We start from the raw sequence: 62,565 nt of genomic DNA on the forward strand, positions 1-62,565 counted from the left end.
GAATGTAAACAATTAAAACTTTCATTTCTAGGCAAGTATCAGTAAATAGAACAGAAATGCTGGGGAGACAATCAATGGAGACAATACAAATTCAGAGTCTGTGGAAGTTAATTTGGCTTTCTTCTTGTTAGTCTAAATGTGGTAAAATCTTGAGTTTAGATGTTTGTACAGCTACAGGTTAGTACCACACATGAGCCTCAGGACTGACACTTGAGCTATCTTGTGCTTGCTTGTAGACTTCCAGTATCAGTGCATCCTGCTGTGTCACGACACGGTCCCCAGATGAGCTGAACTACTTATTGCAGAGGCACACTCTAGGCTGAAAGATATTTCAAAGCCTCCTCTCCATTAATAGCCCCAAACAGCTTTTGTAAGGAGTCTGAATGTTGGCATGATTCCAGGATCTAATAGACATATCAGCTGAAACCTGTTCTCTGAAGAATTTTTGATTGACTGTGCAGATCAAATGTTATCTGTATTATTAAAAATATTTCGAAAAGGCTTTTCTTTTCTCTTCCAAATAATGAACATTAAAACTTTTTGATGAGTTTGAATCAGCTATACCCTGTTAATTGTCACATCTGGAAGCAGCTAATGTTGATAAAATGGCTGCCCAAAGGATATACAATGCTATTTCATTGATTGGTACTGTACTACCACAAATATGAAAGAAAAATCCTGAATCATAAATTTAAACCTGTGGAGCTTGATTGTCCTAACTGTTGCTGCCTGCACAATCATTTACAGGTAGATGGAAAATATTGCTGGTCTGACCTGGCAGTGTTTTACACATATTTTGCCAGGGCATGAACAATAATGAAACACAATCTTGGATAAATTGGGTCCACTGTGTTCTAAGGGGATTTGATCTAAAGGCAACTAAAGTCAGAGGAAAGAATCCATGGATTTAGAAGGACTATGGAGCAAATAAACACATGCATTCCATGACAAATCCTTCACTGGTGATACTTCTGCTTCCAGTCCTCTCTTAACAGCACAGTTTACCAACAACTGCAGTCAAACTTGTTCTGAGGGCAGGATAAGGCTGATAATCTACGCTCTTAGAGCTTGAATAAACTTTCCTGCTTTTCTTTTGTATTTATTACAAAAAACAAGGCCTACCTCATAATGCCTTATTCTCTAAGTGGAGAAAATGAAAGCAAAAAGGAAAAGCCTGAAGGAGTATTATCCTGACCCTGACAATCTCTCTAGCCTCTTCTGGATTTGAGATGCACCTTTAATGGGACTCCCCTTCCTCCCCAGTAAACCTGTATGCAACTTCCCTCAGACTTTTTGTAGAATTGTTTGTGAAGACTGTGCATTTACCTAGGAGATAATAATGGGCCTGCACAGCTCTTCTGCTTTCTGTAACTGTTATTTAGAGTATGTATGTGCTTTTTCTAAAGTAGTAATTCTTCTAACTCCCTAGTAATATAACAAACTTTTTTTCTCTCCAGATGTGTGCATCTGCATCTGTCTATAGATTACATACAGCTTTATATATACACAAATACTTTCTTACTGCCTAGAGCACAGCTGCAATCACTGTCACATCTCTCTGGCACAAAATTAAGTTTTTAGGATACGCATGATGCACTCTGTATATATGACTTAAATCCTCTTGAAGGTACTTAGCTATTTGTCATACTAACAGCTTTTTACCTGCTTTTTTTAAAATACAAAATTAATTGGAGCAAAACAGGCTATCAAGAATACAAATTTAAAAAGTGTAGCTGGAAAAAACAGAGCCCATCAGACTTGACCTATTTTCCCTTTGGATAAATATATTTGAGTAGAAATGTGTTTTGCCAGAAACAAGTGTCCTTGAGCTGGAAATATGAAGAATAAGTTTCTCCATGAAATATTTTTAACAGAAAATTAACCCCCCCCTAAAAATAGGGAGTGGCTGTATATATTACACTGGTGTTGCAGTGATATATAAAAACAGTGGATTATCTTACTTGTTTTGTATTCCAAATAGGTAAACTCTGTGTTGCCTGAGCTAAAAGTAGTAAACATTGTTTACTTGTGTTTATCACTGACTACACAAGTGGTTCTAACAACAGGCCAGATTGTTCTATTCCCATTAGAAAAGTTGGGCTTTTTGAGGGGGTGAGTAAAAAATGCTCCAAAAGGTTTCCCTCTTGACACTTTCCACAACCTGGACTGTCCAAGTAAGAGATACAGTAGGCACCCTCTTCCCTGTGGAAGGAATGAAGCTTTTTTTCCCCCCTCAGCACTGTAAACTCTGAGGTTAGCTGCAAGCATGTGTCTTCAATGACGGTTTTCAAGAAAAAACCTTTCAGAAAGGTGCCTTCTTGTCCGTCTTCATGGAAGCCATGCCACTGGGACCTGCTCTGCTTAGAGCTGCCTTTGGAACTTGTAAAGGGGAAAGAAGACCCCTTTCTTCTGTCTTCTCTTCTGAGTTGAGGGAATTTCTCAGAAAAGTTAAAGTGGTTTGATATCACAAATCACTCTTCAGTTTCTGCAATGGAAAACTGGATTATTATGTGCCTTTCCTTGTGTTTTCTTTACTATCAGTCCAAGGGTCGGTTATAGAAACCATCTATCTTGCACTGCCATGGACAAGCCTCTGTGCAGATCTTCTGCTCCAGTACAAAGGTACTGGTCCCACCTCAGACTGCCTTACTGTACATTTTCAGGGTCAGTCATCTCAGAGGGATCCGAGTGCTTTCTTCAAATATTTAGCATGCTCTGCTGTATCACCTTCTCCTCAGAGAGGAACCTTCTGCAATCTCCAGGTGGTTCCACTGCTGTCATTCACAAACAGAACAAATTTAACCTGGAAGTTGTAAGGTAGAGAAACCTCAGATGTAAAATTCTTCTTCATTAGTTGGTGAAGCTGGGGAAACATGATCTTCCAGATGGGTTGCTCTCAAGGACTGTTTGGGCTCCTTGGAGAGAGATGCTGAAGGTGAAACTGAAGATGATATGAATAAGCTGGAAGACCGTTCAGACAGAGAAGGTAATGAACCACCCACTGACTCAGAGGTATTGCACATGACTGAGACAGGTCTTCCACTAGTAGCAGCCTGTTTAGTCCTACTGATACTTTGCCTTTGTGATGGAAGAGAAGTTCCTAAATCACTGCAAAATCCATTAAGAGCAGAGTATGCAGAGACCACTGACAGATCTGAGAAGGACAGCTTCCTCCCTGTGTCTACATCAGTCTCCAGTGCACCCTCTAAATCATCGATGTTAAGCCTGGGGCTGCATCTCCATGTTTTTAACCTGGTTGCAGGTGACTCGGTACTTAAAAACTGAAATGGTTCACTGAAATGAAAAGTCTCTGAGGATGAAGAAGAGCTCATTGAGGGCAAGCAGAACAGAGACTTGCTTCGTTGAAATGACCAGGAAATACTAGAGGCACTGCTGGATCTGCGTGTGAAGTCTCCCTGATCACTATGTCTCAAGTCCTGCTGGGAGAAACCAAGGTAATGACCAAGGCCATTTGTGTGATGCACCTTGTTTTGACCCATTTCTTTTGGTTGTTCTGAGACAGGTTGGTAGCTCTGAGGAAGACAGGCTGGCAGAGGGGTGAAGCGGGAATCTGTTGACGCAGATGGATACAGTAGCTTGTTCTGCTTTGTAGACTTCCTATACCAACTATGCGCTTGCTGCAGCAGGGAGGGGGAGAAAAGAAGAAAGAGCACATCAGTGCTAAATTGGCAGTCTTACAAGCATAAGTCTCCATTGCTGAGCTGTTACTGCAAATAACTACAAAGCAGACTTCATTCAGTATGCTCACAGCAAACGTTTCACTTCAACAACAAAGAGAAAGCACCCTGCCAAAATCCCACATATTTACATAAGGAGCCTTGAAGACAACGAGAATAAATGGTAGAGAAGCCCTGCCTTGTGGGCTGAATTACACTAGCTTGGAATTCTCACTTACTATTGACTTTGATTCATTCATATTCTGTCTTCCAGACACCCTACCTTAGTGGAAGCTAAAGAATAAAAATGAAGAGACTAGAAATATATATATTATTCTTTCTCATTTCTTTGCTACTGTGGTGCAAATGACTTTATTTTTCCCCCCTCAAAAAGTCTTTAGCATAGCAACCTCATTTTCCCTCATCTCAACAGGAACTCATCTCTCCTTTCAACTCTCTTTCACATTTTGTCTTTCACATCTGGTTAACTGAATGTTGTTCTAGAACAGGATGTTGCTGTGTTAACTAGCTCCAAAAGATTAAAAGGACAGCTTTAGACACCCAATTTGCATGTAGATACCTTCAATAAAGACACCTGACAGTCATGCATTTGGACCTGAATCTCACTCCTAGGACAGGATTCATTTGTCTACAAGTCAGAGATTTAAGAATTTGTGCAAAGTTAGAAGCTGTGACAAATGGGGAGCCAATACCCTCAGCAGCAGGAGGCCAGACTGCCTTGAGTATTTCACATGGCATGAGATATGGCTATGTAGGCAAGTCAATTGCCCTAGTGTCCAAGCAAGTGTGAACTTTTTCTTCATATCAATCATCTCTGCAAGGTTTTCACAAATTTGCCTTTAAAAAAAATCATTTAGAATTCCTCTTATTGGAATTTCTCACATGACGCAAAATTTAGATTTTTGTTCCAAACAGGAAGGGAAGTAATGGGACAAAGTACAGGAACATGCTCTTGAGAAGGAACAGTAATCTCAGGTATGGGACTTACCAGGAAGAAACAACAGACAAAATAGAATAACGTATCTTAGTCTCTGAGTGCTGTTAAAGTGACAACGTGTTGAGAAACATGATTCCAGGCAGTCTCAAGTGATTTAAATAAGTACTAATGCACTACATAGGATACCAGTAAGACATCATCTGGAATGCTGCACATGACTCAAGTCATTCATATATAAAAAGGAGTAAATTCAAACTGAAAAAGTTGCAGCCACAGAAAAAAGAATGAACAAACTTCATTAAAAAAACCCTAAAACTGAAAAAAAAGGGAAAGAAAAAGAAAAGGTTTATAATCACAATAGAAGTGCAAAAACCTTTCTCCTGGGAGAAGTAGATAAAGATAGAGCTCTACACAGGAGATTACATGATGGGATAGAAAAGGATGAAACCTGGCAACCTAAAAGGTCTTTTTTAATCCCCTGTCTCTGAAAGAGCTTCCTACATTGCTGATGATGACATCTTGTTAGTGCACATTGTATTGCCTTAGTGACCCAGATCTGTCGTATTTATCTTTGTCTTTCTTATTGCACTGATTTTATAGAAAAAAAAAGAATTTTCACATCTGTAAAAATCTTTTGCTCATTTGTGACTGCCTGGCTATAGGTAATTTATAGGACAGCCAAAACCTAGGAGTTCACCTAGGCAATGTAAATAAATATATTCCAATGTGTCCTTAATAAAGTATGTTAATACATAATCTTTTTTGCATAATATAAGTTGTTTTCCTTTATGTCATAAAGAATTAAATGAATTAATGAGTAAAATTAACAACAGTACTGTAGCAGTTTCATTAACTGATAAAGAATCAAGAGTTTACAAGAGTCAATAAAATGAGTCAAATTGTCAACGAAATATTACCAGAAATGAATTTAGACCTCTATGTGAAACATTACTTATACAATAGATGAGTTAATTTGTTTTAGAAATGACTCAGCAAGATAAGAGACTTGTGTCCCTGAAGAAAATATGAGCTGTTTCATAACCAAAGACATTTTTGGATAACCCAGAAGAGTATTATATGTTGAAAGTACAAAAGTAAATTGCCCCATTCTTTTCGTGGACTTGTGCAAGAAATCATTCCTCATTATACTGCTGTTTGCACTAAGCAAGAGCTCTTATCTTCTCTGTGCAGTAGCTCTGATAGCAGACAAACTACATGGAATCAATCACTGCACTTGATCGACTGACAGAAGTACTATATGTCACTTCTACCTATCAGAGGGAGGATTGCCTGGCCACGGCTTGTTTTTATGCTTGTGTTTAAGCAAACATAATTGATAATTTAGCCCATTAAGCACCTAAAGAACCTAATACTCCAAGCAAGTGCACTCTTCTTGTTTCTGAACTCCTTGGCAAATGCAAGGCATGTGGGCCACAAGCACTGGTAGCAACTCAGACAAAGCTGTACCAGAAAACATAGAACTTCGGGGGATAGATCAGATACTTGCAGGAGGGATAGTTCTGTGGCAGTGTGAAAGTTTCTCCTTTATCTTGAGCAGACCACATTGACTGTGTGCATACGTAAAACAGAGCCCACAGACATCACAGGTAGGATTTAGCTGTGTAGTTAACACAGCTAATGAAGTCTGGTGACACCATAAAGATTCTCCCTAAAGCAGATTCTTGTATCTTGTTAGCTGAACTGCTCTCTAGACCCTTGGATAATATTGACTAGAAATCCATTGACTACAATGTGTGCCAGAATGCAGGTCATGTAAATATATCTGCAGTTAGACACCACTTTTAGACTACAATCTCTGGAGCTGAACGAAGTCCTATAGAAATAACTCCAACAGTTTTATTTTGATTTGGTTTATGTAAAGATATTTTGGACGCTGGTATAAGCCTCTTGCATTTAAGTGATGGTATTACTTTATTATTATTTATTGACATAACTTTTTATTGATGTGTTCCAAAGAACAAGTAATTAATTTGGTCCCTCAACAGCCACTGAGAAATACTGAGCCTGATACAGTTAGCTAATTGTAGGTGTTTGAAATAGTCCATCTGGCCTGCAAGCACACCCATAAACTGTTCCATGTCAGGTACTTCCCAGTTTTAAGCTCTTTCTAATATTGAAAGATTCTCCAAGTTAAATGAGCTCATGTTAATTTTGGTTGTAGATATCCAACACAATGACTACAGGCAGGACTAAATTACTGACTACAGGCAGGACTAAATTACTAAGACTCAAGAGGATGCTTACTTGAGGCACTGCCTGCAGCAGAGTGGAGCAGAGGGCAGGTCAGTGCCAGGAGAGATGGATAAAGTGAGACAGATCACCCCTGCCAGAAACCCTGAGGGCTCTTAAACAGGAACTTTCTAGCCAAGATGCAGATAAAAAGTAGAGACTCAAAGGAGAGGGGAATGCAGTTCTAAGTGGCAGCATTTGGAAGGGGTACCCTGCCCCATGTAGCCAAACAGCTTTAAGTACGTGGCCTAACTGAGAAGAAAAGTCTACTTTAGATAAGGTGGGTTTTTTAGGTTTTGGTTATTTTTTAACACTTTCTTAGCTATTTTCACATTTCGGTGGACAGATCAAAGCATTTTATTTTGTAAAAGGCCAATTGGACTGGCAGGAGAGACTGTGAGATGCCACTAATGCAGTTTATATCTGAACAGCTCTGTTTATGGAAGGAATTACTTACCTTCATCATTTTTTGTTTAGAAATGTTATGATTTAGAAGGTCTGTTTTCCAATGTTGCTCTTCAGGATATGAGTGGAAAGGATGAATGCAAGCTTGAAATAATACGAGGATATTTTTAATACCTTCACCTTAAAGCAACATAACTGAAAGCTTTCCTGACTGAGGATGCTGGACTGCCTAACTGTGCTACAGGTGTCAGAAGCTCCATCTCACAAGGGAAACTGGAGGAAAGACTAATGAATAGAGATTACAGGCTAATCCTATATTCTGCAGAACTGGATTATGTGGACTAATAAGACTTCTCTGTATCTATATTCTGTGGCTTGTCACAGATCACAGAGAGGATTCAGTGTTTTAGCCAGGATTAAAACTCAGGCAAAACCAACTCCTAGTCCTGTGTCAAGGCCATAAATTGTGCTCCCTCATATTACCCTCAAACTGTACATGGAGTGCAGCACATAGCGTGCATGTTCATGCTATTGTTCCTCTTTATTTTGATCATACTGTGGATAATTCTATGAAGTTTAAGAACCAAACAGTATTTCTCTGTGTGACTGTTCACAAGGAGAAACAATGACAAACAATGGGAAAACACTGATCTTCCACTACTGCTTGGGTCTTGGGCTGCTGAAAATAGCAAAACATGGATGTGTGTATTAAAGAGCGTTATGCACAGTTACTCTTTTTAGCAGAATGCCTTTTTTCCCCTCTGTGAGTCTTCCTTTGACTTTGGAAGCAGTTCTATCAGCTTTATTTGTTCTTAATTCTTGTTCTTCTACATCTTCAGCCTCCTCATAGTTTTTCTGCATTGGCTATTACCTCAGTGCAGCCTGAGAAAGCACTGCCTGGTATAGCTGTGCCACCTGTCAGAAATGAGAACGGTAGAGATGCTAGAGAAGAGACAAGCTGTCTGACAGAACAAAGACTTGGCACAAACAGTTGTGCCACTGACACAAGTTTCTATCTATCTAAAAACTTGTTTTGTATTGAAATACAAAACACAGGGAGAGATTTGTCAGACTTTTACATAAATATGGATGGCAAAGGTGGCTATTGATTGAATAGATTAGCTCTCTGTTAGAACAATTTTTTTCATCTAGTGCAAATCCGATACTCATTTATGATCTCTGCACAAATCTTTGTGAAGCTTGGAGGGATTTAGAACCTTTGTACAGTACAGTATACTGTAGAAGAATTTCATGACAAATATGCAGAAATTCAATAAACAATCTGGGGAGAACGTCACAGAAATGTACTTTCCATTTCCCTTGGGCTGCTCATACCTGATGAGAAAAATTCACAAGTGCTTGTGTAGTCTATTTTAAGTTTTCTGCTTTTTAAAAAAGTAGATACCAATCTTATTGTACATTATCTGTATTAAGCATTTCCAAAAGGCCTCAGCTCAGATCAGAACACAGTCAGACAGTCAGTACAGCAATGACATCACCATTAGATTTTGCCAGCTTTGTTCAACAGGAGTTCAATGACGTTTGTTTAACTGCTTTAAACCACTAGGACTGATCCAGAAATAAAAAAAAAAAAAAATGCAATTTGAGAAAAAGTGGCAGAGTTTAGTCCTCAATATAGTTTTTTCCTAGTGAAAAACTGACAAGACATTAATTATTTTTTATTTATCTTCCAGAGGAAACTTGACAGAATATCAAAAGACAAAATGTACAAATTCAACTTAAAATTGAACTGAACAGATTTTAAAAAGTGACATGTACTACGTTACAAAACTAAAATGGGTGAGTGTCTTGTAGCACTACATAGATTCACTATCAATACTTTCTGTTGGATGTATTATAGGCATAGAGTCATCAGAAATCTTTCTATGCCATGAAGGATAATTGCACTAAAAGAAAAGACATAGAGAAAGTATCTTGTGATGAAGAAAAAACAGTTGAAAAATCCCTTCCTGTTTGAGATAACTACCATGACTTCAGCTCAGGATTTTGTGTCCCCACCAAAAACAATCATTAGTACTAAGAAGAATCAACACCTAAGGCACTAAAAGGAAAGGAAAATGTTGAGCGCAAGATTTTTTAAAAGAGGAGATTAATATTAGACTTTTGGATTAATTAATTCCTATTTAGGCACTTGCCTTGACTGAGTCAATTTTTATCCCCGAAGTCTCTCCTTTTCACCAGGTTCAACAGAAATTAAAAGTAATGCTTGTAAAAGCCCCTCTTAACACAGTCTTATTCTTCCTTTTTGCTCTTCCTGCCTTTCTTTTCTCTTTGGGTTCAAATCTGCTCTATCTGTACTATTAATTTACACCTTTTGCAGCTCTTCTCTCATCTCCATTTTTCTCTCGCAGACCAAACTGTTCCCTGCAATACTGCATTTTCTTCTCCCATCTTAGTCTTTCCTTTTTGCCTTTTCTGCTTCCTACTTTACTTGCTCCTCTTTTTCTCTTATTTTTGCTCTTAACTGTAGTGACTCAAGACTACAACAGTGGAACTGTGCTTTCTTTCATTTATTTCCCAGATTCTGTAGCTGGTGATGCTTTTGAATAACAGGGACTATGTAATTTAACTAAATTTAAGACCAGACAGATCCATCCAGTCTGACCTTCTGTTTATCACTTCACAGATCATTAAGTCATTCCTTTGCTTAGCTCACTGACCCTTTAGCTAGACAAAAGCATTTCAGTTTTCTTGAGACTAAATCGCTGTATGTTTCAGGCAGGGCACACAGGACAGTTAGGTGCCTCAAATCCCAAGGCTTCTACAACAGTTGAGAATTGACCAATGCTCCTAGACTATCTACACGTTTTATCAAAATCGTATGCATGCTGGATGACCAACTGGGGGCTGAGAGGAGAAGAGTGAATACTGCTTTGTGTGAGAGAGAGGAAACGCAGACTCAGGAGAGGTGACAGCATTTATTAGGTCAGCTGAAGTAAATGCAACCATGTCCATGGTGATCTGTCCTCTAAACATCTGGAAGGAAACAGAAACATCTCCTCAGCCTGCAGGATTTGGCTCTCCTTGGCCAAGATAAGCCTGGGATGCGTATCTTTCCCCATGCTGCAGAGGACAGTAAAATGTTTCCCTCAGTCTAAGTTGGATTGGCAGATGAAGAGTTTTATCCTAACCTCAGATCCAGTAATTAGTTTGACCCTCAGCAGCTAATACCTGCTCCTGCTGCTCATACCTAGGACAGGGTGTTCTCTGCATTTTATGAGTTCTCTTGTCCCAGCTCCTTGCTTCAGTTAGGTCAGTCTCCAGTACTTTGTAAGAAGGCACAATTCTCATTCCCTTCTCTCAGCCTAAAAAACACTTGGTCAGTTGTGCACCATAGAAAAATAATTTGCTCCTGATTTTTGCTTTCAGCCATCTTGGGTGTGAGGTTTGAAAACAATTACACTTTTCTTGTACATATGTACATGTTTTAAATAAGCTGAGGGAAATAAGAACAATTGCGTTCTCTTCATGGCCCCAGAGAAAAGGGGACGAATAGAAGAGCATGAATCTCATAGTCACCTGTATATATTACACTGAATAAACAAAGAGGTATTCAGTTATAAACTTTTGATTCTTTTTGCTGTGTAACACATTTTCTGATGTCCACTCAGGCTTATAACCTTCATGCTACTTCCTGTCTTCAAGTCTTCTGCACTGTAAATTCTTATCACAGAATGCCCTTATGCATGAAGACAGCATACATCTGCAACCACAAATTTTTGCATTTTTTATTTTTTGTATGTCAGTATGCCAGGCATATTCAACAATTACATACTGAGCTTACATACATTTCATATATAAATGACTCTAATTCACCTCATGAAACCATGAATGGATGCATTTTGTACACCAAACAATGGAGAAATCTCCAAGGTAGCAGATACCTGAGCTTTCAGGTAGCACAGCAGCAGATTAATGAGACTTAATGGCTGAGTCCACAGACAATGTTTTCTCAAAACCAATGCTTCAGTTAATAAACCATGTTTTCTGAATATGATCATACTGCATCTGAATTTGAGAATACAGTGCCCAGTACAGGTAATCAGAAGGCTGCCTGATTACCTCAGCAACTCAGCTAAAAAATCTCTCTAATTAAAACATGCAGGTAGTTAACTTTTGTGTTATTATTTCAATGGTGTTCTCTAAAGCAACACTAGACAGAAAATACCCACCCCACAAACAGTATAGGGTCACCAGTATAACCTTTAATGGCAAAGAGACCAGGATTTTCATTTCTCTCAGCTTTCTAGCAATGTTGTCCACTCCTTGCAGCTAGAAATGATGGAGGAAGAAGGATTTCAGCATGAAATTGGTTGTTACAGGAGTGAATTAGATGCCCAAATGGAGGTGGTGGGTACTGTTTAATAACCACTAGGGTTGCCTGCCTGGCACTCCATGAAGGCCCAGCTCTCCTGTGGGGCCTGAGTCTAGTCTGCCAGACCTCTTCTGGGTGTCTCAGGTATCCTCGAGCATCACAGTACAGCCTGTGTCAGTGGCACTAAGCCACTACTTAGGTGAGATTTTGCCTTTCCTCTCTCCTCCCAGGTATGTCTGCATGTGCATGTGCACACACACACAGAGCATTTAGAAAATACTGCCTAAATGCTATTTTTTGTACCTTTCCTACCCTGTCCAAAGATATCCTCTTAGTTTAAGGAGGTCTTCTGTGCACTTTCTTCTCTCCGGTCCACCTGCTTCCCAAACATGCACGGCCAAGCTAAGCCATCAGTTATTAACCTTTTCTGCTTCCCACATGGCACTGCCTGGCATGCAAATTCATTAGCACTTCAGCTGTCTCTGCAGGGATTATGTGCATAGGCAGCCAGGAATTTGGACAAGACCAATAAAACCAGCAGTATATGGTATATTCTCAGCTACTCTGTTCACATATTTTTTCCACTGCTCTTACAACAGCTCCCCAGAGCCCCTGCTTCTGGGCTTAGCAATGGTGAAATGACATGGGTATCTTCCTCCGGGATGCAGACATGCTCTTAAGCTGTGCTCCTGCTAAAATCAATTTAGGCACATCCCTTTGCTTCAATTGGTTTATAGGTAGATATAGATCCTCAATATGGAAAAGATACTGCAACAAAATAATTTTGAAAGGCTTTCTTGCAAATGAAGGAATAAGGCCTCTAATATTAAACAGACTTCTCCTGCCCATGAATAACTTTATTTTCTCTTGCACTGATTTTATCTAAGCCCCTTGATAATTGCATTTGCAAAATGGGTTAAGAACATGGATCAATCTTGCTGGCAAGTATCCCAGTCCCTGTAAGCACATCAAGAAAAACACAGAAGTCACATCTTGTTAGTCTAATCATGAAAGTATATTCAAATTTCAAAGATTAAACATTGCCTGTTATAAAGAGGAGCTATAAATCTATCATTTTAGGCATAATTGCTAATTTTCATCTGTAGAGAGGCATAGAATCAATAAGCAGGAATTAAAAATATTCTGTTGACTACTGAATACCAACTGATGTGCAAGTTAAAAATATTATGATGTCATTGGTTGGATTCACATATTTGGGAATAGATGAAAGTTATTAATAACTACACTCTGTAAGAACTGCTGTACCACACTTTTAAAAAGTAGATAGTCTAATCTGTTTTTAACTCAGAATGAGTTAAAACAATTCAAGGACTCTATATATCACCAAATTCAGTGCTTCCTATAGCCCATGCTCCATCATACAATCCCTTTTCCTGAACAGGATGATCATTCTGTCTTAAATTAAGGTATCAACCTGTTTGCACCTGCTGGGAAACTGTTATGAATTTGGCCATGAGTATGAGTATCAGCTGGCTTAAATTTGTTTATTGCCTGTTTCTTTCTCCTGTGCCAAAAAAGTCACTTACATGAAATAGCCTTTTTCCATCCCTGCTGTTTACCTTCTGATATATTTTTAGAGAAGAGTCAGAGCTCCCTTCAAACTTGCTTTGGCTAGGCTACGGTTGCCCAAGTTCTTTCAGTTTTTATTTGTAAGACACTCTTTCCATCCCTGTGCACAAGCTGTGATCCCTCCCCTGTACTGCTTCTGTCTGAAGTCACCTTTCTGGAGCCCAGAACTGCACATGGGTGAGGCCAGCAGTATCTTTGGCAATGGTACAAGCACTTCCCACACTCCATAGCGGATATACATCTCATATATGCTCAGATCTGCATTTCTCTTTTCATGGTCAGGCTGCACTGGTCATTTGAAGTCACCTGAGCAAAAACGTCATATATTCCCTCTTGCACAGTTATATAGCTCCACTTCTGATTCTACAGACTTGTTTAAAACCTGTATACCAGGATCCAGGCTTCATGACTTCACAATTTCATAAATCAGAGATAAAAGTCTCTGTTTTCCTTTATTTTGTATGTATTAAACTTCATTTGCTTCACCACACTTCTAATGTGATAATTTCCATTTCCATAACTTCATGCCTATTTGCAATTTTGCCCTCTTGTTCAGCATAATCACCCTCATTGAAAGCAGAAAAAAATAATTTAATCTGAGGACTGCTCTTAACAGTCTTTTCTTCTTTTTTAAGTATATGGCTAAAATCTTGTTTTGATTTTCTTTGCAAGGTTTACATCAGCCTGGTGGTTGGCAAATCTCATTTTTCATCTGTGCTTTCTGCCTCCTGTCATTTGTCAAAATTTGCTGTTTTGAAATTGAAAGCCTTATTTACAAGCCCTCTCAGTTTTTTCCTTCCCTTTAATTTACTCAAAACCAGTGCAAGATCACATAAACCAAAGTTATATCACATAGAAGAGGTCTACAGAAAAAACAAGGAAAAACGGATGTAGCTATGAGTGGTTACTGTGTAAAAGCACTGTGATGGCTCTTGTAAACTTAAGTTTGCAAGTTATCTCAGCCTAACACAGATACGCCTACAATGCCAGCAATCATCTTGACAAATTGATGAATAACTTGGCAGAGGGGTAGGGAAGCTGATTTGCCTCCAGAGACCTGTATGTGTACTGTTCACTTCTGACATGAGGTACCTCTGCGGGCATCTTCTGCCAGAAGGCATCAAAGGATTTTGCCACCACCAGGATGTGGTAGATGCAGTACCCAGCTCTGCAAGAGGTCCATGAAGTGGACCCACATCCAAAACACTTCTTCTCAGAAATAAAGTTGGACAATTTGGCAAGCTTTATGAATGAAATTCACTCTAAAATTTATCCCACTCTAAAGCCTACACAGCAGTCTTCTAAAAGTGAGGGTCTGTGCTCTTGGATTCACATGCTTAGCAGCAATAAATACTTTTGCAGTGAAGGAACGTGCATTAACCTCTCTCTGGACTGCCACATATACCCCTCTGCAGAGTAGGAGAGCTATTAAAAGCTTGCTGCTGGTTATCCCATTTAACTAACTCAGATGCAGTGTGGTAAAGTGTGCCAATACAATGTGCAGATATGATGACTGCAGACATCCTCACAGGATCTGGCTATGAGCACCTGATACTAGCTCTAAAGGAGAGTCTATGGGAGTGTGTCTGCTAGGTTGCTCTTTAAGGTGTATTTCTTTTCCTTCACCATCTTTTTCCCCATAATGATAATCACTGTGCAGGAGAGGTGCAGTTTGTCATTGCATTTTTTCAAATTAATTCAAGAAAATATCATGTACCATCAGGCATTCCACTTGTCTTTCATAAAAATCTGCTAATTGAGAGCTATTTTATAAAACTCTGTCAGTGCCCGTATTTCTCATAAAACTACATCCATCAGCCATCATTTCTCCACATGGGCTCATAAGTCATTCTCTCCTAATTCCTTTAAACAACTACCTCATTTCAAATCATTCTTTGTGTAAACTGAAGCTAACTGATATGTGCACAGTATCATCAACTGCCTTCATGATTAGTTACACATACATAGTAACGGTTTTTGAGTTTTTTCTTTAGCAGTAGCATCTCGGCTCTTCCAGCTAGGACAGAGCACTAGAAAAGCCTACCTTCCCTAGGGTTAGGTTAAGGTTTAAGTTAAGGTCTTAGGTTAAGCTTTCCTGTACAAAATCAATAAACATGCTTCTGTTTTCCTGTATACTGAACTTACCTGCAAAAGGATCCTATTTCCATCGTGGTCTTCAGTTTGCCACCTGCCTTCACTGATTGGGCTGCAAGAGTTGGGCAAGAGAGGAACAAGCTGTCCAACATCTTTTACTCTGAACTCCAGCACTGCTGACTCAGTTGGGGCTGGAATCTGGCCCTTTGGGAGTTTTTTTAAAGAGAACTGAATGTCTATGTCCATGTTAGAATAGATTGGGAAAACACAGAAGTCTGCTTTTTTCTGACATACTGGTCTTTTCAGGATTAACTCATACAATTTCAAAATGTCAACAAAATTTTCACTCCTGCAGTATATAGTGAAGCGGATAATTTCTTTTCCATAATGCACTGGGCGAATGGCCCACAGAGGAGTCCCTGGAGCCAAAGTGTAGAAGTCCTGGCTGCATGGCATGTAAGGCAGGAATTTCCCATGCACTTGCTCTGTGTGGTGGTAATGCCAAGGTGGCCGCTGAAAGGTTTCATGGAGTTGCAAGATCGGTTCTTCTCCATAATCCTCCTGCAGAAACAGAATGATGGCAAGGGCTGGCTGAGAAACACCAACCTTACCTTGCTTCCTGCGCTTCTGTGACACTCGTCTCTCTGAGACTCGAAACAGCTGAAGGTCTGGATGGATCCAGGCTAGAAGCTTATCAATGGCTTGCTGGAGAGTCTTAGATTCTCCTGGGTCTGTGATAATATGTACACTAACAAGGAATGGGTCCTGCACGTCTTCCACAGAAAGTTCACCTGATAGTATAAAAAGAAAAATATCCATTAGGATTTTAAACCTACTAATTTCCTCCACTGCTGTGAAGATTTAGGTGATCCTTTAAGAAGAAACAGACTACTCAGTCACACTGGGCTTTGTTTTCCTTTCTCTCGAGCTCATTTACAATAATCTAAAAATAAGGTACAGAGATATAGCAATAAGCAAAATAACCAGGAAGACAGAGAAGTTTTATTGTGCATACCACAACAGTTACTGCTTCTACTGAGGTAGCATCCAAAAGACGTTACCCAATGTGAATTTCTGTGCTAGAAAAGAACTGCCCAAAGAGTTGACAGCTAGGAAAAACAAATACATTGATAAAGAGTGAGGACGGAAAGGATACTAATAATGTGCAGAATGATTGGGGTGGACAGTGTTCATACCATCTTATTTTAATTTGTGCCATCTGGCTTGGGGCATGGAAATTATATCACTGAACTCCACTCTACCATTCTGCCATTGGAGTTTTCCACCAAGAGTGCTCTGTGTCCTGAAGGCAAGTGTTTTTAATAAGCAAGGCAAAGTTTGTAAGGAGAAGTAATATCTTTTATTAGACCAACTGATACAGCTAGGAAAAAAAAAATAGACAAGCCTTCAGGCACACAAGCCCTTCTTCAGGAAAAGATATTACCTCTCCATAGAAATCCTGCACTGCTTATATCTTTAGACCATCAAGACTACAACAATACTATTGCTTCAAGGATTTTTTAAGATTAGGGAAGACTGGCAAAAGCAGGAAGCATGAAAAATTACACTCACTCAAGGGAAAAAAGAAATCTCTAGTGTAGCACTGGGAATCTTCAAATGTGCTCTATAGGCCAAGGCCCCTAAAAGCTCTCTGACAGCTTAGCAGCAGAGCAATGGCCTGTTGGATGGCTGGGGAGAAAACGTCATTATTGTTCTGCTGAAGTTGCATGCCAAAAAAGGTAAACATAAAAGACAAGACAAGTTAATACATTGTTCAAGTAATCTGAATATTGTTGCTCAGATGAATCACTCTATTTGATGTTCTGAAAATACCTACATGTATAAGATCCAAGCCTGCGCACAAAACCTTGATGTGTGAAGACATAGAAAGGCTTCCCAAGCTTTTCACTGTGCAGAACACATTTAATAGAGTGATTGTCTCACATACTGTTTCCCCTCTTAATGGCAATCATACAAGCCCCTCCCTCTCCTCCCCTGGCATCAGAATAACATTCCTGTGATACTTCAGCAATTGCTTTAATGGAAAAGCAGTATTATATAAGCAGTGTATTTAGTTGTCTTTAATGTGGAAGAACTGTAAGACATGGAGAGGAGTTAAATACAACTGTGTAGCTTTCCAAAGGTGACCAGAGAATATACCATCAGTCTCAATTTAAGAGCTCCTGAAATACGTGGTATGCAGAGCAAATAGTAAACACGCATTTTGCCTAGAGTAGATTTATAAAAAACAAGTAGATAATCAAAAATACACTCACAACAAAGTTCTTGTATATCTGCATGAAATTGGTGATGTGGAGTGATTTTGTTAAATGGTTAATGGAAAAAACCCCAAATTTGAAGCAAAAGAAATCTCTGTCAGTATATCATAGTAGGCTCTGCTGTAACACTTGTTACTAGTTGGTAATTTTTAGAGATATCTACTGCAGATAGTCAAAGTGTGGGAGAAAGATAAGGGGTGTGTGTGGGGGTAGATGTCTCACGGCCCTGTGCATTGGGCAGCAGGATAGGAAGGAAAACAAATTGCAGAAACAGTGATCTAATAAAACTAGAAAGAAAACAATCACCATAGCTACATAGTCATTCATTTTCTAAGATCGGTATAGAAGATGTTCAGCTCTCTTCTACCGCCATTTCTTTTGTCACACAAACGCTACCAAAGCCTGCAGCAAGCGACAAGCTTGATATTTATGCATATAAATGGCTGCAGTTTTGAAAGAAGCCTGGGCTCAACAATGTGAAGCAAAGAACCATCGTTCCTGTAGGCTTCTTGTTTTGCACTGAAAAAAATCCCCGAGTATGGCTTTTCTGCCCTCCTGTTGCTCAGCATGGTGCATGGACACTGAATGGTCTAAAGCATTTTTCAAAAGTGAAGCCCTGGGGGAGCCAGCCGGTATTAGTATTCTGCAGCTATTGCTGACTGTGTCCATCAGCACCAGACGCCAGAACAGTCAGCTCCGGAAGGCCACCAAAGCTCTGCACAAAACCATCATTAGGAGCTATGATGATATACACAAGCAGAGAAAACCACCCTTTTTTGAACCAGAAGTAACTATGCTGAAGAGGAAAAAGCATAATGGATCAGAAAGAGCTTCAGTACCTATTTTATGTTAGCAAAGATAGTCTTACTGTAAATGGGCGCCACTTTTACACATCTCATTATGTGGCTGCTGTGCTTATAAAAGACCAGTCCTTTTCATTTAGAAAGGAAAAACAGAAATACAAGAAAAGCAGAAACACGAGACAAGAAGCTGAGAGAAACTTCCCCTGAGCTTAATGATAAGCTGCAAATTGTTTCTACTTTACTAACAATTCTTTTTGCTCCAGCTCACAAGGGAGGGAGGAAACGGCACCATTTCTCACGACATAGTTCAATCTGCCCTCTGGCAAACTGTCACAGAAGCAAATGAAAGCTCTGCATACGTATTAGCCTTCCTGTGTTACTAGTTAATCCCACAGAAAATATCAAAATGCTGAGGCATCTATTTGAAAATAAGCTCTACAGGTCTCACAGCTATTACATTTTTTTTTCCTATGACAGAAGGGAATTAGTTCCTTCTGAGTGGTAAAGCACTAACACTGCTAAGAGGTAAATACCACCAAGATAGAGAATTTTACAACTTTAAACTTTTTACTCATCTGTGTTAGCTAGCATTACCAACTCTGCGAGGCTAAAGCACAGACCTGCTGGTAAACAAGACAGCCCAAAGGCTGAGGGGTTGTCGCACTTCATGTCCTAAAGCTGGGAGCTGAAGGTGACCTGCCTATTTTATGATTAAGCCTTGGATGGGTCTTTATGTGTTATTTTGTTGCTGATGCAATATTTAACCATACACTTTTTAAAAAAACTTCCTGCAAAACAGAACTGTTATCTTGTCCTCTGTTCTTCCTCCCCTGCTTCCCCTGCCCAGGTATGAGCATTTACTTCTCAGAAAGATATTCTGACAGAAAGCAGTGGGTGCTGTCAAATTGGTCTGTGCTAGCTGCCTCTTCTGGATACTACTTCAGCACTATTCCAGTTGCCGCGTCTTAGGGATGGACCCGACAGGGACCARTCTGTCTAGACTAGTTGTCTCCATTCCCTGCTCAGTACCTGGAGAGAGCCTGCTGCCTCTGAAAAAAGCCCGCAGAGGCTAATCCTGCCTGCCCAATTTCTTTCTTCTCCCCTCACTGTCAAGAAGGGAGATGCCTCCACAAGATGCAGCATCTATCTCTGTATCCAGAGACTGCCCAGCTCACCCTGACAAGATGCACCTACTAGGACAGTTGTGGCAGCAGTGATGATTTAGCAACACCAATACCCATACACAAAGTGGGAAGCGATGAGTTAACTGCCCTGCTTCCTTGGGGGAGGGGGTATGCTGTCAAGCTCAGCCTCTTTGGTATCTGGGTAACACCACTCTTATTGAAGCTGGGCAGGAATGCAGAATTTCTTGTGTGGAAGCAAGCACAAGCGAGCATAAGCTAGAGGTCTGTAGCCCTAGTAGCCAAGCTCAGCTAGAAGTAGGTAGAACAGGAGATGCAGCCTCTTTTCCACAGAATATGTATATATTCTATACATTAGACCATACCAGAGGCAAAACATCCCCAGAGGAAAGGAGTAGTTTTCCCCTCTGTCAGATTAGTATCCCTCTTGCATCTGCCTTTTGGCCCCTGGACTCTTGCATACCTGGCTCTAGGAGATGAAAAACAGTTAGCGTAGTTATCAGGCTGTGCCTGGAAACGGTCCCCGTGCGGGAGGCAAAGACACACGCTCCCTGAAGCGGTCATCCATGAACTGCTCAAGGCCCTTCCTTTCTTGTGGAGTGCTACAACCACTCTATTTCTGAGGGGAGGGGGAACTCTCCCATTGGAAGTCTTAATACTATCTCATTTCTAGGCTTCTCCAGCGGACTTAGCTGGAACTAGTTGTCTACCTAAATTCACACCATGGAGGTGTGAGATAACCACTTGCCTAAAACACCTCTGCTAAGCTTCTGCTGGTGAGTCAAGACGTCATCACAGAATCATAGAGCTAGTAAGGTTGGAAGGGACTTCTGGAGATCATCTAGTCCAACCCTGAAGCAAGTGGCCCATACGGGGATCGAACCCACGACCTTGGCATTACTAGCACCATGCTCTAATCAACTGAGCTAAACCTACACATGGACCCAAAGATCCTTCAGACTCTCCAGGGAGATACTTAATGAATTGAATTACCAACAGGGTTAGGCAAACCTGGGAAGTATGCAAGTTAGAATGTAGTCTGAGGCAAAGATAGATTTTTAGATAGACTGGATCCTGGCCCCAGTTTCTGCATGGGAAAATGTATATACAAACTGTTAGATAATTTCAAATTTCCATGCACTCACATTTTCAATTTTCTATCAAGGAAACTGAGGAAAAAATATTCAAATATTTGACATAAATCATCTTTTGAGCTGACTAACATCACTGCATTGTAAACACTAGAGCACTAACTTGCAGTTTCTTGTTGTGGTATGCTGTTTGATGGGAACCAAAGTCTGAACATCTCTACTCCCCTGTGCACTAAATTCCCTACTGCTACACGAGGCAGTAAGACTTCAAATTTCATTCTGACAGAAATGTGCTATACTCTAAGGAATGTAAACAAGGAAGAGAGAGGATTAGAATGTGTGCAACGTGCTCCTGAATTACAGCTTCCATCAGACAGTACACTGTTATCAGGGTATAATAAAATTATTCAAAACAAATTATAAGATATTTTGTTTATTGTTAACAAATGAAAATATTTCAACTGTAGGAATGCAGGAGAATTTTAATTGTATAAACAGCATCAGAATAAAACATTATACTATTTCCTAATTGAGACTTCTCAAGATTTCTGTTGGATATGGAATTTCAGGATTTCTCCATTTTAATCCCATTCCAAAACACAAACAAATGCTGAAATGCCTGCATTTCTCATTGAACAAGACCTTCATATTTTATTTGACTCTAATGCAAAACTGGTGTGGCAAGTGAAAGGCTCATGAGTAGGCACAAAGAAAGATGCTATTCTCATAAACAAGCACATCGTTTTATCAGCAGTTGTGACAGAAGTAGTTACTGACCACCTCTGGCAGCAGAACCCACTGGCAGGGGTGGCCAGTAACCATAATTCATCATGCTTTGATGAAAGCATCAATAATCTTTTGAACAAGCAGGATGTGACAGATTCACCAGAGACTCCATTCTCTTTCTCTTGAGTTTAACAGCATCTGACAAATGCAGGACTGCAGGATAATGTGTTTCTCAGCATGCCCTGCTTTTTGCACCACCTCAAACTCATGAAGGACATTCAGAAGCAATGAGGAAGGGGATGGTCTGCATGACATAGCTGCAAAAAGAGAAACTGCCTTCATGCTTCCATCAGAACAGCATTTTCCTAGAGAGCTGCAGCTGGCTGTTCTCTGATAGAGATAATGGTGCCATGGTGTTCCCTCCTCCATCCTTACTAAGGTAGCGTAGGCAATGCATAGCAGACCAGCATATACTGACACGTAATGCAACATGTTCAGTCAGCTTCTCCAACTGAGCATGATACAGGTGCTCCGTGTTGTTTTCCTATCACTCTTGAATCCCCAAAACCCATACTGAGCAGAAATAAGACTGGAAAATAAAGCTCATTACCTGCCCACTGGAGATAAAAAGCCTTCTTCGATACATTAAAATGAACAGTTTTTCAAGGAGATGTCATTGCCCTTAGTGTACAGCATGCACTCAACCCTGCAGCAGTGAATTTTACCAAAAGGTGATACTTAATGCCCACACAGGCATTGCATGATCAGCTAAAGGCAATGGCAGCTTTTAATCACCTGGCATGGTTGCTGTTAGAAGTGTAGCAACTGCAGCTCACCTTAGTAACGCTAAGTCTCAACTGAAACGCCTCACAGTGCTACAGCTCTCTGGGAATTCCAGTTCCTCCCTCAACTGCTTCCTTGCTCTGACTTGCCAAAGGGTAAAACCTCATGATCAGCTGCTGCTCTCTCTAGTCCTTTATCTCTCCATGCATTCCTGTCTACTCCCTCACGTTAGCCTGAGTACTCATGCAGCTATGCAGCTCAAGCCGCACCCTAACACTCACTCACCCACCCATTTACAGTCATGCCCAGTCAACAGTGCCAAGATCACCATCTCAACATGCCTTCAGAATCATACTACTCCCTTCTTACCCATAGGAAACGCAAACGTTGTGACCTGAAGTCATCCACTGGAAAATAAGGCACCTAAGAGATGTCTTCCATTCAGAGGCTGTTTGTCTGGTGCTCCTTTTGTAGTCACAATCAAATCTGTGACAGGGCTCATCACCTTCCATTGTCTACAGTGGGAGTCAAGAGTAACTACACTTCCATCTTGGACACCTCAGCTACGCAACTAAAATTAGAAGCAATGGTTGTGGGCCAGTGTACTTATCTTTAAGATCATTCTCATTCTGCTAACTTATCTTGCTGTACTTTGTCAACAAATGAGACATGCTTCTACAATGACCATTATGAAAGAAATGCTCTTGAACTACTCGACTGCCATGTCTTCTATTACATCCTTGAAACTAACTTTGTTTCTTTCACAGTCAAACTGCTAGCTGATCACAGCAATGCAAGCAGTCAGAGGCTGCTTCGGTCATGAATGTATGCTCTCTCCCTACTCCCTTTCTCTCTCCCCTACCCCCCATCACCAATCCCTCACAGCACTGCAACTTCCTCACGTCTCCTAACTACCTAGCAAACAAGAATCAGTTCAACTTGGTATAAACACATGTATGTATTGCCTGTGTGCTGACTGCTCAGCTGCAGGCCAGAAAGAATAGGTACCTTGAGCTCGTATCAATCTTATTTCTCCGCTGAGACAAAAATGTGTTCCTCTGCCTTTTATCTAGTGGCTGATTTTGATGAAACCAGTGGGAACTTGAAGATCTCAGAGATCTTCATTTCTCTATCAAAGTTCCCTGGACATGGACAAAGGGCTGAAAAACATGAAGACAGCTGGCATAATCATATCATGGGTCCCTTCAAAAACAGGCTAAAAAGAAGAGGACTTGAGTGTCACATTGTGTTTCTAGCTATGCTTTTTAATCCTGTGTCCATGACACTGCTGCCTTCTCTTTGCAACATCCATGTGCTCCAGATAGACTTTATGCAGCCTGTAGGCATGTCAAAGCAGAGGTTGTGTTTTACTAAGCACCTAGACAAAAGGTCTCCAACTCCCAAAAGGAGGTTTATGGGATCTTCACACAAACGAACAGTGGGAATCCACAGCAGGTGCTTTCATACCATAGTTGCAAACAAGCAAGCTTGATAATTCCTTTTAAGTGCCTTCAAGGATAATGATTTTTCACCAATATTATGGTGTTCTCCACAAGCTCTTTACTCTTCATACTGCATGGTGTTCATGGAACCTGGCATTCTCCTCCACCCAAATATGCTGCTGTGGTTATCAATACCCTATATTGATAACCACAATGTTACAAATAGTTAAGAGTCTCAATTAAAAAAAAATCCTTATTATTTACTCTGGAGAGCGTAGAGGTCTTATTTAAGTGCTCTTAACTACAACTTTACAACTTGCTGGAAAGCAAAAATGGCAAAATGTTAATGTAGTCATACAGCTTCAGGAATTAAGATTTAGAAAATTCACCATTATGGCAAGCTAGTGTTAAAATGGCTCTTACACTTAGCTCTGCTTGCTTGTGCTTTCATATATTATGATGGTGCTGGGGATTTCTAACTTATTTTTTTAAGAGCACATTTAGAGTCTAGTCTCTGGTACTCACCCTAAACTTTTACTTGTTACTCGTACATGGAGCAAGACAGCATTTTGCATTTCTGGATACACTCATGTACACCACACAATGAATCCAAATCTGTCACAGGACCCTCTCATTCTGGTCAGAGATACCAGCTTTTCAACCTCATTTACATCAAATTCATACTCATCCTTTACTCCACAGCTCACTTCCTAACTTGCTACATGTACTTGCAATGAACAAAAAATATTTAAGAGTTTTCAGGCAAGTCACCATTTCAGAGAAAAACACCTTGAAGAGACAAGTTTGAGATCCTTAGTTTCCACAAACGTTTCTTGTTTTCAGTTCAGCACGTGCAAAGCAGTCTGAAGCAATTGTTCACTGAAAAGCTACATAAGCTAGAACGGAGAAGTTTAACACTAAGTATTGTTATAAGAATTTTGAGCCATTTCTCCCTGAGGCCAATAGTTGGAATTTCCCCTCTTCCTTCCCACATAAGTTTTACCACAATTTGCAAGCTGTCTTGGAGTCTCAATCCAGTTTGAACTGCACATGTGTCCACACCACAAAACAGATTCACATGATTTGGCATCTTCAGTAGCTATCTCCACTCAAAAATCTACCTCTATTTCCCCAGTCAGGGACTCAAATGGTTCTATCACACAGAGGATACTTTTCACAGAAGATCTGAAGTCCATGGGAGAAACAATAAAGAGAATTTTTTTCTATCACACTGAAAAGTATTCCTATCTATATCCAGGACAGCTGTTGATCATCTTTCTGTATCTTTCAGAAAAACGCAAGAAAAAAGAGCAATCAGAAAATCCCGTGTGGGGAACTCTTAATCCTAACAGTGAACCACTGTTCACAAGATTTGTCCCAGTGAGTTCAACGACACTACTGGCACAAATGAATCTGCATAGTCTGGGAAAACCCAGGACTTTAAGCAGCAGCCTGTGCCACTGCTAAACTCAGTCCAGTGGAAAAACACAGGAAAGGAGCATTAATTAATACCATTCAACTCTTACATTAATTTGTTTTATGTCTACTTTATGTTGTACGCAGAACTAAGCAAAACTGCTTAATTTTTAATAGAGGCAGAAGGGAGAAGACTGCTTAAAACTGAAACGCAACAAGAGCTGTATTCTAAACAACTCCAGATTTCCATTTTAGAAGACTCAGGCTCTGTAAAGATGCAAGTCCTTTCCAGTCATAAAGTTTTTCCTAAATAACGATATGGATTGTCATACTTGGCAAAAAAAACAAACAGATACTGATCTTTGGTATTAATTTCAGATCTCCGTCCAGAGTTGCAAGGTGTAGTAGTAGTTCAATAGAACTTCCATTAATAATCCACCAATAACTCAGAACCTGTACAATGCATGTCAGCACTCAAACTGTCCAGCAACACACTGTTCAAAGTCCTCTGACTGCAAACATGGTATTTTCTTAAAACCAGAACTCTGCATGAAGCAGACATTCACAAAAATATGCTTTTTATAAAAGGGTAGAAAGAACATTGCCAAAAAAAGCTCTGTACACTTGAATAGCTCATGAATTGGGTCCAATAATGAGCTCCATACCTCACACAATGCACTCTAGTTAACTGAGAGTGTGATTTTATGATTGGCTTAAGACAATTTAAGACCTCACTGCTGGCACTCCCCCTTCCCCCCACACACTCCTAGCTAAGAGTTTCTACTGCTTCCCATGTGTCAGCTCTACAGGCAAGTTGAAACAGCTTGCTGAGCAGACTGAAAAGAAGTCTTCAGACAAAGAGTAATCATGATTGCACCTTTTGGCTGCAGTCAGAGAACTGATTTAGCTAACTATTAATTTTCAAGCAGAGCCCTTTTAATCTGCTCATGTTTTTCCACAGAGCATCCTGGTATCACAAGGAGGTGGCAGGAAGTAACCAGAGGGAAGGCAGGAGCCATTTGAAGGCATCTACACTCAAGCTGGACTACGGAGAAAGTGGAATCGAATCCTGAGTCATGGTCATGTATTATCGTGTTTGCTTCTCCCTAGGTAATCAACAATACTAGTATCATAATACTAGTATCACAGCAGAGGAACTATTTAGACATGAAAATAGCAAAAAAATATTTGGGATCTCATAATACTTAAGGCTGATAGTACTATGTCATTCAAAAGACCTACCCCTTGCCAGCTGATGGAGAAAGGATGCAATAATAGGAAGCATGGTCTGTGGTCAAGGGTTTCTTTCTAATCCCACATGGTACCAACCAGGAGTCACCTGATAAGCATTTTTTAAATTTCTCAGAAGTGACAGAGGCAAGATGTTTTCCCAAACTGTTTATCAGCAAATACACAGTACCAACAAAAATGAACAAGGCATTGGACATGCTCTAGATGGTGACATGCACAAATTACCAAGCGGCCCAGTTCCCCACCACCCGATGATAGAATCGGTAAGGTTGGAAGGGACCTCTGGAGATCATCTAGGCCAACCTCCCTGCTCAAGCAGGGCCACCTAGAGCATGTTAGACAGGTTTGCATCCAGGCAGGCCTTGAAGAGCTCCAGAGAAGGAGACTCCACAACCTCTCTGGGCAACCTGTTCCAGTGCTCGGTCGCTCTCACAGGGAAGAAATTCCCCCTCACAGTCAGGCGGAACTGCCTGTGCTTCAATTTCTGCCCATTGCCCCTTGTCCTGTCACACGGGACAACTGAAAAGAGTTTGTCCCCGTCCCCTTGACACCCTCCCTTCAGGTACTTGTACACATTGATAAGATCCCCCCTAAGTCTTGTCTTCTCCAGGCTGAAGAGGCCCAGCTCTCGCAGCCGTTCCTCATAGGGCCAATAACAGCTTCCAGAAGATTTTTAAAAAAATTTAAAGGAGTTCAAATCAAAGAAATACACCACAAAAGTGTACTGTAATGTTAAAACGAGGAAGCTAATTGCTAGCATTGTCAATATAGAATTTATTTAATAAAAACTGTCTGAAGAGCTTCTACCTTCACAAGTGGTTTATCGTTTGACTCAATGAATCAAACAGCCTTTCCACTGTTCTATCACAACTAGTGCCTCTGAGGCAGGAATTGCTATGGGACAAGCTTGGGTTCCCCCTGCTTCTCTCTTTGGGCAGATGTCTCAAAAATTCACATTTTCAGATCATTTTTGTCACTGCACCAGCTGAATCTGGCACATCAAGATCTTTCCTGTTGGCACGTCAAGATTGTTCCTGTAAATCTTTGCTCAGGATGACAAACGCACTGAACTCCTGCCTAGATCCTCATGGTTTTCTAGGACAGCAACAGTAACACTTCCACAAAGGGAAATACAATCTACATCATCCACTAATCCAATTTAATTTTCTTTGAAATCTTTCAGTAGTTTTTTACTAGAAATGCATGGCATTCAATAGCTGTTTATCAAAGGTTTCCTATACTTTTGAATCATGTTTGGTGATGAGAAAGACTAATGATCTTACTTACCTAGTTTTCATTATGCGTGCTTAAAGGAGGAGCTAGAAAAAAAAATCAGCTTGTTATTCATACCCAAAGTTCTTTTGATACAACTAGCCCAGTGCTTATTTGTTGCATCCACGTGACAGGAGAAAGAACTGACCAGATATGGTCAGAAAACTATATACCAAGATCATGTTAGAAAAAACAAATACGGAGTTTTGATAACTCCAGTTCAGTAACTGTTCAGGGTATACTTAAACACCTCTGACATAGAAATCTCAAGAAGGCAAGAAACTAGTAGGAAGCAATATAACCATGCAACACAGTTCAGTGTGTGCTAAGTAATCCCACTGAAACTCTTATTTTGAGATAGAGAGATACTGGGTTACTGCAAGATAAATGTATTTAAACAGGAACTTCAGTCTTTACAAGGGGAAGGGTGATTAAGGCCAAACACTTGACATGCAATAATTAAACGTAGATTTGATTTCAAGTACAACTATAATTTGTATGTTGTTAAATGCATCTGTGCATCAACTTTTTTTTTCTGTCTTCTTTTTATCTTCTATTTCTGGCCAATGGCCATCTTTAATCATCTCTTTAAGGACATTTGTTTCCTCTCCATCCCTACACTTCTGCATAACTACATAAAGACAGATGTCATCTCCCTACCAGGACATGGTCCTAATCTCAGCTTCTAAAAAGACAAAAGTGCAAAAACTTAATCATGGTTTCCAGGCAATGGTACTCAGCAGTAGTGGTAACTGCACGTAGTACCTGATATAAGCAAGGCTCCACATGCACCTCCTGAAAAATCAGGAGTCATCATCTGCATATTCTTGTGGGTGAGGCTGGGATGTTGGTGGACCTGGGAAGAATGGTGCTTTGTGGCCAAATACTATGGTATTTGTGTATAAAACAGGAAGAAGTTGATTAAAAATTATACACCTGAGAGGGCAAATATGGGACTGAAAAGCAACAGGGCCTGCTGATGTTGCTCAGGGCAGATGATTCAAATTGAAGTATGAGAAAATCTGTTTTTTTTTTTTNATAGGGCAAGACTCTCCTCAGTGGTGCCCAGTGACAGTATGAGAGGCAATGATCACCAACTGAAACACAGGAAACTGCCTGATTTTTTTTACTGTGAGAGTGATTGAACACTGGAGCAGGTTGCTCAGAGAGACTGTCCTTTGAGATATTCAAAACCCAACTGGACATGGCCCTGGGCAACCTTCTCTAGCTGGCCCTACTTGAGCAAGGAGGTTGGACCAAATTATCTTCAGAGGTCTCTTCCAAACTCAACTATTTTGCAATTCACTACTAGATATTTTATCCTGTATGCAAGCAAATGCTCCTTCATCACAGTGCAAGCAGTTATACGAACACGTTTTGCACAGCTGAATACTGCTAGCAGTATGGGGTAATGATATTTTCCTTCTTCACACAGCTACAGTAGGAGACAGCATTGCTCTTTACCACTAGCACCATGGCACTAGCCAGGCAAGACATGGAGGAAATGCCCACTGTGTTTTTGGGGGCTGACATCTCCAATTTCACCTCAGTATAAAACATCAAAATTTGTAACACTGACAGATGCTGCAGGCTGGGAGTTCTAGACTATTTGAGCCCTATTTCCTCTACCATTTTAATTACATTTTAATTAGTCATCTTTTTATAATACCACCTTCTGGAAATGCAACATGATGCTGACAATTTACTACAGCCTCTTGCCAGTCATTGTAAAAGCATCTCAGTTCTCTGTGAAAATAAGAAACAATTTGCTATGATATGCTTTTGTGTTGCAGTAAAAGAATATAACTATACCTTTACATTTAACCAAATGATGTTGGTTGGAGAAAGAGACTTAGAATGGCCCTAGTCCAGCAATGACTGAGACAGAATAGGTTTGAACTAACCAAGCTTATAGTGAACAACTATATTATGAAATTTTACTTCTGTAACAAATTTTTAAAGCCCAAAACATCTAACCCAACCCCCTTCTGCTCCTGGTTAGTTTTTATTACCTTTAACTGTTAAATGAAGGTACATTTTGAAATGACACGAGTAAAAGGAGGCCATTTCTCCGTATACTCTCATTAGTTGTTGCCTATAAATCCATGCATTACAGTAGCTGCTTAATCTTCTGTAGCTCCACTTATCTCTGCAACCAGGAAGGCCAAAATCTACTGTCTTTAGTGAAAAAACTCCATTATTAGCAAATAAAGAAAAAAAGAACCCACTGGAAATTATTCTGCAGTGCCATTTTTGACAAATGTGATTGCTCAGTCTGAGTGCTTAGTAAAAAAAATACTTAAGAATTAAACATGGGAAAACTTGTGCAGATACCCACTTTGCTTTCCTGTACAAAAGGTCTAGTCCTCAGGCTGGAACTTGCATTCTCTTATATTCGAGGATACTTTTTCTCTTCACATTTCCTTCCAACAAGGGTTATAATACCAGAACTGGAATAGGGAAGAATAAGATTCTTGACAGGTAACATCAAGAGCTAGGGGCAATTGTCAGGAAGGTGGGGGGAGGAAAGAAGAGAGAGAAACAAAACAGAAGGCGTAAAAGAGAGAGGGAGGGTGCTGCTGCTCACAAATGGTGTGAAAAAAACTTCTGTATAACTGCACCCTAAAAAGCTCCAGGCACTGATGGAAAAATGGCCTAATAGTCACTCCTCACAGTCTATCTGATAGACTACAGTTTTTGCTAGGTCCTCAAAATGCAAGTGCGTGCAAATATTAGATTTCTACTTCCAATATTAACACTGGGCGCAGCAATTATCTGACCTCACAGAGGGGTTCAAAGTAAAAAGAACTGATAAAGTAAAACCAGACAAGTACAGAACTGAGTCAGCAAAGTAGTATAATATAACTTCAAGCAAACCACAATGGTTTACCTCAAATTTAATTCATCTTTTAGGTCACAATTTTGTCCTATTTGAATATCATCACCTAATTGTCTTTAATGAGAATTGCTAGGTATCCAAATAAAACTAGGAATAAATATGAAAGGAAAAGAAGGTTGATGAGGGTATGACATCTTGGACAAATTAATGGTTCATACATACTCACAAGGTTTCAAGGCTTTTTTCATAAATAGTTATTACTGTGCTAGTAATTTCCTGTTCCTCATAACAAGATCAAATACAAAGATTCAGAAATGAAGAAAATCAAGAGAGTACCTTTGGAGAATGTTACTCATTTCAGTAGCCCTGTTCATTCATAACATTTTAGACCATTAATATGAAAACAGCAATGAGGCAAGGAGTAAAAACTGGCATATCCTCTTAGTCAAACATATCACTCAGGAAATAAAATAAAATGCACTATCCAAACAATCAGCCTATTTCAATCTACAGCTTAGAAATGGACATAAGATACAGCCTTCACAACTCACTCTGCCTCTGGAATCCAGAACAGTAGCAATCTTGCCCTTATTCTCCTTGCATTTTTACAGAGCGGGACTCTCTCCACTCATTGCTGAGAAAATAAGAGTCCAAAAACAGTTCAGGTGAGCTGACACAGATAACGCTGATAAAAATATCGATCAAATCTCAAAACAACAATCTGAATTTATACTAAAACAAGAAAAGAATATAAAACAGAAAATAACTATGGTAAATTTTGTTAAAAGAAACTTGTTTGGTAACCTACACACCTGTAAACCTGCCAAAAGAAACTGTCCTGTATTTAATTTTTAAAATCAGAACATTGATGAAAATCCATGGGTTAGGAAGTATATGCAACACTGAAATAAAACTTTAATATCCTACCTCTCAGTTTTGTAGTTAAAGAATACAAACAATTTAAAAACACTGAAGAGGCTGTGAATCATTTCCCAGCTGCTAAATGAAAGGCAGGGGAGCTTGGGAAGGTGAATTACCAGCTTTCAGCTGCAAAGCAGATGAGTGACAAGCCTTTTCCTTCACTGAGTTTACTATCTCAAATGCTCTACAGTTTGTCACAAACCTACATCTTATCCCATAAGGCTAGCTCTGCTCTTCACTTACTGACTTAGCTGAAAGAGTACAAAACAAAAGAGCACCCAGACAGCTCTCAAATGATTGCATAGCTGAAAAATGTCAGGAGTAAAAAAGACCCTACTTCCAGTTATTTCTAACACAACCTGGTAAAATTGGCTCTAGAACTGATTGATATTTCAAATGTTATAAACCACAAATCTTGCTTTGATACTCTCACTTCTAGTTGAAGTCCTTCTGAAGACCCGTTATTTCAAATTCAAAGGCTATGCAGAAGAGGAAATTAGCATTTTCCATTAAAACTTGTCCTCTTTGAAAATCATCCTTGAAAAAACATAGCCCAAAACAACTTGAAGATAATTAATATGACAGTGAGCAGACACTGTTGCGTATTGTGCTGACCAATACTAATTCATTATTTCTTTGTAATTCCAAATGTCTGTATCCAAATGCCTCCTCTGGTCTTTAGATTTTATGAAAGATATTACGTGCTCCAGTAAGGGTCTCTTCTGTGCATGTAAAGGGTCTAGCACAATTGCCTCTCATACGTGATTAGAGATCCCTACTGGTAATTGAAAACAGTAGTTGAAAACATGAATAAAAAGAAGCTTATTACATTTCTTGATTAATTCAGGGCAGACCAAGGGGCAAAACATCCTATTAAGCAGCACACGTTCTGGCAAAGATCAAAGGAAAAGTAGGCTATACACATAATTGGGGGAAGGAAAAAAAGGTCAAAGTTAATCTAGCATGTCTCTTCCATGACACCACACTGCTGAGCCTTTCAAAGCTGTAATATCTCAAAATCAAGCATCTTGTAGACAGGTTTGCTCAGCTTATTTACTCTGCTCAACAAAAAAAAAAAAGAAGCAGTGGCACACTGTCACTGCAGCAACGGCCAGAACAGGCCTGGCAGATAAACAGCTGTATTTTCTTAAAGAAATACAAAGAGAAACATTCTGTAAACTTCATTACTCTTCTCTGAAGCACTTGCTGCATGACCCCCGAAATGTTAGATGAATGCTGCTGCCAAAAAGTGTTCTTTGGTTACCCAAAGCTGGGACATAGGAGTAAAGAACAGAAGAACTGAGATGCAGCATAAGACCAAAGGCTCAACAGACCCCCGGGACAGACTTCTGAGCTGCTGAAGCACTATGTCTCCCACAGTAGTGAAAAAGTACTAGAAATAAAGCGTGAACAGATTGTCATGCAACAGCCGATGAGATTTTGCTTCTGACTTTGTGTGGGGGGGAGGGGGGTAAAACTTCCTCCCCCAGGTCAAGGGATCCTATATACTTTTGCACTGGTGCAGAGTTCTGCAGTTTGTTCAGCTGCTGTCCCCACAGCAAGTAATGTAGGCATCTGTGCTTAATTCACCTGCCAAATCTTTCCTATCCTTTTCTTTGGCATGCCTGCAGAAAAAAAAACTTTGTCCAGGGGAGCTCATCCAGATATTTACCAGACAGAATGGATTATTCATTTATTAAACATTGAAACCTGAATCTCATTGGTACCTCAGCACAAAACCTCTGCAAAATCAAATTAGTTTCTAATCCTTCTGGTTTAGATAAACTCTACTTTGTAAGAACAGGGGCTTCAGATGAGGCAGCTGTAGAAAATGGAGATTCTTTTCTTTTTAATTTATGTTAACTTATTTTATATTACATTTGGATCTAACAGAACCATTGACTAGAATGTTTTCTGTGTGACAAATGATACCACTTTCTGAATCTTTTCCCCAAAGAACTTAAAATGGCCAGAAAATGGGGTTCTTTAATATTTCCTCCTTGATTACCTTATTTTTTTTCCAAATGCATTCAAATACATTACACACCTCTCAATTACCAGCCTCTGAGATGAAAGTAATTCTATTTTACTTAAATTTTTTATGTAAATGTTATTGTTGCTCTTGTACTGTCTGACCAAATTGACCACACAAAACGCGAAGTTAAATACTGCTACTTGTGAAGCTGTATCAGTATAATTTGCCTTGGAAGCAGAAAAGAGAAAAAGACAGGACTGTCTCCTTTTGTGTCTTTGCTGGAATGATAATATATCTTTTTACTGACAAATTACTGGTGTTGAAATGTAATTGTAATCCCCATATGTTCTGGACAGCTTTAGTCAGTAAGACAGTAAGATGACTGGAATCAATGTGACAAATTGTAGCTGGCACACAACTAAAAATTATGTAGACAAACAGCTAATTTAATAAAAATACTTACAAATTTGATTTGTTATCTTTATGTATAAAAAGCACAGCAGTTGCACAAGGTTGATAATAGAGCAAACCCTAAATTTTAGGTGAAAAATACTTGACCTTAAGCCTTATCCTGGGAATTCATTTGCCAAATAATTACTCTTACTGGACACAAAATTCTGAGTCACTGCCCAAAGACTGAGAAGATATCAGCATATTCACCAACCCATCACCAAAAACTGTGGGCTGGGAGAGTGGAGGTACACGTCAGGCAACCAATCAAATTCAAAATCCTTTCACATTTCTGGAAAAAGTTGGCTGAATGGATTTTGCCTTCCAATTATTTCAAGAATTACACCTATCAGCAGGAAACTAGAAATATTTAAATGACAATTTAGAGAGAACTGAGTGTAGCTTTTTGATTTCTCAAACACAAACACCACACACACCAGGCAGAAAATACACAACAAGTTCCCTGCTAGTCACATCAGCTCAGGAAGCAGACATTAAGAACGCTGTCTGATCCAACTCTTGTTGGAATCAATAAAAATCTTCACTGAAGACCACAGGAGATTGAAAATAACCTTCTCTATGCTTCAGCCAGAACGTGTGAACAAAAAGAAAGCAACAGCTTTCTTTTCCTCTGATTTTCATGCTGATTAAACATCCAGATTATAAAAAAATGATTCATCATCTCTGAATTTTTGACCTGTTTGTCTGTTTCCATTTCACACACAAGTATGAGTTCTATTTATCCCAAATATCAACCTGCAACTTTACAAGAGCTGCTAGTAATTGTGCTTGAACAAGCATTATCAGAATAGCTGGAGTGGGAAGACAGAGGACTGGAGAAGCACATTGCGAAATTCCTATTAGTAGAAATGAAAAAAAGTAATTTTGTGCTAGCAAAAAAACAAACAAAAAAACCTCTGATGGTAGGTTTCATCTTTTATCAGTTGGTTAACTTAAAATTCAACTGGTTCATGATAAACATCTAGAAAGACTGGACACTCACTACAGCATCTACCATCTTTAATTTTAAAGAAACACCTCACAGAGTAAGCCCTCAAGTGTTTCCTTGGCATCAGCTTACAGTAAGAGTTCAATCATTTCTGCTGCCCCAGCAGAAATGACATTCATCATTACAGACTCATCGGGTTGGAAAGACCCATTCACACAGGTCAAATCAGGTTTACAAATTTTATTCTCATTTTGTCTCGCATTCTTATAAGCACTAATATTTGACTTTACACATGACTCTTAGTTTGGCCATCAACATCCAATCAATTCAAATTATCTATTGTTTCTAGGAAAGAGCAGGAATTTGTCAATGAGAATTCCAGGGTCGTTGTTAAAACTTCTGGAAAGGGGTTTTCTTCATGATACGAAACGCAAGGCATATTCAGGGCCCAGCAAAGCACAAGGCAGTGAAAAATATTCTAGCATGCTTATTCTGAGTAGATTAGTAACAGGAGGCAGTACAGCTGGAAGTGAAATCCTGTGCCAATGCAACCAAAGTTAGCTTATCACTCAACAGCACTATTTGTGCTATTTAGACATATCCCTTTGATAAGGGTCTTTCCCCTTAGGCATTTCTAAAATTCCCCTTGCCTCAGACTGCTCTTTTGGGAGTTAATTTGGTCCTTCCCCTCCCTTCTGCCCATCTGGCCCATCCTGCAGAAATCCTCATAGGCTGGAAAAGGACTAGAGCCATAAAGAAATACAGTGTCCATTTTTTATTGCTTGGAAATAGAAAACATATCTCACTGATTTCCTTTGCATTCTCCATGAAATCTGTAACAGAGATGAGGACAAGTGACTTCTGTTGAAGTGATCTACAGCAGTGCCTGCCAGTGTTTTTGCATATAAGAACTAAATTTCTTGTTAAAAAACTAATTTCAGTTAAAAATGATTAGCAGAAAGGGTTCTGAAATCTAAGGGACTTGACTGCCAAAGCTGATATTTTCTTCGTAAGGAAAGAGGCTCAAGCAATCATACCCTGTCTGTCATTGCCTTCTCTTCCCCCACCAAGTAACTTTTGAACTGTTTGCCAACTTCAACAAAACTGACAGAAGGGTAGAGATTTCAAAAGATAACCAGGCTTCTATAAACTCCATGAAAATAAACAGCTACGTAAAAAAAGAAAGACACAAATGAGTGTCTTATTTGAGGAATGACAGAAATAAGAATGAGGGAAAGAGTTCCTACCAAGCCTATCGTACTTTAATCATTACAGAAACCATACAGGAACAAACAACAGGAATAAAAGACATTATAAATCCTACCATTCATGCAACAGCTATTGACTTTCTTTACTTTTTCTGCCTCATTCCTTAAACATATTACTGTTGGTAATAAACAGAAATGTGAAAGGACCCAGGACTTATTCTTCATAACAAAACCTGTTTCTCCCGTTAACATTAGGTTGATGATAATAAATAGTAGCCGTGAAAAAAAAAGAAAAGGAGAAATTCCATTTTTTTTAAATTCTCAAGATTATACTCACTGCTGGTAGAAGACATACGGCTGTACTCAGACCTGCAAAATAAAAGATTTTGGTTAAACAGAGCTAGGTATCTAAAAGAGGTAATAAAAATGCATCAAATCATTTTTTATTGCATATTAAAATAGCTTTAAGTCCACTGAGTATTATTTTTATATGAAGATAACCAGAATAGGTTTCAAACATGGCTTCAGAAAAACTGGCATCTTGGAAAAGTGATAAAAGCATCTACATAGATCACAAAAAGCAAGTAGGTTTTAATTAGGTTTGGGGGTGGCTATTTATACCATCCAACTTTGGGTTAAAAATTAGTGCTCAAAAGGCTCTCTATGAGGAAAGAAATAGGCTGGTTCAGACACAGGTTTATAGCTGAAGTCTGCCAGATTTTGACCCCTTCCCCATCTTCCTCATATCCTCTAAAAGCTGCTTTGCAGTTAATCTTTAAGACAACTCTATATAAAGAGTAGGATTTTTAATTGTCCTTTGGAAACAACTGATAGGGAAGACAAAAAATGAGTATCGAAACATGAGCATTTACATTACGAAAAATCTTGCTTTAGGAAATCCTTCTCCTCGTCAGGCCAGCAAAATCATAGGCCAAAGATTCTACTTTAGTGCATCCTGGATTATCCATGACAATACGAAGTACTTTGAGCACTACCGCACTTTGTTTTGTGGCTACATATAATCCCAAACTTCTGAAAATCCAGTTCTGGGTCAATTAACAACTCACAAGCATGGCCCATTTATGTCCTGAAATTCAGAAATATTACAGTAAAAAAAAAAGTCAACACAGAATGTATTTTTTTTTGTTCATTTCCATTTGTGAGGCCCTATGTATGATTTCTGAGTCCCTGATATTGGAGTTCACAGCCACACTCCATTATTCTGAGTCCCCCAAATAGATCTCTCTTTCCAGAGTTCTTTGCCACAATTAATTTCTTGCATATATGCCCTGGAAATCCCTGAACAGAACAGGCAAACTGTTTAGGGAGCCATAATAGTGCCTGGATCCAAACTTAAGTGCTTGTTTTACATAAAAATTTGCAAGAACCTTTCAATATTGCTTTAAATGAAAAACATGCAAGCCTGGACTCCTAAAGTATTTGTCTGGAAACAGATACCATCTAAACATATTCCCAGGATACCTTCATACTTCCATCCAAGGGAATAAAGGCCATCAACCCCATGTATTCATCATGACTACTTCAGGTTTTAATACGCACATATCTCCGCAAAAGGAGAAGCAATTACTGTCATCCCTGCATTTCATAACCCTCCACTTGGTAGGCAGCCTCCTGCAGGTCAGATGCTAAAGACTGCTTGTTCAGGTGAGAAAGAGGACGAGGCATTACCTCCAACTCTCCTTGCCGATCCACTTTGACCAGTTAGAGATACCCACTAATACCACCAATTACCATAAGGCTACTGAAGCTTTTGAAAGAGGTCTGTGTGGTGCAGGGGAGGCAAGCTCATTCTTGCTCTCTCCCTTTTACTAGCCCCTGCATGCCCAATCAATGATAATGTCAGTGAGCCAAGAAATACCTTTACATCACATATGGCAAAAACTACAGAAGCAGGTAGTTAGGAGTCCTCTCATTCAATCTGTTTATACCTACTACACAGAAACTCCTTCCCAAATAAAACATTACCCCTCCATCCCATGTTCCCCAGGACCTTTGCACAGCTGGGAAAGGGCGGGAGGGAAAGCATTCCTTGCCTCTAGCCCTCCTCTTCCCACTTCTGCTAGGGTAAAAGGCTGTGTACACCGACCCAGTCCAGCTTTGGACAACAACCAGGGGGAAAAGATGCTGGGGGCTGGCTAGGTACTGCTGTGTGGACCATAAAACAGCACAGTATTTCCATTAGTCAGTCATGCTGGTATCATTTGGCACTCCATATATTTGGGATGGTGTTACAACTGTGTAACATGTCACTCTTCACAAGCCCAGAGGCAAGCAATATATATCCAGCTGCCTCCAAGCATCCCAGGCAAGGATTCAGCTAGTCTGCTCTTCTGTTTGAAAACAGCCTAAAGCTACTTCACTGTATCTCTGTTCAGCAGTTGGTGGCTAATTTAATATAAATACATATTTCTTGTGTTTTAGATAGAAGACAACATTTTGTCTTTTGCTTACCGTGAGCAGAAGCAGCCTTCTACTACTTTACACTGTTATTTTATTATCCTAGAGTGCTTCAGGGGCATTATTGGACACATGAGTCCTCAACCAGGGAGCTGACAGTCTACATACAGGCAGTACATGAAAATGAGACAAGAGGAAAAATAAAAAGATGTGGAGTGAGAAAGGAGGAGGTAACAGCATGCTCAGAGACTAATTACACAAACACATTTTAATAGGCTGTAGGATTTTTTTATTGTAATTCTGATATGGTTCAAGCTAATATTTAATTCATGCTTGCTGCATAACCGACATGTACAAAATTAAAAAAAGATAATTAAGCTCAAAGGCTTATGTTAACCTCAGATGCCTAAAGGAAAACCGTACTCTCCCGAAGCTCCCACTACAGTCAGTAACAAAGGAGGCATGAATTGCCTCCCTCTCTCTGCTGTCTGGAGAGGAAGTTACAGAAAGTACACTCCTAATCTGGGACCCTCAGCTACATGCCTAAAATCCAATGGCAAGAACACACATCTCTATGGACTTCCAGTGGCAATCTGAATCACTTTTAGTCCTCTGATTTCTCTTTTTTTCTTGAGTTTTGAGTTGAATCTAGACCTTGGAGTAAAAATGACAATGTTAATAAAATCGCTGACATTTTCAAAATAATAGCATTAACCATCAGCACATTCAGATTCATGACCTGCACTGGTAAGTTACCTACAAAATAGGAAAATAGTACATTTTTACTTTTTTCCTCATAGTCAACTATTCAAGATATTGGATTGTTAAGTTCCAAAGTTTTAACTTTTTAAACTACTGTACCCAATAAACATTCAATTTGACGTGGTAATGCATTAGAAAAATTAAATACAGAAACAAACATCTCCAAGGTCACATAGGCCTCTGGACATCAAGCATTTCTGTTCCCTCCAATTCTTTTCATCTCTGTTTTAAACATCCCAAGTATATACTTCTAGCAGTTCTCTTGGGAAATGATTCTCTCATTAGGATAATTAAACAGTAAAGCAATCGATGACTTTAATGGTGAAAGACTAGGATCATACTGCTCAGAAGTTCCAGGGCAATTATGTGGTTTTGCAGCAAGCTATTTCCTCTGTGCTATGGGTAGATATTACATTACAGATAAAAGGAAAGAGACATTCAGGATAAAATCTGAACAAATGAAGGACTGTTCTCTTTACAGGCACATAAGAAGGAAAAAAAAATGATCAAAAAGGGTATTGAAGCAGCAGGAGGTACTGAAAGGAAGGTTCATTCCTTTCATCAGGGGATGCTTCAGTCTGCAAAGAATTCATGCTGAATGGTCAACCCACCAGCAAAGATGAGTTATGAACATGTCAAGAAACATTAAAAATGATAGAAATGAGGGACATAGACTCCCAGTGGAGCTGAAGGATCAGGGTGGTACATTATCGTACCACACTGGACCTTATGAGCACAGAAGAATCAGAGCAGCTCTCTGAGATCAGCATGCTTTACTCACTGCCAGTTAGCAATACAGAGCCTTAAAATGCCCAAGAAGGGAAAATACCCCTGTGAGTACTAGCAAGTAGCTAGCAGCACAGCTTGCAGTTATTGAATAAGATACCTAAAAATACCAACCCCCCCTACTTCTTTAGTCAAGAAACACTGCTGTCTTACATTTCTTTGAATCACAGAAGCATTATAGCTACATCAGGGTGGTTCTGTGCTTGGGTTACTTAGGCCTGCTGGTCAATAACAGCCCAGTATCAGCTATATTAGTGACATCTATGCTAATAAATGAACGTGCCAAAGAATTGTCTGGGACTGAGGCCAACTGCCATGTAACAGCCTGTGCCATTGAGACCTCCTGACTTCCTAAAGAGCCTGTCTTCATCCAAATGGTCTCCTGGGAGCAGTCCCTGGCCCATGGTAAACACACCCAGGAATTACGTGGCAGAGGGCTGGTGGGCCTACCATGAACCATTTAAGTGTTCAACAATAGGGACAACTGTCAATAGTCAGGAACTCTTCCAAGTGCTGTTTAATGTACTGATAAAGATATAACTAGAGTTTGAGCTAAACATCTTCATAAGGTGCACTACTGTGCAAAATGAACATACGTCTCAAGTTATTTCTAACACAATACTCCATGACAATATGGCTAAGGTCCCCATTGCCAGAACTCCTTAATCCCCCAGAAAAATAAAATTCTATATGGTTCACTAGCTTTTCTGTTGTCCGTCTCCTTAGCTTGCCTAGGACTGATAGTATGGCACCTGTTGTAGTCACACTTTCCCTGCCATCTGTACTAGGAAATAATTGTTTCATCTAACAGTTGCATTTAACAGTTTCTTTGCCTTCCCTTCCCAGAAGGTGTTCTACAGGGCACATGGGAGAATTTAAGAGAGAGTTTAAGAGTTAAAGCACAACGTGAGAGTCAGAAGATTTAAGTTTGTAGTTCTGTCATAGGTTTCTTCTCACAATATTCCTGTGGGTTGGATTACAATCTGTTTCACTGAAGTAAATCCAAAGCAAATCCATTATCTTCATCACACTTCTATTTCTGTAATCAAGACTACTAAAATGGAATAACTTAGAGTAGCTTGTCTCAAAATGAGTTGTTCTTGATTTCTAATAGAGTGAGTGAGCAAAATTTGAGGATGGACTCCCATGCTCCAATTGTAACTACCATACTCCATTGCTTATTAGCAACAGAGTTTGAGGCCCCAAGTGAGAGACATCACAATCATCATAATGATGAAGTGTCATTTACAATCTTCAAAAACGTATCTGACTAGGCAGGTATTTGTGTTAGTGTACCTGCCTTCACACCTCATTCACTATATGGCCACACTGCATTGTCCAGAGGGATGCATCAGGACTTCAGCTAACACACATCAGCACATCCAAAGCATTTGGCAATCCTCTCTACGCTCTGAGGATGCTGGAGCTCTTCACTAAGAATAGAAGCAGCCTAAATGATTCACTGATACCAAACACCTTTAACTTTTCACAGCTAGCAGAGGTGAAGCTCATTCCCTGCTGGAACTGAGCCATCACAGGTATCAGCACAGATCTCTGGTCAACAGAACATGCTTTACACTCTACTTACATACTGCTTTCAGTGAATAATCCCAGTGCAACACACTACCAGGTCTTCTGCCAGAGGTTCATCAAATAGTTACACTCCAATCACATCTGATTAGAAATGATGCCTCAGCCTCAGTTTGTGACAAAAAGCTCAATTTTATATTAAACAGATGTCCAATCACAGACAAATTGCATACCTTGACATGCCCAGAGTGACAGATATATAGAGTTAATGTCTCAGCAAAAAAAGGGGGGAAAAAAGGTAAAAAAAAGAGAGAGTCTTAAAATAGGTTTTAGCAACAGTGATCTGTATTCCTGAGTTTCACATAAATGGATGCAATATGTGACAAGAGACCGACCTTTCATACTAAGAGACTATTGCACAGATGACAAAGTAATAAAAGTTGAATCTCTTCAAGCTAGAAGGCTGATATAACGGCAAGAAAACAAAAAAACCAAACCAAAACAAAAAAGCTGTTTGATATTTTAAAAAGCCCTTTCTGACTGAGGACAAACATGCATTACGATACTCCTTCTAAGTGGATACATCCTTTTTTCTATAGGCTACTTTGACTTCAATTAACAACTGTGTTTTAGAATCTCACAGTTTACAGAACTGCAGTAATTTTTTTTAAAACAAGCTTTTTAATAGATAACAGAGGCTGAAATAGTTCTGTCTCACCAAAGTCTCACTGGTAGCTATCGCACAGTCAAGAAATTAACATAAGCGCTATAGAAAATATCTTAGGGAAATTATAACCACAGAGGGAAGGGAAATGGATGGGATAAACTCCTCAAATAGTAACTGCAAACAATCTTTAACGTATTAAGCAAACTTCATTTCTGTTTAAGTGCTGCACAGCACACAGCGTCCTAAGCACCAAATACCTTTTGATCCTCCATTTTGGAATGGATCTCTCTATATAGTTGAGCTATTCCTTGGCAATTGTGGGCTACCAAATAAATACTAGAATTCACCTTCTTCCTAAAATTTGTCAAATACTCAGAACAAACTACTAGTGAATTCAGTTTGCATGATAGAAGCCTAGATACAGAGTTTTTATTTAATTCATATAGAAAAGAAAAAGTACTCTGATAGTGTCTCCTCACTTCCTCTAAAAAAAAAAAAAAAAGAACTGTTTGAAATAAGTAAAAAAGAAATCTTTAAAGTTCCGATTTCAAATAATTTAAGAAAGCCTGAGGTTTAGAGGTTAGCTTCTAATAATTTTGAACAATTAAGGAAGAAAGGGAAAAATTAGATGCTTAATAATCTTTGGCATTACTAGTAAGCTGATGATTAAAGTGTTAACTCTAAAAGGGCTTGGTTTTTATAACCATGTAAGAGAACAAGCGAGGTTCTGCTGGGAATTGTCACATGTATCAAAATCTTCATTAACGACAGCTATCTTACTGAAGTGTTACGCTTAGTGCTAAGGCATATACACTTGAGAAATAGGAGAGCACTTTCCTACAGAAAAAAATCCTGAAATACAGATAGCTGGACCTAAACACAATTTATGAATCAAAATGTAAGGCTTTATTTCTTAGAACCTACATGATTTCCACATTCATTATGCTTCACTCTGGATCTCAATTGCAAATGTAATGAATTCAACTGACACCTCACCACTGACATTAGCGGCAGCAAGAATCTGCCCCATGCTTCAAAATTACATGTCTAAAATTCTAGAGTTTTGTCTAGTTTATGTCAGTTTGGCTATTTCAGCCTCAGAGATAAAGAAAGACACACAAAAATGCTTAGCTATTTGGAATGAGGATAATGAAATAAAGTCTGCGTGGTTTGTAAAACAAGGAAGCTTGAAAATGCACATTTCTACAACTCATTCTCTTAAGCTGTTAGGTAATAGATTTCTAGCATCTTTTTCATTACAAGTTATCTACAATTCTTAAACATATATTCCTCCTCCCTTGAAATTCTTTCTTCCATGTATTTCTCTGTTTCTAAACAAAGGGGGGGGGGGGAAAGACCAGGTTCTTCTTTCTAGAAGGTCAAGTTTTACGATACAAAACCACTGATTAAATTATTACCACAAAAAGTTGTCTGTGGCCAGCAGTCCTGGTTTATAAGATTTAGTAACAGATGAAATCAAGTTTTTATACTAAAAAGCCCCAAAATACATTTCCTAAGAAAATACACTGTGTACAAGCAAAGTCTCTAAAATCAAGGAGAGTGAAACTCTTTCAAATCTCATTAAAAATTAGTCTATATTGACTAATTGATTTATATGTGTTATTCTCTTTATTTAGGTACTTGACAACAACATCTCAATCCATTCTTATTGGATTCTATAACTTAAAATAAACTATTTTTTTTCTACAGCCTCTTTGCCATTCCTATCTACTGAGGCAAATGCAGTAACATGAAGATATCTTCCAATGGATATGGTAAAAAGGAGGTTTTAAAACTGTAAAGGATCTTTTCTGTAGCAGTTTTGCCTGTTCTGTAGCAGGAAGCTACAGCAAAACTTTAAGAAACATACACCATTTAGAGCATTTAGTGTATTAGATTTACTAGTTGCTATGAACAGTTTCAGTGCTACAGACTCCATATAAGAGCTCACACATCATTATAAACCATCAAGGTAATGGCTTGCAGCACCTGGATTTACTATACTGTCACCATACGCTACTGTTCATTGAGTGACAGAAAGAGATCATTTGATACAAAACTGTTACTGAATTACTTTGACAGTTGTCTCTTCTAATACATAGGATATTCATAGAATGACAGCTGATCTTCAAAACATCCAAAAATTTTTTAAACCCTTGGTAATTGGAGAAAAAGAATTCAATTCAACAATAGCTATTGTTGGACTGAGATAAAGTAAAAGATCTTCACTAAGAAGAAAAAGTAAGTGCTGTGAACAGTTGGTTTGGTGAGAAGACTGAAATATAAACATTGTGAAAGGGACATACGTATCATGTTTATCAGACTAAAATAGCTGCTAAACAGAATGAAAAATAATAACTGAAATGCAGAAGTCTGAGTTCTTTTTTTTTCAAAATAAACTTCAGTGAAAAGCACTGCAGTTATTAATTACCATATGTCACGATTAAAATTCCTCAAACAGCTTCTTCTGCTAAACTACACCTTCTACTGTGAAGCCTGTGACAAAGATGCCTCATAAAATCATCAGCTTTAACACCTCAGCACCAGGCATGAGCAGCTGTCTTGCTGATCACTAAGGTCTAAAGGCTAATGTCACCATCTGGGTCAAATCCTTCCAAGTGCCCCTCCCAACAAAACGCAGGTTTTTCTATTCCAGATAAGCTGAGCAAATTAAGAGTGACTTGACCCATCAGGGATTTTTGGAGCTTTCAATCAGCCAAGAATTCACTGCTTATTTTGTCTTCATTTTATCCACATTCCCCAAAGATGAACTAAAAAGCTGCTGTCCCAAGGACTAGAAAGAAGGCCTGGATTTTTTTTCTTTATGCTGCTATCACATAAAACATTTTAAAACTTTCACCATTATGTGTGTCCACAATATTGCAATAATTTACAGCGAAAGGAAAAAAGTCTACAACTTCTCAGATGACAGAACAGTTTAAAAATTTGATTAGAATGAATAGCTGGACGTATGAAAAGAAAAAAAGCAATATCTCATTTTCATATAAAACCTCAAAAATATATATATCGCTACTTTGGGTACTGTGCCACCACTTTGCAACCAAGAAGTGGCTTTTCAGTTCTGTTATACTCTCAGTCTTGTACTTGAGCACAATGCCCTGACAAACAAGTAGATACTTTTATTTACTTGTATCAGTTCGAGGTAAGGGTAGTCTCTTTTCCCAGAATCTCAGCATGTGCTGTTACAGTAGAAAGGTAGATGGGCTCAAAGAAAAAATAGGAACACTGCCCAACCCTGTCTATATGTTACACCCTTGTGCCCATGAGGCAGTCAGATTGGAGACCAAGGGAGAAAGACCAGGCAAGGAGTCAAGACTACAGCTGGGAAAGTGAGGATGAAGGAGAATGAGAATCTAGGAGAGAACAGAGTAAAGGGAATAGGCAACCTCCTTTCGTCCTTCTGGAGCCAGAGAACAAGCAAAGACTCATGGTTGCTCCTGACAGGACAATATGGCAGCAGCATGTAAGACTGGCTGGAAGACTGGCCCCTATCTCCACCACAGAGACAGCATAGAAGAAGGAGCTGCAGTAGCTAGAACTGGGGACCTTAGCCCAGTGATCTTAGCGCAAGTCATCCAACTTAAAAAACATACTGTAATTCTGGCAGCTGGAGCCAGATAAAGCTTTCTTTGCTCTTGTATGACAAGTACAGGTTGAACTATCACTCCCCTTGCCTCTTTTACATCACTTACTGGTTGGACAAACCACTAGCAGAGTTCACGGTACTTTGTAGGTCTATACTGCAAGACTCATAAGAGCAACAACCCAGTTCTGTGGTGCTACAAATATACCAAATATACCTCAGTGGCTCTTCAACAGTCCTTCCAAGGACTCAGCCTGCCTGCCTGATGCTGGCCAGGTGTTTCTGCCACAAGGGCAGATGGCAGCAGGCTGGAGCAGGCACATTTCCAGCCATCCTTAGCACAGTTATCCAGGGACACAGACGGATGGGGCAGAATCAATCCCTAAACACTGTGCTGCGGGATCTGCTAACAGTCCATGAAGCACAGTGCCCGGCTGCACTGGTGAGGCCACACAAGGTGGTTCAGGGCTCACACTTGAAACACAGGACCCATAACATCTCCACACCTTGCTTCCCAGGTGTAAAACAAGGATGATGAGGTGCTCTTTTCCTGCAATGGACCGCCAGGGCCTTCCAAGCACGGCAATCCTCCAAGGCAAGATCCCCACTCCACAGAGGATTGCACAGAACACGCAGCGGCTGCCCCGAAGGAGCTGAACGGGGCAGCTGGGGCCTGGCCGCAGCCACCTCCGCACCCCCCTCCCCAGCCCCACGCTGCCCCGTGGCTCCTCACCCCCCCCCCACGGCGAGCGCGGGTGGGGCAGGAGGAGGAAAACAGGACAGTTGGCCAGAAAACTAAACGCGAGGGACGCTGCCGGCCGGCGGACAGGCGAGGAAATCCCCACTGCGGCCGCCGTGTGCCGGGGCGCAAAGCCTGCGAGGAAGCACCGGCTCCCCGGCCCCGGCAACAAGTGCAGCCGGCGGCCGCGGGGGAGCAGCCGCCGCCCCGCCGAGGGAAGGAGAAGGTGAGGGGCGCCCGGCGCCCCACTCACTCACTCACTCACTCACTCACTCACTCACCCGCCCGTCTCAGCTCCCGAGTCCACGCAGTCATCCTCGCCGCCGGGCTTCTTGTCCATGGCGGCGGCGGCCGGGCCCGGAGCCGCCTGGGCGAGCGGCGCGGCGGTCGGCGCCGCCGCTGCGGCTGCCGCCCCCTGCTGCGCGGCGGGGCGGGGCGGTGGCGCGCGCCCCGCCCTCCAGGCGTTAACGGCCGCGGCGGGCCGCCGCGCGCGTGCCACCGCTGGGCGACGGGAGACTGTAACGGTTGTCGCGTGTAACGGTTGTGTTTCCTGTGGAAAGAAGGGCTGAGAGGTGTCGTGCCTCGCATCTGTTAAAAGCCCCAATTCCTCACTATCCGTCTGTTTTCATTTTTGGAATATATGCTGTGGCTGTCTTTTATTTGAAGTCTCGGGCTGTGCTGAGCTCCCTCTGGTCTCCCCTTGTGTCACCTGGCACTGACTCATTACTTACCACTTGCTCATTACATGAAACGCAATTATGTTGAAATTACATGCAGAGGTGGGCAGGGAATGGCTTTCCAGCCCTGTGAGAATTTCTGTAATAATGAAGGAAAAAAACTGCTCTGCCCTGAGGCAAAAAGAGCTTTGTGAATGCTCCCAGGGAAGAAATGCTGATAGAGCAAGATGTGCCGCTAGTGGGGCAGCTCGAAAAGAAGACAGTGAAATATAAAGCGGCAGACGGGCTCCTGTGTTCGACACGTCTCCTGCATGCCAGCCTGATTTGTATCTGGTGGTGAGCACGTCTCGTTTTCTCCATCACTCGCGTTTGGTATAAATACTCACCAACACCAGGATGTGAAGCTAGGTCATGTTCGGCCAAAACATCAGTCATTCGTTAATCCGTGCAGTCGTTTGGGGCCCTAGCGGATAAGGGAAGGAGGCAGAATGGTTTGTTAGTTCTTGTCTCCAAGCTGAGACTAATATTCATGCATCTGCCGAATCAGATCCAAGTATAAACCTGAAAGCTGGTATTCCTGTGTTCTCTGCAATCAACATTTTATGGGACAACTTAAAAAAATAAAGTAAAAAAGAATCTACCCTGGAAACTGGGAAGCCTTTTCCACAAATGTTTTGTAGAAAATTTCAGCTTTGGGGAATTGGAATTTTCTCTTGAAAGATTGCCAGTAACTACCTAATTTGTCAGCTGCCAGAGACAGCCACTTCCAGAATGTGATCATAAGCAAAAAAAAGTTAAATAATTCTTTTGTTCCACCTTTTTTATTTGTACCTCACAGGAAAGAAAGCAAATGGTGAAAATCTCAGTATTTGAAACATAAAATACTAGACAGGACCAGAATGTAGAAATACACTGTACAAGACAATCTTACATTGCCAAAAGAATTGCTGAGCTGGTTTAGCTGTCTACATAGTCTGATATTGATGTCCTTCATTTAAATACTGCCAGTGGCAGAGTGAGCTGCTTATAGGCATAAGCTAACACAAATTAATGGCAACAACCAACATTGTTTAGCAGGCTCAAGCTGTGTGTAGTCCATGCCATTGATGTCTCTAATAGTGTACGGTGTTGGCCCTCTAAAATAAACTATATGTAGGTAGGAACGTTGCAAAATCAAAGGGAAAGAGAGCAACTTGGGAATAGCTACGAAGGTCCTGTTAGCACACTGAAGGAACAAGGAGCATACATCAAAGCCAGAAATGCCCATGATGAAACTGTAAGTCAATAAAGCAGCGAGTTCCCATGATCCCACCACGGGAAGGATGCTGGACTCATGTGCAACTCTTGAGCCTCTGAGTTTCACAGGCGATAGGTCAGTTTTCACAGGCCAGGTTTCGTAGGTCAGTCCATTGATCCATTGATCTAGTGACCAATATCCAGTAATATTTAGAAGAAATTTTCTAGTTCCTTTATCTATTCATCAAGAATCAGAAAAAATCCTAGTGGTGTATGGGGAGCTTAGTGTTTAACATGTTTTGAATATCTGGCTTGATTTGTGCACATGTCATTTTAAAAGCAATATAAGTTTATGTGGAACACTTAACATAAATATTCCAATAAAATAAGGCTCTAGGTATGGCATAACCCTCCCCCTAATTGGAATCCCTCTTCCCACTTTCCTCTAGCAAGTTACTAAATGCTAGTTTGGATAAAATGCTATAAAAGGTACTTGATACACATCAGTCCTGTACTAGCAGAGAGAGAGTAATTTCAATCCAGAAATTACATCAACAAACTCTTCCTTCCCTCCTGACAGTTGACTATACCATCTAAATCAATTTACTCATATGTGCAAAATTAAGTGCATTTTTTTTTCCTTTAGGGTTGGGGCCAAAGTGCTGTGCCAGGGTGTGAGAATAACTGTGGCGGAATCTGGTCCTCAACTTACTAATATTTGAATCACCACATTCAGGTAAGAGGCCTTTAGTACTTTCAGACACTGTGTGTTGAGTGATTTGCCCAAGGCAAGAGAATGGCAGCACTGAGACAAAAATTCAGGATTCCCAACTTGGGCCTCTTTTCTGGGAACAGCTAAATATTTGCTCTCCAACAACTACAGTGGGAATGGAGGACATTGAACCTCCCCTCCCCCCCAAGGAGGTATTCAGTGTTCTGTAGTACCAGCACTGGACGATCCTGCTGTTTCGCTGATTCTTAGTCTACACACATGCATTTATTTAATCAGTACAACTCTTTAAAAACAGGTCACTCCCACTCACTTTTAAGTGTAATCTCAAAGTCAAATAAATTGAGTTTAGCCACTGTTGAACTGATTTAAGATGTAACCAAACCTCCTTAAATATTTAGAAGTGGATTTAGTTAAATTGATACATTTCTGCATGTAAAATTTTAGGTGGTCAGCTAATAGATCTTTTCTGTCTCTGACTTTTATTATCCTGGTTAGTTATGTTTAAGCACTGGCATATGAGAGGATCTGGGATAGATTTTATGCTGCATTTAAGATTAATTTACTCCATCTGTCCAAGGGAGGGAAAAAAGAAACATTCTAAGGAAATATATAATTAAGATAGCAAGTAAAGCTACCACAAACTCCAGGCTCTCTTATTTATATATTTGCCTCATTTAACTCAGTTTTATTCTGGTCTTTCACATAATTATGGTGAAAAGAAGTCTTCTCTGCAATAAATTCCAGGCATTTCAGAGATTCTAATGAATGAGGTGTTAAGTCCTTGCTTTTACTTAGCATTTCTTTGTTACCAGTTTTTCACATTAACTCTTCTGTACGACCTGTTGAAAAGAGGCGTTAGTTTTTAATTACTTTCTTGTATTTATGAGGCTATGATATTGGTTCTGAGGTAATAGTGAAAATATTCTTGGGTTAAATTTCCCCAAATTTCAAGCCTTTTATTAAGTAGCATTTAATAGCAGTGGTCACAAAGACTGCTAGACATAAAAGTGTCAAGAGAAATCTTCAAAGAAGCCAAAAAATAAACCACTCTCTTGTCAAAAAGTAATGAAACTAACACTGAGGACATGAAATTAATGGCTGTTCTGCAGAGGGTTCTCTTGCTGTTTGTTACCTAGGACCAGATCTAAAGTACGACTTAAGGTATTCAAAGGAAGATATAAAGAAAATTTAAATGCTTGTGTTCAAATCCATGATTCAACACTGGCTGATTAAGAGGTGTCTAACCTCCAAAGGGAACTTAAATTTTTAATTTAACATTTTCAATGTGCCTAATGCTGTATGCCCAGAATTTACAAAGCTAACCAGTTTAGCTCGTGCCAGAGCTGAGCTTAAGCACCACATGATTGCAACGACGAGCTGTTATGGCCTGCATCTTTGTAGAAGCAAATGCAGTAGAACCTCCTCTCCCATCCGTCACATGATGATTTTGGTCATAGTAACTGAGAACACAGTGCAGGAGAATGATAGTTATGGCTTCAAACTGAATAAAGACATTGTGAAAAGCTGTGTGGATGAAGCTGCACCAGATCATACATGTACTGAAGGAGAAGAGAAAACGAAAGCATTGATTTTCCTGATGAAGCCACACCTGGATTCAGATTTCAATCTCTTTTCTACTCATGGAGTTCTACTTACTTGGCTATCATCTTTCTTATCTCAGCCGTGAGGACAATGTGTGCGAAAGAGTGTTTCTGTAGCCCAAAGAGAAGTGAGGGAAGAGAGATGACGGTTCCACTGCCCCATATGAATGTCCTAATGATTAAGGACACTTATGGGATATTTCTAACTTCTTCCTTGTATTTCTTTCTGTGGCAGGACTTCACTATCAGGTAGAGAAAGAGGAGAAAATGTAACTTAAATCATGGTATCAGCGCAATCTACCGGGAAAAAGATATTTGATTCGGTTCTTTTCATGTGGCATTTTGAGTCTCTTCCATTCTATGCGATTCCAAAAGAAGAGAGGGCAGATGCCGCAGCAGTTTCTTCTGCATTACGCTATAAATTAGAGAGTCTTTCTACTCTTTGAAAAACAGAACAGAGATCTGGCTTAGCAGAAGATTCAGGAATTTGGACTCAGAAAAGACAAGGACACTGAAGGATGGGATTTTTCATACCTGACTAAAACATTCCATAATTGACTATATTTGTGCTCTCTGCGTCCTATGCTACCTCAGTCTGTAGGCTAATACAGGGTTCTGAATTCCATTCCAGACACTTTTTGTTCCATTCTAGGTGCTGCAGTGACTAACTTCTTGGTTTACTGGATCTGGCTTTTTTAGAAAAAGTTTTCTCCTTTGGCAGACCCTGAGAAAATTAACACTCTCTAGGTCAAGACTTTTTGTTAACATAAAGTACTGAACTTCAGGCACTGGATTGTGGATTGAAAAAAAAAAGAAATGAGACAGTTGCAGTTTTAGAAGGGAGAGAGGAGTTACAGCTTGACATGTGGTTCAATGTTCATGCTAGGTCAGCCCTAAAAGGCTGACTTTCAGACTGGTGCATGTTGCCAAAATATTTGTGGCAATTTCTCACATAGGCTGTTGGGTTGTTGGCTTCTTTAAGGGTTATGATGAGGTCAGTTTCATTTGTGGTAGGTCTCAAGCCAGACACCCAAACTCCTAAAATTCTACAGTTTTGAGTTAAAATACAACTATGCAATAAAAGCTGTTTCTTCAAAGCACTCAGGCAGAGGTTTTCAGTGGAGTTTAAGGGAATTTGGTTCTTAGGTCCCACTATTTTAAATTGCATTTGAAAACACTAATATGCACCGTCCTACCAGAGTGTGTGTAGTATAGCACTGCAAATATGTATTTTATAAGCATATTGCCTTTTTTTTACTTGAGTTCTAGTATATTAAAAATTTTATTGAGAAATTCTAGCACTTGGTAACAACTATTATAAAAACTTGAGCATTTGGAGTCCCTTTCTGTGCCATCCTGAGTAAAAGGAGAACAGAGGGAGTACAAGAGGAGCAGAGCCCCCTTCTCTGTGTAGGCATCCAGCTGGAGGCTTAGCTAAGCTGGGCAATGGAAAGCCCTCTTCATGGGGCATAATGTTGAGATAATACAGTATCATGGACTTGAAATTCCTCACATTGCAAACTGATCTGTTCAGCCAGATCTTTCACGGACTATAATCTTTGGGTTTACTGCATGGAGGTGCAAGAATCTGCACTCAGACCTGATTTTTAGGGCAGTGGCTCTGTGGCAAGCAGTAATGAATCAGTTCCCAGGCTTTCTCGACTGATCTGTAATGACATCCTGGGCAAAGCATAAGGACTGACTCTTTGCTCCAAATTTTAGTCTGGCTTTCATATGGTGCAAAGGCTCCCTGAAGAGCTTAACAATAATTTAAGCAACTGGAATATACAAGGGCTTCATGCCACTGTTTTGTGGAGGTCATACAGGTGAATTCTCCCCTTTTCATCATCAGCATTTTTCAAGAAGCGTCGATTTTAAAGCAGGGACGGGAATTGTCAGAAGACTCTCCCTTGGTGCCCTACAACAAGTAGGAGTACGTCAGGATGATCCAAACAAGGCCACCTGGCATGCCATTTGGACTGGAGAGGTGCTTTCAAGATCTCAATGGCTGGAGAGTTCTACAGATTTACACGTATTTATAGGTACTCTTTGCCCATGGCACATTTGGCCAGAGGCTACTCTGATCTGTTCACCCATGGAGGGAGAATGAGGCGGCCTCTGTGGACTTTCTGAGCTGGAAGGGATAACATTTGAGTCTGTGGTAGGTTTTAGATGATGTTTAGGTGTTTACCTGGTTCCTCCAGTGATAGGAGTGTGGCACATAGCCATTAAAGCATAGTGAAAATGTTTCAGTTGTCAAGCTTAAAGGAGTGCTGACAAGTCTCATGTTGTGCCCTTACATCTTAGGACAAACTGCCAAGTGTGAAAAATTTGCCAAGAAAACTTTGCATCAGTTTTATGAGGTCAGTGAGACATATCTGGCTTCTGCGGAGCACCTAGAGCTCTTCAGATACACACAATATCACTGCCCTATTAGGAATAGTCATAATAGCCACATAAGCAGTCCTATGTTAGTAACCCTGACAAATCCCATTAAATGAAGTTCTTCATGAAACAGTGAGCTTTACAGCATTTGCTTTCAAGAACTATTCTTCAAATATTATTTTATTTTTCAAAGAGGAAGCATTAAACCCATAGAACAATAGCAACTTCTACATGTAGACTCTGAAGGAAAAAATAATCTTGCCTTTGCAGCTTGTCATGGCAGTAGAATGTTTTACTCAGGGAAGCAGCTAAATTTAAAATATTGTTGGATCTCCATGAGATATTTAATTTCTTAATTGTTTTACCACAGTGAATTACCTGCAATATACTTTTTTTTATCATAAGATTGATTGAAAATCATATGGGCTTGTTAGGTTTAAATGTTTGTATTAAAACCTTTCATCCAGATGTTGTAGGGTTTAATATAAGGGGGTTTAATCTGTGGGGTCAACCTAAGACAGTAATCATTAAGAAGTGAATCATAGGAATAGAACCTAAATAATTTTGCTAGGAGATACTTGATTCTCTTTCTACTTCTGAGAAATGCAAACAAGAAGAGATGCTAAAGACCCATATATGTTGGTTGATGCCAGTGGTTGTGGCTTACAGGCTTTACAGCCTTCCTTCCCCCTTCCCTATTAGACTGAGGCTATAACTACTTCTTTTACTGGTGCAGTGGGGGAAGAAATGTTAAAATATCCCTTCTCTCATATTGGAAGTAACCTTACATGCATGATGTCTCTGCTTGTGCTGAGAATATTAGGAGACAGTGATTTCCAGTGAATTTTGAGTCAGATGTTCTTTACCTGAGAGACCCATCTCTGACTATCAGCATGAGGAGCTGGGGGTTGGTGGGGGGGGAGGATTTGAGAAATCCGACTTGATAAAAATGTAAACTTCCATTAAAAATTGGCAATGGGTGGAAACAGAGTCCTGTACAGGAAAGAATGCAGAAAGAACATCACTGGGACTTAAAAAGAGGAGGAACACTGCCTGAAGGTATGGGCCAGACAAAATTTCAGTGTTTCTCTCACAGTAGGCAAATCACTGAAAGAATGTAAATCATCCCTGGAGGCAGGCAGTTTTCAGGTTGATCCATTTGTACCAGGATGGTCTTTTCAGAGAACTGAGGAATCAAGTTAAAGGTCTTGACTAAACCTGCAAATTGCATCTTCTATGCCCTGCAGAACCAGAGTCTCCTTATACTTAACTAGCATCAAATACTTCCTTGGCAGCTGGCAGCTGAAACAGCCCAGCAAGAGAGAGTTTTTAGTCTTAAGCCAAATCAGTTTTCTGAAGAGACTAATCTTCTTGCACAAATGCCAGTGCCAAGACAGTAGAGGAGGAAAGAACAAAGTGGCTGCCCTCCTCCAGAACAGGAGAAGAGGACAGGACCAAGCAACCCTGATTCACTTTGACTTTAGCTGCTGCTTTAAACTGCACTAAAAGAATTGCAGAACTATAACTGGGCTATATAAAAGTTTTGAGGGCAGAAACTTGGCCTAAAAATCCCTTAGCCAGAAAGGATTATTAGGAAAAATTTTGGATGCTATTTTTGTAGTCTGCAAGTTTTAACTGAAAATTACATAACTTTTTTTTGGTTTGTGTAAGTCAACTTTAAAAAAATAGTTCTAATGCTTAAGAAGCCCAGATATAATAGTTTGTTCTGGTATTTTGAAAGAAGTTTATAAAATGGCTTAAGAATCTTTTCTTAATATTTGTTGCTATAAACTTTTTGTTTGTTTGTTTGTTTGTTTTGTTTGGGAGCCATCTGTTTATCTCTGTAGTTCATTGCCATCTATCTACCTAAGAGTTTTGGATGGCTTCCCATCACTATAATGTCTGAATACTTTCTCTGAGAATAGCAGTGCCTCCTGGAATCCCTGGCTATTCTTCAATCTTCTTTTATTAGAGACTATAAGAATGGTTGTACTAGGCCATATCCAAGATCCATCTAGCCTGTTATCTGTCTAATTTAGTGGCCAAAAGCAGATATAAGTGTAAGAACAGGGCAAATATCTAGTGATACTTCTCTGATTTTCCTCAAGATGCAGCTCTGATGTTATAGAAGGTCAGAGATCATAAGAGCGAAAGAGCTGGATCAGAGCATAGGTACATTTAGCCTACTCTTTTGTCTGTTTGCAGGAGCAGTTTGACTATGAGTTTGTGTCAGAATATATGGCTGACTTCGTGAATGCTACTTAGCTAGTGGTGGGAAAAAACCTTAATGAAACAGAAAAGCTGTCTTGACAGTAGTTACACTCCAAATTAATTTGTTTTGGAAGTCTGCACTGTGTAGATGACAAAACATCTAATGGTTTTTGTCCTCAGCTCTGATATGCCTCAATTGGACTTCTGTGATTTATCGAAGGTCTCTTGGTGAATCTACCTAGAACTCCACGCTAGCGGCCAGCAGTGCTACTGCCTGGAGCTGAACTGTAGTGAAATATAGGTATTATCCTACACACAGCTAGGTGGATGTATCTTATGTGAATATATTGGTTTGATTTGATGGGGAAAGTTTGTCTAGAAAAACAAAGGCAACCTATCAGTCACCATGGAAGATGCGTTAAGAGACCATATCTGCTATTGAAAATGCTAATTACACCTCCAATCTATTTGATGCACAGACCAAAGCCCAGTTACTCACAAGTTTAAAGAAACCCAGCTTAATTTAAACTTCCTCACTTTCATGATGAAGAAGATCCTGTTCATGAGAACAAGGTTGAAATGTATGTCTTTATATTATGTTATAGGATTTGCCCTGGTGAGACTCATCCCTACCTAGCTGCACTGGTCCTCTGCTTTGCTTACCCTTTGCCATCACTGGAATGATAGTATCAGTGTGGTTTCTCTACTCTGGCAGAGGGAAGGAGGTGGTCTAAACTCTCATATCCCTCCTTCTAGTTAATTTTATTTCTTCTCATAAAATGACAGAGTAGCAGATCTGCTGAGTATGTAGGGACTGTGTGGGAAGGAGGGGTGCTCTGCAGCAGAAAGTACAGTATACCAGGAGAATGCAGGAGCATGGGAGCCACTGCAACTACCACTGTGTGCTATAGCCATCCCAAAATGTCTCAAGGATAGGTGACTGATGAACAGCTAGATTGCATTTGCTGAGAAGTGCAAGAGAGAAAGAGAGCAATCCCTAGATTTTAAAAAAGCCACTCACTCTCGAAGATGAAACTAAAAGGTCTAATGCACCTGGAGACATCTTGATACTTTCCTGGTATTACCTGTCATTTAGTAAAAGAAATAATGTATTATCATTTTCCAAAGCATAAAGCTGCTGGATCTCCCTCTGACTTGTTTAACAAGTGCAGCTGGTGCTCAGGGTACTGTAAGGCAGGGAATTCTGGAATTCTGTCCCTGGAAATGTCCAGGCAAAAAGCTAATGTTTGGAAGGAAACAAACAGGCTTGCTATGTAAGCAGAATGCTTGCTATAACAGATCTCTTGGGAAGACAGTCACTTCTGTAATATAATAGGTAAAATATTTATAAGTTGAACCTAGAAGTTATAATGCAAATAAAAACATTTATTCTGCTAGCCAAGATGAGGTTTTGTAAGGCAGATGGAAATGAAATGGAAATAATTCTGTCTAAACTTATTCTTTTTCTCTGTTGATTGCTGGATTTTTCCCAGGCTAGGCCCTTGCAGCTCACTGGTGAATATATCTCTGGCAGATCTTTAAGATGGGCAGTAAAAGGATGATTTGAGAAAAAGAATTCCAGAAGTTATTCTCAATGTGCCTAATATGTAGCAGCAAAGAGAAAGATAGTAACTTGTGCAGAGCATTCTTAATCCAAATCCAGGTAATGGAGTTACGTGATGGGCTGGAGCCTCTTGCCTCTTAATTTATAAAGGATCAGTGGTATCAGAGCCGGTCAGCTATGCATTGTAAAGTGCTCATTGCAGCATGTCAGCATGTGAAAAAGCAACAGCCTGCAGGGGCAATGAGGAATAAATTCATCATCTGTCCTTTGACTAGATACTCAAGGAAGCTGATCGTCATGTTCTTGTCTGTGAGTGAGAAAAGTTGCTTATGCTAAAAAAAAAAATAGCTTCATAAAATGAAAAAAACAGCTTAAATACAGATTCTGGGCAAAACAGAAATGCATCGAAACAATAAAACAGCAAGGTTCATTGTCTGAAAATGAAGTGTTAATCTCAACACTAAGACAACATTATTCATTATTTTGTATCTGTCCAGCAAATAGTGCTGGTACTTTAAATTTTATTTTGTATATATACATTCTTTAAAGCCATGTATGTATGTATGCATGTTGGCATTTCTGGAGGCTGTTTATTATGTGCTATTACTGCATAGCATTTTATGGATCTGTGTAGTGTTTTTGGAATATGCTCGATTGACAGTATGCTGCATCTCATAAATAGTTCCTTTTCAACTGTTTTCAATGATAATGCTATCATTGCAGCTATAAGAGCTGCAAAGACCCTTAAGCAAAACTAAAGAGCAAAAAGGTTACTTGGCCTAAAAACTTCTTAAAATTTACTCCAGGACTGTCAAAGAAAGAAACAAAATGTAAAATTTAAACACATGCCTTTGCTCAAGGAATGTGAAAAGAAGTTTTACTTCTGCTTCTCCGGAAGTTGCTCCCATAGCTGTTCTCCAAAAGTTCTGTGCATGAAGTACTAATTCAGATGCCAGTTTATTCACCTAGGATTTATCAAATTTGTCAGATTTTCAGAGCTTTCTGTCCATGGGCAATGCAGATACTCAGGACTCCTCAAAATCCAAGTCTCTTTTATTACTCTGAATATGAGCCATTAGTTCAAATGTTGTTTGCAGTCGATAAGAAAGCACTCAAGCATGTTAGAAAGGGATGGAGTGACTTACAGAAAAGCACAGAGGATACTGTCATCACATCTAAGGCTACAACATCCCTTTATTTTGCTCACATTTTCATATCAATTCCCCATTTTTTGCCCTTTCTTTTTGGCCTATTTCCCCAAGGAGAAGATATTTTTAGAAGTATCTTCTTTTGACTACCATCTCTCAATAATCCAATTCTTTCATGTACTCATGGGGAACCACAGGGAAAATGCAACAAATGTTGCAGCATCTCATTGCCTATTTCCTTTGACAGTCGGCTGAAGTTTGGAGAACATTTTGTATGAAGCAATACAGCAGTATGGAGAAATTTGTACTAGTATAAAAAAGGTCACTGTAATCTTCTCCTTCCATTCAGAGCAGTTCTGCTTACTCTTCAGGAGTATATATTGAGCATAGGAGAGAGAGAACTGTTTTTGCCCGGAGAACTTAGTGGTGTTAACTTCAAACAGATGATGCATCAGTCATCAGCCCACATACACATGCAGGAAAGAGGAAAAGTCTCCACTCAGCGAAAAATTTAAAGGGACTAATTTGTCTTAAAGAAGATTCTGAAACAGAAAAAAGAAGGTTATTAATGGATGAAAATGAGAGGTCAAGTTCATTGTATAAAAACCTATGTGCAGTTTCATTATGTTTTGCAGGGGAACAGTGACTATACCAAACATAGGACAGAATTAATTTTCTTTAATCTTAGGCAATCCTCTGAAGACTTATAGGTGAAGAGCTTAGCTGACCTAGTTATCTGCCTTCTTTAGTCAATGGAGAAAGATAGGCACAGTCAGGGTGATTCACATTGCATGAGATCTCTATACATCATTGGAGAAGTACTCTACAGTGACTACACTCCTAGTTTGGTGGGTGGTGGGGGGGACCGTGTCCAGGCTTTTAATAATATTCTTGTTTGTAGACTGATACCTTCAAATTCCTGGTTCTTGAAGAAGCTTTATAATACCATCTAATAAACTGCAGTTAATATAACTGTCTTAGCTTACTGACTATAGGAATAGTCAGTCAGTTTGATAGACAAACATTTCTTGTATCCGGGGTGGAAAAGCTCCTTTAAATGACTATTATAGTTTCTGTGGTTGCTGTATCATGAGATCACCCACATGAAGAAAATGTTTATTGGATTGTTTGAGTGATTGCTTCCTTTCTTACATTTTTGGCAAAGCTTTTGGGCACTAGAAGAGGTAAATGGACCAAAAAAATCTTATTCATTTCCCCACCCACATTGTCAGCCACAATTATATCAGCCACAATATAATAACACATGTTTAAACATTCCCTAAGTAAGGAAGAATTTTAATGGGTGATAATGGTGGAAGTTTATGGTATAGCTTGAGACCAGTTTTGCAATGGCTATGCAAAGAGTATTAGATGGCTTAGGTAACTGAGTGTGGGCTCTGGATCATTTCACCAGCCTAAAAAAAGTAGTAGTGGTATACAGCCCAGTAACGGTATAGTGATTTACTTCCTATGAGTTTCTCTTCTTGTTTGAGCGACAGAAAACCATAACCATATTCAGCCACCCTGTAGTAGAGCCAAAGGCTGGACAGATAGGGAAGCCAGCCTTCTCACAGAGCAGGTGTCTCGTTAAAGCTAGGTCTTGCTGGGGAATTGTGATGATACTGCTGTTTCTGAGGTATGTGACTATGTAATGTTTACACAGTGCTATGAAGATATGAAGTGCTGTAAAACTGTTGTCTTTCATTTTCTGCATATGTTAGTAAATCTAAAACACTATGAATCCTTCTGCTAATCTGGTATCTTTATTTACCAAGAGTAAACTCTACTTTCAATGGCATCCTCAGTAGCAGAATATTTATGTAGTCTGTAATAAAGAGACATTGCTATTTACCTTTTTCGCTATTTGAAGTAGCTTTAGGAGAAAATGTTTCCATTATACATCATATTGTTTTCTGTGCTAATTTTAGGGCTGTTCCTCAGGTACATCTCGGCTTTCTTTATGTTTCCATATAGTTAAGAGTTTTGCTAGGACCAGCGCTCCATCATCTGTGCTGTAGTCCAGCAAAAAGCCTTTGTACAGAATGGAGTTACCCTGCCTTTGAACTCCCTGCTCAGAGCCTAGGTGCCTGGAGATGGCCTATCAGTAAGGCTGTTCTAGTAAAGTCAACTGGTTGCCTATCCATCTGCTCCGTCCGTCTGCCTTACAGGGATGTCCTGTAAGGGATAGACAACACAAGGGATGTGGTGCCAGAGGAATATGGCTGTGCTCCAGAAGGGCTCTCTGGCCTCCCATGGAACAGAGATTCTTAGAGCAGATTTGCAGGTGAATGGTCAGACTCCCAAAGTTTAGATGCGCAGGCTAGGAGACTAATCTCTCTGGACTCACTCCAAAGTCGTAGGTGCTCTGAGTCACCACTGCAGGAATTTGTTCCTTTCTGTTTGTTCCTTTCCATACAGCACGCTTGTCGCAAGAGTGTGTTATCTCAAACACCTAATTTCAGTGCTTCAGGTTAGTGAAATCAATACCCACGTATGTACTTGCAATGCACATTACAACCCTTGAACCAGAAAATTCGCATTATTAAAATCTAGACTACAATGACCAACCAAGCTATTTGTCAGGATACTGAGCTGAGATTGTGTATATAATTGCTGCATGATCTTTTATTGATCTTCAGGGGTCACTGGGCAGCTCCAGCAGTGTGGCCAGGGCAGACAGAAAGGAACCTCAAAGAAGACAGATGTTGAATGGTGAGATGCCACTGGTGTTTATCTTTGATAGTCTGAATTCCATTTTACTATAAATTCTCTAAAGGATGTATATCTCGGGCTTGCTGGAAGCACTCAGGATACAGTAAAAGTCTCCAGTAACTCAAGAGCCCTTCTACAATGACAGACTCTCATGACTCTCTACAAATGATAGTCTTTCCACTGCTACATGTGGGCAAAAGGAGAGAAAGACTGCTTGCAGAGCATTAGAAATCTGCTTTAGCTCTTGTCACTTGGGATGAGCTGAAGCTTGTGTGCTAAAAGATAATGAAGCACTTCTTTTCCTACCCACAATTAAATGTTCTTTTTATGACCTTCATTCCTGTAGTGCTGGTGGAGGTATGTGTGTGTGGAGGGGAGATGTCAGAGTGGATAGCTGTAGCAGGAAAGGGATCACAATACAGAGGTTCCCAAGCTAATGGAGATGTTCCCAGGATGGAACACAGGAACACAGCCAGTTGGAGTCCAAAATCATTCTGACTGAATTCATAGAGCAGTGTATCTGAGATAAGGATTGTGAAACTGGGTTTAGTGACGTGTGAAAACAAGCTGCTTCTAGACCTGAACTGCATCGTATCCAGATGCCTCCCTTCCATCTCCACATCACTTCTGGTTCTGGGCTTGGTGCAAGCATAGCAAGCTTTGAGACTGTGGCACCACCAGTAAAAAGGCATCCGGGAGTTCTCCTGAGGCATCTCTGACCTCTTTAATTCCCTTGTTGGTATTTTATCATGCTTGTGCAGCATAGTGTATCCCCAACAGACTGAGTAATCTAGCCTTCAGCGAGAAGCAGAGGGAGAGCAGAGTCTGACCCCCTAATGGCAATTATTCGTCTCACTAATAAGAATGTTCCACCTTATCTACCTTGTGTTTTCTAGTTCTTCCTAGTTGCCTCCTTTTCCACATTAAACAAGAACTGGGTTATGACTGAGAGTCATTTTTTTTCTATGGAAAAAAAAATAGAACCAATCTATAAATAGCTGAAATCTGACTGCCTTAATCAAAGTCATTTTCATTTCTATATAAACTAGGTTCTCTTTCAGTAACCCTTAGTGATGATTTCAATATAATCCACAAGCAAACCCACATGACAGAAGGTGTTGTTCGCTGTCAAAAGTGCCTTTATCTATACCTCTGTAAAAAAGAAACGGTTGTGGGAGTAGTGCATAAATGTGGCATCAGACATGGTATCTTTGTGTGGAAAAGGGGGGATGAGCACTTGTTTGGAGACAAAAGACAGTCAGCAGATAAGAACAGCTCTGCAGGCTTGTCATCCAGATCACAAATTTGAAGAATGAGTGAAGTAAGCCATAATATTGTCAGAACAATAGTTAAGGAGGGCAGTATGACAGTGTACAGCTGAAGTAAAAGACAATTTTGAGGCAGGATGTCTGAAACTGGGAAAAAAATGCCACAAAAATGGAGACAAGGAGCAGGGAGAAAATGAGAAGAAAACTCCTATACTCAGGAAGACTGCTGCAAAATGTTTAAGAAGTTACAGACTTTTCTTCATCTAAAAATCATTTTAGATGACTTCTCACTTCCAGGGAGACCTAATTCTGATCTCTCCTTATGTTGTGATGAACTGTGTATGTAAGGAAAAGACAGGCCTGTGGAGCACAACAATTCATGTCTTTCAGTAGACCAGGCTCATTTTTTGTGAAAAGTTCTCTGTCAATGTCCAGGAAAACTTATAAAATTTCTAGGAAGTGGGAGTACTTTGTAGAACAACCGCCTAAGGGCACAAGAATGCAAGGAGAGGCTGACAGTTTTTATTTCTAGAAAGGCCCTTCTAGCTATTGTTGTCACTGTCATTCTCTTCACTTTGACAGCAAGGGCAAACATGATCATGAATTTGACTCCTGGACACAGAGGAGTCTGCCTGCATCTCTACACTCCAACAGCTTCATTCCATTA

General features: G+C 39.9%; 1 protein-coding gene across 1 annotated transcript; it reads right to left on the reverse strand.

The window, feature by feature from the left end:
- Positions 1-1,048: 1,048 nt before the first annotated feature.
- Positions 1,049-46,757, reverse strand: FAM124A (family with sequence similarity 124 member A). Its single transcript, XM_085324988.1, has 4 exons — positions 46,645-46,757; positions 36,195-36,226; positions 15,362-16,101; positions 1,049-3,638 (listed from the first exon to the last, which is right to left on the reverse strand). The coding sequence occupies exons 1-4, from the start codon at positions 46,701-46,703 to the stop codon at positions 2,829-2,831; spliced, it is 1,641 nt and encodes a 546-aa protein (XP_085181114.1). The 5' UTR covers positions 46,704-46,757; the 3' UTR covers positions 1,049-2,828.
- Between the last annotated feature and the right edge of the window lie 15,808 nt (positions 46,758-62,565).

This window comes from Rhea americana, unplaced genomic scaffold (genome assembly GCF_003343005.1).
Source record: "Rhea americana isolate MKP2758 unplaced genomic scaffold, rheAme1 scaffold_95, whole genome shotgun sequence".
Classification (NCBI taxonomy): domain Eukaryota; kingdom Metazoa; phylum Chordata; class Aves; order Rheiformes; family Rheidae; genus Rhea; species Rhea americana.

What these genes read in the sequence shown, in the direction of transcription:
- FAM124A (XM_085324988.1), bottom strand. Translation starts at nt 46,703, where the DNA reads ATGGACAAGAAGCCCGGCGGCGAGGATGACTGCGTGGACTCGGGAGCT. An exon ending in CCGTATGTCTTCTACCAGCA is followed by an intron (nt 16,102 to 36,194) that starts GTGAGTATAATC and finishes TTATACTATCAG; the next exon opens with GTGAACTTTCTGTGGAAGAC. An exon ending in GAAATAGGATCCTTTTGCAG is followed by an intron (nt 3,639 to 15,361) that starts GTAAGTTCAGTA and finishes TCCCTGCTGCAG; the next exon opens with CAAGCGCATAGTTGGTATAG.